At 48.0% G+C, this 64041-nt stretch overlaps 3 protein-coding genes across 3 annotated transcripts; 2 read left to right on the top strand and 1 right to left on the bottom strand.

The window, feature by feature from the left end:
* Positions 1-6426: 6426 nt before the first annotated feature.
* SUN5 (Sad1 and UNC84 domain containing 5) lies at positions 6427-23130 on the bottom strand. The gene is made up of 15 exons (XM_049779501.1): positions 23069-23130; positions 22886-22973; positions 22798-22811; positions 21450-21508; positions 21176-21250; positions 20310-20376; positions 19493-19554; positions 16506-16555; positions 14691-14725; positions 13848-13956; positions 10374-10452; positions 9587-9702; positions 8959-9126; positions 8026-8112; positions 6427-6582 (listed from the first exon to the last, which is right to left on the bottom strand). The coding sequence occupies exons 1-15, from the start codon at positions 23128-23130 to the stop codon at positions 6427-6429; spliced, it is 1227 nt and encodes a 408-aa protein (XP_049635458.1).
* A 6396-nt stretch (positions 23131-29526) lies between these two features.
* On the top strand, positions 29527-42149 carry BPIFB2 (BPI fold containing family B member 2). The gene is made up of 15 exons (XM_049779465.1): positions 29527-29632; positions 31873-31966; positions 32611-32715; positions 33780-33926; positions 34595-34649; positions 35789-35849; positions 36862-36953; positions 37073-37258; positions 37464-37517; positions 38038-38208; positions 38724-38791; positions 38872-38917; positions 39549-39612; positions 39929-40005; positions 42051-42149. The coding sequence occupies exons 1-15, from the start codon at positions 29527-29529 to the stop codon at positions 42111-42113; spliced, it is 1389 nt and encodes a 462-aa protein (XP_049635422.1). The 3' UTR covers positions 42114-42149.
* Positions 42150-48143: 5994 nt separating this feature from the next.
* On the top strand, positions 48144-60316 carry BPIFB6 (BPI fold containing family B member 6). Its single transcript, XM_049779287.1, has 15 exons — positions 48144-48337; positions 49555-49654; positions 50438-50542; positions 51012-51161; positions 51345-51408; positions 51865-51925; positions 52456-52547; positions 53264-53440; positions 54199-54252; positions 54592-54765; positions 55585-55652; positions 56989-57034; positions 57794-57857; positions 59374-59450; positions 60284-60316. The coding sequence occupies exons 1-15, from the start codon at positions 48238-48240 to the stop codon at positions 60314-60316; spliced, it is 1365 nt and encodes a 454-aa protein (XP_049635244.1). The 5' UTR covers positions 48144-48237.
* Positions 60317-64041: the final 3725 nt, after the last annotated feature.

The raw sequence follows: 64041 nt of genomic DNA, 5'->3' as shown, positions 1-64041 counted from the left end.
CACAATAGAAAGGTTCAGAGGTTCAGTGGACCCCACCTGCCTCTGACCTGTGCTGACCTCTGACTTTGTGCCCCGATGCACCTGCCCTGGTCTCTGTTGGGCCACCTGGTCTGTTGGCAGAATGGCATTCTGCCCTGGTGCATGGAGCACTGTGGACACACCATCTGAAGATGGGGGAGATCCTGGGGCCACACCACATGGGGCCCGCTGGGTGACATGCGCTGGCTGCAGTCCTGGCGCTGATGTGGGGTTGGGACTCTCGTGTTCCCTCAAACCCTCCTGTTCGTCTTGTGACTGAACATTGGGAGAGTAATGCTTGACTTTTGGCCCCTCTGCCCTGTGGTTCCTCCCTTATGTGCCCCAGGCTTGTGTCTGGTCACTACAGAAAGTTCCAGAACTTGTGTGCTCCAGAGCTGGATTTAGGGAGTATGGAGTGAGGAAGGGCAAGACAGAACTCCATTTGCAAGCTTCTCCCAGGCATGCTCACACGCTGCCTCCCCAGACTGCTCCAACCAAGCACCCTTAGGGGTGGCTGAGTTCACTCCCTGGCAATGCATGTCCCCAGCACGATCAGGGTGACCCTGGTGATGCCAGCCAGCATGGTTGGCCCCAAGCAGCATCACATCGCATCACATCACATCACATCACATCACATCACATCATTTCATCACAGGCTCTACTGTCCCATTTGCATTTCAGAACAGAGAACTGTTGAGAGGGACTCCCATGCCCACCGAATACTGCTTAGGAACCCCCCAAAGACCCCACAGAAATACATGGTCTTGCAGCTATGAGTACAGAAGCCCAGTTGTGGTAGGGCCGCTCTCCTTTATATGAGGGAAGGCTTTTGCCAACAAGGTGGAATAACCCTGGGCTTCCGGCCTCCACACCTTGTCCTGGGACATCTGAGCTTTCCTGGGTTGCACCTGCCTTCCCTCAGTGTCTCCTGTTTGTTTGTGTTTGGTCACACCTGGTGGTACTCAGAGCTTACTCCTGGCTCTGCTCAGGTGGTACTCTATGAACTATATGATATATATATGGAGATGTAAGCCCATACAAGACAAGTGCCTTCTTCGCTATCCTATAGTTCCAGACTTGGAACTGGTGTTTCTGAGGGAGTCAGGTAGCTTTGTGGAGTAAATGGAAGGAGGGAGGAGCTGGGGAGAACTCCCTGAGTACTTGGCCACAGAGAACATTCTGGAATTTCAAGCATATTTTAGCAGATCTGGATCAGTTCCCTCTGGTTCCCTGGCTCTCAAAGCCCCAGGTGTGCTGGATTCAAAGTTTTTCTTTTTCTTTTCCCCTTTATGTTTTAAGAGCTTTCAGCATTTTTAGAGTTATTCATGTATACCTACCTTTAAAATGTTATTTGAAAAATATTCAGAAACTGGGAAGTATCTCATAGTGGGTCGAAGAAGGTCAATGAGGGGGCCAGAAAGATAGTAAGTACACATGATAGGACACTAACTTTGCTCATAACTAACCAGTGTACTAGTCCTGTCATCCTACAGGGTTGGGCATTTCTGAGCATTGCTGGGTCTGACTCCAAAACAACAACATAAGAATTCCAATAAATTTCTGGGGATGTCAGTTCCTCTGTCAGATCCAGGCCCTTTAGGGAATCCTGCTGGGGAGGGGCGCCCCCTTCTGGCTGAGATTCCATCCTGGCCCTCACCTCCACAGAGGAGGAAAAAGGCGAAAGTGCTCTGAGGAGAGGAGCGTGCCTGTGGGGGAGGCATCCCTACTTTTCTTTGAATCCTGCTGGGGGAAAGAAAGTAAGATGCTGAAGATATTTTCCAATGTGTCCCCAAAGGCAAATTTTTTGTTTTTTTGTTTTTTGGGCCACACCCGGTGACACTCAGGGGTTACTCCTGGCTATGTACTCAGAAGTCGCTCCTGGCTTGGGGAACCATATGGGACACCGGGGGATCGAACTGCTGTCTGTCCTAGGCTAGTGCTAGCAAGGCAGACACCTTACCTCTAGCGCCACCGCGCTGGCCACCAAAGGCAATATTTTTCTTCCAAATGATCATAGGAAATTATAAGACTTGGGAGAAAACCTCTCAATCTTTCCATCACTTGTCCTTGTTTTTTTGTTTTTTATTTATTTTGAGTCATGTGGCACTGCTCAGGGATTACTCCCATCAGTGGCCCGAGATTGTGCAGTGCTGGAGATTGAGCACTTTAATGATTGGGATTTGAACCCAGGAAGATGCCTGGGTGCCTGTTGCTTCTCCATGTTTCTTATTTATCGATGAAATTTTTGTTTTTAGGACCACACTGTCAATGCTCAGGTGTTATTTCCGGCTCTGTACTCAGGAAATTACTCCTAGGGGTGTTTGGGATGCTGGAGATGGATCCCAAGTTGGCTGTGTACAAGGCAAACATCCTACCCATTGTGCTATTGTTTCAGTCCATAAACTTTTTTATAATCTTCCAAGATGTGTGCAGGAGTCCTGGAGTTTTCTCCTGCTGATTCTTGGTTAACCTGGTATGTGCCTCAGTGTGATGTGGTGCTGTGCTATGCTGGGCCTTTAGGTCTGTACCCAGCCATACTTGGGGCCGTCAAGCAGAGGCACACACTGCATGAGCCTAGACCAGAGCTGCTTCAGCTATACCCATGCTCTGCCTCTCTTCACCCCAGATAATACAGTGAGGCCCAAAACACCTACATTCACTGGACAGTTGATGTTGAATCAGTTTTTCATGACTACCTATTCAGAAACTGCTTACCATTGCCAAATTTTCTGTGACCTCCATGATCAGTTACAAGACTCCACATGGGGTCATGATCCACAGTTTAAAAAGCCCAGTTCTGGGGGCCAGAGCAATAGCACAATGGGTAGGGTGTTTGCCTTCCATGTGGCCAACTGGGGTTTGATCCCCGGCATTCTATATGGTCCCTGAGCCTGTCAGGAGTAATTTATGAGTGCAGAGCCAGAAGTAACCCCTGAGTGCCACCAGATGTGACTCAAAAACAAAAACTCCATTCTGAAATAAATGAGCACCCTTCTCCAATGCCCCCATCTCTGCCTCGTGTCTGGGTCTGTACCCCTTCTGAGGCAGGGGGCTGGGGGCTCCATCTTGCATGGCTGCAGAGTCCAAAAGGCTTGCTTGACAGCATCTGCTTTTACCTTCTTGTCTCTGCCTGATAGAGGCGTTTTCTCAGCTTTTCGTACAGAGAGACTCAACCTTTGTATGAGGTCAACCTGCCAAGGTCACTAAGACCTTCTTCCTAGGATCCCACAGCCCTGGATCTGTCTTCTTGCCAGCCTTCCTTTCCCAGACTCTGTGGTGCTTGGCATGTCCCAGCCCAGGCCCTCCGTCAGCTATGGTGGCTGGCAATGCTGGAGGGCGAGCTGGCAGCATGGAGTGAGGTATACAAGGGAGCTCCGATGCTCTGAGCCATAAGAATAGACAAGGTACCCCTTGCTCCTCTGCCTACCCCTGCCAGACCCATTGCTAAAATTAGGACCTCAAGGGATTCACTGCTGTTTTAGGGGCCAGAGCCTCAGTCCATGTGAGCCTGGGAGGAGGTAATGGCTTGCTCTTCTTGGGTGCTGTGGGAAAATGGAGGCAAAATAGGCATCAAAATAAGCAGGTTGCCCTGTGATGGGTTAGTGGGCAGGAATGGGGCTCTATCCTTACTGGTCTGGGGTGGGGTTGGTCTGAGTCTTGGACAAGCCCGCCTGGGTCCGCTCCAACTCTATCTAGGTCTGGCATCCAAGGATTAGAAGGATTAATGCAAATCCCCAGCCTGAGCTGGGTTTATCACAGGCGCCACTCTGGGACCTTGGCGGGAGCTTGGTGTGTGGTACCTCCGGTTTGGTCTCAAAGGCTTGGGGAGCTGACTCCCACCTGGCACGATGCCCATTGCTCTGGTTCAGGCCAATGGGTGGCCTGACCTGGACTTGCAGGGGCTGGGGGCGGCAAGGTCAATGGGTAGCCTTTATTCTCCTACCTTGTGTTCCTTTGGGGTGAAATTGGGGCTGGTCGATTTGGAGGCCTGGGCAGGCATTATTGACCATGCAGGACTAAGGCTGTGAGAGTGATGTAGGGAATAGAGGGTCATTAATAGGGTGACTGGTCATCTTGTTGGGGACTACACCAGGCACAGTGACTGCAGGGAATAGGTATCTGCTGGAGAGAACAGCTCCAGTGCCCAGGAGGGGCCCCGACTCAGTTCTCACTGTGCCCTAGCTGGGACAGACCCAAGGTACCTACTTTTCACTCACAGTTCCAGCCAGTTTGTTGGAATCTTCTGGAATCTTTTTTTTTTTTTTTTTTTTTTTTTTGGTTTTTGGGCCACACCCGGTGACGCTCAGGGGTTACTCCTGGCTATGCGCTCAGAAGTTGCTCCTGGCTTGGGGAACCATATGGGACGCCGGGGGATCGAACCGCGGTCTGTCCTAGGCTAGCGCAGGCAAGGCAGGCACCTTACCTCTAGCACCACCGCCCGGCCCCTCTTCTGGAATCTTAAAGGACAGAGTTTTGGGGGTGGGAGATGGCTTACAGGTGAGAGCAAACACTTTGGGATCTGGTCAGTCTGGGTTGGGGTCACAACTGTCATGATTCTTCATGTAACCTTGTGAAGATCCTCCATGTCACTACCTGTTTTTGCCTTTCCTGGGAATCCTTTATTCTCAAGGGTTTGAAGTGATGGGTCCAGCACATTTGTGCTTTGAAGGGTACTGGATACTGGTAGACCCATGACACTCATCTTGAACCCTGAGGAGAATTAGTGATTTTTCTTCTTCCCAGGTGGATGTACAGAGAATGAAAATCATATCAGTGCCAGACAGCAAGACTTATTGCACAGTAATCCTAATCATAGAAAAAATGTCACTGAGGGTTTTTATCCACCTGGAAGCTGGTAAAATCTTCAGGATTAGACTGGGAAAGAAAGGTGCAAAATTCTATATGCAGAAGACAAAGATACTTTACTAAGGAGGTTGACATGAAGGGAAGAACACATATTTTATGCAGACAATTGCTGACTTGGCCAACTGGTGTATTCTTCATGCATGAATCCATATGGCCTTACTAAACCTTTCTTTGTGGTGTGCACATCCATCGCCATAATTTCTTCCCGATCTCTCCCCAGCTCTCTCTGTGTTATCCTCTGCCCCAACCTCTGGAAATCCTTAATCTTCTCATCTCTAATTTTGACTTCTCTATGTATCTCTCCCCAGACTTTTATTTATTTTGAAGGATTGATACTTTATATTTTCCTTCCCTTTTCTGTTGATGTGACCACTAGTGTTCATACTTCATTTCACTTGAAGAAGCACCTTTGTATGGCTCCAGGGACCCTCATCCAGTGCTTCTGGATCACACTCAGCATATGGGAAGGTGCCAGGGACTGAACTCAAAACTTGGTACCTTCAAGGCAGATGCTCTTTTCAGCCACATTCTAGAACCTCTCCAAGTAGCGCTTCAGTAGAATAATACAGGGTATGTCTTTTTGTGGTTAGCTTATTTAGCAGAAGACTTTCAGTGTTGTTATTCAAGCCTTATAATTTCTTCACATTGCTGTCAATACGTTTAAGAATATTAAAAGGAGGGGCCAGAGATAGCATGGAGGTAAGGTGCTTGCCTTGCATGCAGAAGGACGGTGGTTTGAATCCCTGCATCCCATATGAGTGTAGAGCCGGGAGTAACCCCTGAGTGCTGCTGGGTGTGATCCAAAAACCAAAAAAAAATTTTTTTTAAATGAAGTGTGTGTGTGTGTTTGTGTGTGTGTGTGTGTGTGTGTGTGTGTGTGTGTGCCAATCAAGTAGAGACTTAGAGACCCTGAGGGCCATTCCTGAAGAATCTCAGTCACGTGGACCAGAGTTGGGTTTTGTTCCAAGGGTTCCATGCAGAGTTTGGTGATATGGTGCGGGGAGCACCTGATGGTGCTATTGCTATTTTAGAATTAAGTTCTTAAGAAAATAGAATTAAGTTCTGCAAATATTTCTTCCCATTCTGCAGGTTGCCTTTTCACTTTGATAAGTGTCTTTTGACACACAAAACAACACAGAAATGTATGTATGTAGGTAAGGCTTAGAGAGGGTGTTTCTTACTTGAGGCCACTCAGTAAATCACCAAAAGACTGAACTTCTTGTCCCCTGCTAGCCTCAAGGAGGCTAATGGGGAGAGCAAGTCCTCAAGGGGGCTGAGTTGTGCCCAGGACCACATGGGTCATGGCTGTCCTTACCTGAAAGCCACACCCACACTTGGGGTTTAAGTCCTTAGTGCCACTGGCTGGTGGGGATCTGACAAGACTCTAACATGAAGTGTCCCTGTACCCAACTATGATGGGGTCCCATGGGACTGTCCTGGGCACCGAGCAGTCAATCTATCAGTGGCTTCTCTCTGTAACCTGGGAGTTTACCTGTCCTCCTGGGGGCCATCAGAGAACAGCACCGGAGTAAAGAGTAAACTTTAATTTCTCTGGGAGTAGGGGTCCTTGGGGGGCTGCTCCTTGGGCGCCATCACAGAACCATGCACTCGCACACGGTACAGGCAGGTGAAGCGAGGGCTTCCCCAGTTGCTCGATATCTTCACCTTTACCGACCTGAATGCCCGAGGAGGCTGGTTCTGGAAGAGAGAGTCAGACTAGGGGGCTGCCTTGCACCCCACCCTGGGGACTCCCACTTGGTCTTTGTGAGGGCAGGACTTGGAAAGGAGCCTTTGCATTTCACCTGGATGGAGTTTGGGGACACAGGAAGCTCTGAGATGGGCAGGGGCTGTCTTGAGAGCATGCCCCAGGGGTGGCTGAGGTCAAGGCTCAAGTACTGTGGGACCAGAAAGTGTCCCCATGTTGAGGGGCTGGCCTGTGGGGTCCTGGGCAGATCATGGCCCTTTTCTGGACTTAAACATCTCTTTCTGTAAGATCAGAGCATGAAGGGCGGGCAGATAACACAGCTCTTAAGGCTCTTGCCTTGCATGTGATGGACTCTGGTTGGATCCCAGGCACCTCATAGGATCCTGAGTATGCAGGGAGCAACTGAGCACAGAACTAAGAGTAGCTGTTGAGCCCTGCCTTGTATCACACACACACACACACACACACACACACACACACACACACACACACACACACACACACACACACAATGGGAGCAGTCAGCTTGCTGCCTTGGGTTGCTCTGAGCACGGAAACTGAGTGCTGACAGCTCAGTGGTACCCCACACTGCAAATGTGCTTTAAATGCAACCCCTACTTCTATCCCTGAGAAGGGATGGAGCCTATAAGTTTACTTCATGCTTTTCCCAGTGCCAAAAGGGGGAGCCTTCAGTTCCAGGGAGTGATGCCAACCTTTCAGATAATCAGAAGGGAAAACTGAGGCAGGAAAGGCAGGGTCTGGCTGCCCCAAAGCACAGAAGTGGTCAGAACAGGATATCAGGCATTTCAGAATCTCAGGGCAATTCCATCTGTGCTCTCCATTCCCCGCTTTGGTCCCCAACTCTGTCCTTTTGTGTCCAGACCTGTGGCTGGCTCATGCTTGGACTGTGGGACAACCATCATGGAGATTAAATATAAAATAGCAGCTCTGGGCCCAGGGACCTTTTCTGCTGATCCCAGGGGAGAGAATTGGGGAGTTGGGGCCTTGACAGAGGTGGGACATTTTCTTCACCTCCATGGCCATGGGACAGACTTCCTCATGGGCCCCTCTTTTTTTTTTTGTTTTTGGGGCCACACCCAGTGACAATCAGGGGTTACTCCTGGCTATGCGCTCAGAAATTGCTCCTGGCTTAGGGGATCATATGGGATGCCAGGGTATCAAACCATGGTCCATCCTAGGCTAGTGTGGGCAAGGCAGATGCCTTACCACTTGAGCCACTGCTCCGGCCTCTCATGGGCCCCTCTTAACCACAGGCAGGGGCCCCTTCACTCAGAGCATCCATTTTGTCTGCCCAGTGGTCTAGTAACCATGGTGTACTATGGGTCCTTCTAGGGGATAGAGGGGGGGGTCCTCAGGCCAGCTCTGCACACAGAGCACACGCAGCAGTGTTTCTCAGGACCCCTATTCTGTCTTACCTGGAGCGGGAACATCTGAATGATGTTTTCGGGCTGAAACTGGAATGCGCCCAGGAATACCTCCTCTTTGAGAGAGTCTTCCAACCCCTATGGGAAGGGAGCCAGGGTTCGAAAGTGTGAGGGGTAAGGGTGGGGCCTTTGGAGGTGCCACCCCCCCAAGCTATCTCTGGCACACCTCCCAGGAAGAGGTGCTTGCTAGCTCAATGTGCATGGAGCACAGAGCTATGGCTAGGAGGGAAATACCCTGCTGGGACTCAGAAGGCTGCAGGTCCCTTTCTAACTCTCTCTTTGACTTGCAGGATTTGAGCATGTCCTTTGTTGGACCTGTTTAATTTTTAAATTTTATCAGTAAAATGGGGTCTCTGTGATCTCATCACTGAAGGCCAACTTGGCTCTGACAAACTTGGGTGGAAGGGACAAAGAAATAATACTGAGGGTAGGGCATGTGCTTATGGCTGACCCAGGTTCAATCCCTGGCACTTATGATTTCCTTGAGCACACAGCTAGGAGTAACTAAGTCCTGAGACCCACTAGAAGTGGCTCAAAAACCAAAACCAGGGATCAGAGCAATAGCACAGCAGTAGGGCGTTCTCCTTGCAAGTGGGACTGACCCAGGTTCGATTCCTGGTATGGTCCTGAGCCTGCCAGGAGTGCAGAGTGCAGAGCCAGTAGTAACCCCTGAGTGCTGCCAGGTGTGGCACAACAACAACAACAACAACTAAATCAAAACCAAGCAAAAACTAAAAAAAAAAAAAGGGGTGGTGGTGTAAATAGAGTTGCTGTCCATTTCTGCTCAGGCTGACTGTGCTCTGACCTTCAGCCTCCAGCCAGTTGCATGATGGTCCGGGTCTATCCCAGTGCCTGAAGACCACCCCAAGACTCTGCCCCCCTTCTCTCAGCACAACCCTGGTTGATGGAGGAGTGAGTACTAACATAGATCACGAAGTCCTTGGGGGCGGTGTCCAGGCTGCCCGACAGGGAGATGGTCTTGGGGATGTGCTGCAGAGTCAGGTTGGACAGGAAGACCTTCTGGGCCATGCGGATGGTCACCTGACCGCGGTCACCGGAAAAGGCCCAGCAGTTACCTGGGGTTACATTGGGCTAAAAGAAACAGGCATTATGGGGGCCATATTGTGTATGCCCTGATTCTATTCCCTCACCCCTGGAGAGGTGCCCAATCCTTTCTGTTTCCAAGGCTAGGTTTGAGGGCCACTGACCCCAGACAGCCCTCCTCCCTCCTGTCATCCAGGATGAGACCGCCTCCCTGGAGTGACAGCAGAACCGGTCGAGTTTTTGCCTTGCAGATGGCCAACCAGCGTTTGATATCTGACATATCTGAAACCCTGTATGGTCTCCTGAGCCTGCCAGGAATAATTCTTGAGCACAAAGCCAAAAGTAGGCCCTGATGAATACTACAGGGCATGGGCCCCAAAATAAAACCTCTACAACTATCAGTGCCCAGAGACTGTCCCCTTGGCCTTCCTGCATCATTTCCGGTCCCTAACCCCAGACTGGATCTGTCAGACCCGACTCCACCCTGCACCCCTGTGCTGCCCCCTGCCTCAAGGATCACGTCGGGGGGCTGCGCATAGTTCCACAGGCGGATCCAGTTCCAGTAGGAGCGAGCTTTGTTGTAGTTGTACGTGGGGGAAGTCTGTTCAAAGTCGATGCTGGCTCCTGTTGGAAGAGCTTGGTTGAGCAGGAGCTCAGGGAGACACTCACTACAGACTGTCTGACCTAAGTATCCTCCTTGGAAAAGGGGAGAACAGCTAGTAGCTATAGCAGCAGTGCTGGGTGCCTGACTTGCTGAGAGGGCAAGTGACTCCCTGCAGGCCAACATTGTGCGTTGGTGCTTGGGACAGTCAGCCCTCACCATGCTCACCTGGTTGTCAGTTGCAGAGTTTCACGGTCCTTGTCTCCCAGAGGAGCAAACGTGGGCCTTCAGAAGCTGAGAGACCCTGGGTGGTTAGCGGGAAATCTCCTGATCCTACATCTTCTTGGGCCCAGGGGTACACAAGTCAGCTGACCCAGGGTGTCTCCTTCTCTAGGACCTTGTTGGCCTTGTGACTGGTATCTATACCTTACCAGTTTCAGAGCTGCCTTTGCTTGCTCATGAAGTTCCTTTCTGGTGAATTCCCTGGGTTGGGGGTGTTCTCCATCTCTAACTAGTCTCAACCTAAATGCCCACCTCCCCCATCCCTTCTTTTAGCTTGTATATGTAGGTTGTGTTCTCCATGTGGGATGTGGCCTTGTGTTTGGGAGGAAGGCATGCCAAATCATGTGAGAAATGTGCAGTCTGGATTCTGTGGAAATTCGACAGGAACCGGTGGGTGGGGGTAGTTACTGACCTATGGACTTGAGGGCGAAGTCTGGCTTCTCGATGTAATCTCCTTGAATAAGCTTTATTATTTTCTGTGCCATTTTTTGCTGAGGGTACAGAGAAGACTAGTAAATAAACAGTAAACCCATGTTTCTGAGTGCTTTCTTTGGAATTGGTAATTATTATGCATGTGCTTTCAGATATATAGGCTTGTAGCAATATAGCAGATGAGGGTATTGAAAGACCAACAAGGGGGGCCGGGCGGTGGCGCTGGAGGTAAGGTGCCTGCCTTGCTGCGCTAGCCTAGGACGGACCGCGGTTCGATCCCCCGGCATCCCATATGGTCCCCCAAGAAGCCAGGAGCAACTTCTGAGCGCATAGCCAGGAGTAACCCCTGAGCGTCACAGGGTGTGGCCCAAAAACCAAAAAAAAAAAAAAAAAAAAAAAAAAAAAAAAAAAAAAAAAAAAAGAAAGACCAACAAGGGGTCAGGGTGATAGCTCAAAGGACTGAAGCTTTTATTTTGCAGGTGGGAGGCCTGGATTTTAGTTCAAAGACTACATAGTCCCCTGAACACTTCTGGTAGTAAGCCCCAAATAAGAAAAATACCAGGGCCTGGAGAGATAGCAAGGAGGTAAGGTGTTTGCCTTGCATGCAGAAGATTGGTGTTTCGAATCGCGGCATCCCATATGGTCCCCAGAGTCTGCCAGGAATGATTTCTGAGCATAGAGCCAGGAATAACCCGAGTGCTGCCGGGTGTGACCCAAAAACCAAAAACCAAAAAAAAAAAAAAAAAAAAAAAAGGAAAAGAAAAACAGCAAAGACCAAGCTTTGTATGTTTGTATGTGGAGTTAAATCTCCAGTACTTCATAGTTTTCTGTGAACAAGAAGTGATCCCTCCAAAAAAGTAATGAGAAATATAGATAAAAATGTTGAATAGTAAAAAAAAAATGTTGAATAGTTTAACAATAAAAAAATGTGCATTCTAATAATACATGCAATTAAGAACTTAGTGGAGGCTGAAGAGAAAACTCAATGGCTGAGTACATGCTTTGAAGAAATTCTGGATTATATTCTTAGTACCACATAGTCCACTGAGAACAAATGGGAGTGACCTCTTGAGCACAGAGCTTGGAATAGTCCCTGAGCACTATCAGGCCTGACTCCTTCAAAGAAAAACATCCAGAGACTTAATGCAAATATTTAACTGTACATGGATAGATCACAATACAGAATAATTTGTAAGCCTAAAAAATAGAAAAACAGGGTCAGAGAGATACTACAGGATCTTGATTTGCAAGCAACCACCCTAGAGTCAATTCCCAGCATCTCATCTACGACCCTCCCCCAGTACCCTTAAGAATAATTTCTGAGTACAGAGCAAGGAGCAAGCTCTGAGCATAGTCAGGTATGACCCAAAATAAACAAAGAAAAAAAAAGGGAAAAAAATGAGGGGCTGGAGTTATAGCACAGTGATAGGGCGTTTGCCTTGCATGCAGCTGATCCAGGATGGACTTTGGTTCAATCCTTAAAGTCCCTAGCCAGGAGTAACCCCTGAGCATCATTGAGTGTGGCCAAAAAAATAAAAAAGAAAAAAAATGAGAACTTAATAATAAAGAGGGAAAAGATAAACAAACAAGAAATTATAGTAGTAGATCCCATAGTAATTCTTTTTGTTTATTTGTTTTTGGGTCACACCTGGCAGTGCTCAGGAGTTACTCCTGGCTCTATGCTCAGAAGTCACTCTTGGAAGGCTTGGGGAACCATATAGGACTCCTCAATTCAAACTAGAGTCTGTCCTGTATTGGTCACATGCAAGGCAAATGCCTTACTGCTGTGCTATTACTCTGCATCCCCATAGTAATTCTTTTTTTTTTTTTTTTTTTTTTTTGGTTTTTGGGCCACACCCGGCAGTGCTCAGGGGTCACTCCTGGCTGTCTGCTCAGAAATAGCTCCTGGCAGGCACAGGGGACCATATGGGAGACCGGGATTCGAATCAACCACCTTTGGTCCTGGATCGGCTGCTTGCAAGGCCCAAAAGTACTCTTTTTTTTTTGTTTTTTGTTTTATTTTTTTGGGCACACCTGTTTGATGCTCAGGGGTTACTCCTGGCTAAGCGCTCAGGATCGCCCCTGGCTTGGGGGGACCATATGGGACGCCGGGGGATTGAACTGCGGTCCTTCCTTGACTAGAGCTCACAAGGCAGATACCTTACCTCTAGTGCCACCTCACCGGCCCCCATAGTAATTCTTATACTAGTTTCTAAAAGTTTATAGCATGGATGTAATTGGTATATATACTGTCAAAACACACATTATATGGATATAAGTGGAATCCTGAGAGGAGAGGCATAATGGGAAAGAGATAACATCTAATAATTAAAAATGTCAACTCATAGATTCAACAAGCTCTAAGATTACCAGATTAAATATAAAACATTAATCAGGGAGGGGTTGGGGAGAGAAAGAATACCAACAAACATCCAGGGGTAAAATAACTCAGCAAGCCAATAATCACACCATTAGGATATTTAATAACAGTATAGCTAGAAAAGGAGAGAGCATCCTTCAAAATTCCAGGAGAAATGTTTTTTTTTTTTTTTATTTTTTGGGCCAGATCCAGTGATACTTAGGAGTAACTCCTCTGTACTCAGTAATTCTTCCTGATGGTGCTCAGGGGACTATATGGGATACCAAGGATCAAATTCCAGTCAGCTGCATGCAAGACAAGTGCTCTACCCACTGTACGATTTCTTAGCTAGAATTCTATACCCAGCCAAACTATCAACCAAGTGCATAGGTAGAATAAAGATGTTTTCGGGCCCGGAGAGATAGCACAGTGGCGTTTGCCTTGCAAGCAGCCGATCCAGGACCAAAGGTGGTTGGTTCGATCCCGGTGTCCCATATGGTCCCCCGTGCCTGCCAGGAGCTATTTCTGAGCAGACAACCAGGAGTAACCCCTGAGCACCGCCAGGTGTGGCCCCCCCCAAAAAAAAACGAAAAAAAAAAAAAGAATAAAGATGTTTTCAAACATGCTAGCTATGTTTGTGTATTTTTACTTATTATTATTATTATTATTATTATTTTTTTTTTTTTTTGGTTTTTGGGTCACACCTGGCAGTGATCAGGGGTTACTCGTGGCTCTATGTTCAGAAATCGCTCCTGGCAGGCTCGGGGGATCATTTGGGATGCTGGGATTTGAACCACTGACCTTTTTTTTGGTTTTTGGGTCACACCCAGCAGTGCTCAGGGGTTACTACTGGCTCTATGCTCAGAAATCACTCCTAACAGGCTTGGGGAACCATATGGGATGCCAGGGTTCGAGCCACCGACCTTCTGCATGCAAGGCAAATGCCTTACCTTCATGCTATCTCTCTGGACCCTACTTATTCTTTAACTCTCTTTTTCAGAAAGAAAATTACTAGGGGATGTGCTCCACCAAAGGTGGAAATCTGGCATCAAAAGAGAAGTGGGGTGTTTAGGGGAAGAACAGTCAGTATCTCACCTCATCTGACATGGCTTCCATCATCTGGAGTCTGATAATGAGCAAGCTCATGTTATCTCTGAGATCTTGGATTTCTCCAGCATGTCTTTGCACCTTCTCCTGATACATCCTTAGGAGCAAAGAGAATATGGGCCAACTTATTCTTATAATCACTTTTTGTCTCTACCTTTGCCAATCATCCAACAAAGAATTATCTTCCCAATTTCCCACTTTCTTGGGACATCCGTAGAGCTACCCAGCAGGTTCTTATTTCTAATATGTATTTTTTCCTATGATGGAATTCAGCTAATTCCTTATAAACATTTGAGTTTGCAAATAAGGATGCTGCCAGCAGGTGGTATCTGGTTGGTTAAAATTTCTTCCCAGCTACCATTTATGGAGGACTGGCTATGGATCAGGATCTTTATACCTGAAATTACCCAGAGCAAGGATATTATGCTTACTCTCATAAATGAGGGGTTTATAATCAGAGAGGACCAGTGAGGTGAAATTATTTACATAAAGTTGGCCAGGCAATGGGTGTTGGAATTTAAACAGAAGTTGGTCAGTTTGTAATGCCTGCAGTTAATACAGCCCAGATTCTGGTGATAATATATATTTTTAAAAGGAAATAATATGGGGCCAGCGAGATGGCGCTAGAGGTAAGGTGCCTGCTTGGAAAGTGCTAGCCAAGGAAAGATCGCGACTGCGGTTCTATCCCCAGCGTCCCATATGGTCTCCCCAAGCCAGGGGCAATTTCTGAGCACTTAGCCAGGAGTACCCCCTGAGCATCAAATAAGTGTGGCCCGAAAAACCAAAAAAAAAAAAAAGAAATAATATAATTATTTAGCAGGGTCTCCTTACCTTAAGGTCTTCAGTGGACTATTTATGCTGTCATCCTGGTAGAGTATTGAAGAAAGCAAATTATTCTTCAGATAACCTATTCTGGCTCCAAACATCCATTTTCTTTTTAAAAAATTTTTTTTATTTGAAGAAAATGCATCACATATTTGACATATCTGATCATAATACATTTGTTTCAAGATGAGGGAAAGCAAAGTTATTTAAAAAACAAAGAAAATAGAAAGAAAAACTAAAAAATAAATTAGAAGAAAAAGTTTAGTAGCAAGTATATTTGTGAAAATTATTGTATCTCTTATCTCTATAAAGTCATTAATACAATAGCAGAAGGTTTAGCAAACTTTTTTTAAAAGATAAGAAATTAAAAAATACAATATAAAAGGTGTGTGTGTGGTAGTTGATGTTTGCATAGGCACAGCAAAATATGGATGAAATAGAAAGTAAAAACCTTTGGCCTAAAAACAGGAAGACCTTACCCATGAAGTATCCTGGCATAAAATCAACTCCAGGTTGCAGGCATACTAAGTTGTCCAACCCCAAAGTCTTTCTCTGTGGTTCTAGTAAAAGCTCTTCACAATCAGAGTGTTGCCAAACATCCATTTTCTTTTTTTTTTTTTTTTTTTTTTGGCCACACCCGGTGGCGCTCAGGGGTTACTCTTGGCTGTCTGCTCAGAAATAGCTCCTGGCAGGCACAAGGGACCATATGGGACACCGGGATTCGAACCAACCACCTTTGGTACTGGATCGGCTGCTTGCAAGGCAAACACCGCTGTGCTATCTCTCCGGGCCCCAAACATCCATTTTCTAACAACCACAAATGTGTACATTCTTTCACATTTCTAGTCACGCTTTCATTTATTCATCAATATACTATCTACCAAAAATCCATTTATCCTCCTTCTTATTCATATAACCATATCCTCCTCATCCCTCTACCAATTCTATCAATCTCCAACCCATCTACCCTTTTATTATTTTTCTTCATCTCATTCTCTACCCTCTCATTCATCTGCTTTACCTTACTCTCATCCATTCATATTTCCAGTCATCTATCCATTCATTCATCTCCCAATATTCTCTCCCATCTATTCATTCTATCATTCAACCCACTCTTCTATTTTTCTTATAATTTTTCCTCAGCTGCTCAGTCAGTCAGACATGGTAGAGTATGGCAACTGGCCATTTGTTGCTGGGATAAAAACAGGATTGGTTCTGCCTTTTAGGACTGCCATTATAATTGAGAAAATAGTCATGGTTACAGAAAATTATCAGAGGGTAAAGGTAAATATGACAGCTTTCCTTTTAGTTTTTATGGAGGAGATATTTTAGCTGGATCTTGAAGAATATGAAGAATTTAATGAGGGGACAATCAAAAGAGGGAGGGACAAATTCTTTTACTATAGATATCAGATTTTTATGGATGTGAGATTGGGCACTCTGGAAGCTAATTTCCATCTCTTTTCTCCCAACAGCCACAAACCTAAGGGTGCCACATCATTTGAGAAACTTCCTTGAGAGAGAAATGTGTTCTTTGTCCTTAGGATCCTTTATATAGGAGCCTGGAGAAACCAGACGAGTCACCACAGAAACTGAGGGACTGGAATAGCATCCTGTGGCCTCTGGTCTTTGAAACTCATATTTTGGCCAGGGGGATGGGTTTCAAGGTGCATGGCAATTGGCAAAGGCTGAGAGAGAGATGGGCTAAGTCAGGAACTGGCTGGCTTCCAAATATGATGAGAGTGAGGGGATCTTATGGAGGTACCATTGATCAAGGATGAGGTAAATCAGTGGTGGGTGCTGGATAATGGACACACTCACCTGCCAGACTTCCATTTTGGATGGCATGTGCATAGAGAGAATCCAGAATCCTGTGGAATTAGGTATTGAGATTTGAAACACATGGTGAAGGGCTCTGGAATTAAGGCATTTGGGGTCAGAACCTAACTTTACCACTTACTAGCAACTTTTGAGAGAAGTGGCTTAATTTATCCATAACTCAGTTTCATCATACTCTGAGAATAACACTGATACTTCATGGATGAATGGCATAATAGATGGAAAATATGTCACATAAACTGATAGCCCACACATCTCTCCTTCTTCATCTAAATCTTTGGGGGTAATTGGCAAAGAGAAGGGAAAGGAGATAGATCCTTTGCTCTGGATTTTTGTACATTCTAATATGGAGTATGGTTCCTTTAGGAAATTATCTCCACTCTCACATTTCCCAAATAAACATTTTTATTCCAAAAGAAAAGAAAGTGGTCTCTGCATTTATGCTTTCCACTCTACCTGAAATCTTGCTATTCGAGTTTTCACTTAAAAATCCTCAAAGCAGTTTTATTGTTCCTGTTAAAAACACTCACTAGGGCCCGGAGAGATAGCACAGCGGTGTTCGCCTTGCAAGCACCCGATCCAGGACCAAAGGTGGTTGGTTCGAATCCCGGTGTCCCATATGGTCCCCCGTGCCTGCCAAGAGCTATTTCTGAACAGACAGCCAGGAGTAACCCCTGAGCAACGCCGGGTGTGGCCCAAAAACTAAAAAAAAAACAAACAAAAAACAAAAAAAAAACCCACTCACTAACAAGTGATAGGACAGACCCTCTGTCTGTCAAAGTCATCTCTGAAAAATCCACTGCAATGAAAGCTGAAATGCTTGTTCCTCACTCCCAAGAGCAAGACCTTGCTGGTTTTATTATTTTTAATTAACTTATACTGAAGACTCTAGTCAGGCCAATTTGGAAAGAAAAATAAATATAAGGCAAAGGGTGTGATTTTGTATTTTAAAACCTAAAATATCCAAGATTTAGTGTTTTTCTAGGTATTAGAACTAGTTTAGTAAAGTCAGGATACAAGATCAACATCAGGATACAAGATAGAAAACTTCCATTATATTGGGGCCAGTGGGTAGGGCACTTGCCTAGTAGGTGTCCAACCCAGATTCCTGGCACTACATGATTTCCTGAGAATTTCTGGGTGCAGTCCTGGTGGCTCCCAGCATCTCCATGGTGTCCAAGTATCCTCAGAACGGCAAGGCCTGAGCAGCAACCCTAACCCCTGCATCGAACTGTTGTTGACTAGTTGAGAGTCACTGGGTGACCCTCAGGCCTCCTGAGCATCTCTTGGAAACCGTTCCCTATCAGTTGCATTCATGAGCATTAGCAATAAAATATGTATGTAAAATTAAAAATTATATTTAAAAATAGCATAACTTAGAATGTCATAAGAATAAATTTCAGAAAAGATGGGTAAAATTTGTACTCTGAAAGTGATTAAAGGAAGGTGATTTCACTGAAGGCAATGGAAGGAAACATATCTATTAGTTATGGAAATGCTTATGGAGTGGAAGAATCAATATTATTAAGAAGACTCTTTCCAAATTTATTTCCAAATCAATGTAATTCCCATTAAAACCTCAATAGCATTTTGGGGGAGGCAGAAAAGGAAAAGTTAATTCTAAAATTCATAGTGAAATAGAAGAAACCCACAAGCCTAAAGAGTCTTGGAAAATTACAAAGTTGGAAGACTCACATTTCAAGATTCAAATGTAGTGCAAAACTTTAGGAACTGATCAGGGTAGTGCAGACAGAGGAACATGAAGATCAGTAGGACAGAACTGGGAGTTCAGAAAGAAATCTCCATTTTCATAGTTAAGTGAGGGTGCCAAAACAACTCAGCCAGGAAGAGACTAGTGCTTTCAGAAACAATGCTGGAATAACTGGGTATTTGCTTTCAAAATGAAGTTGGAACTTTGCTTCAAACCATACGCAAACATAAACTAAAATGGATCATGAATTTTAATTATAACAATGAGAGGTAAGCTATCAAAGTCTTAGAAGAAATATGGGAGTCAATCTTCATGGAGTTGTATTAGGCAGCGGTTTCTTAGATGTGACACCGAAAGAAATAGTAAAAAAACAAAATACATACATCTGTCTTCATAAAAATTTGAGTTTTGTGCTATTGACTTCCCCAATCAAGAAAGTAAGATAAAATGCACAGAATGGGAGAAATATTTGTGGTACAAGTCCCCATACCACAAAAGGAACTCACAAGTTTACTAAAATATAGACAATCTAATTCAAAATGGGGAAGAGCTGAATTCTCATTTCTACAAAGAAAAAAAAAAAAACCCCAATGGCTAATAGGTTCCTGAGAAGATGCTCAGTAGGAAAGGGAGACAACACTTTGAGATTCTTTTGCTACACAAATGTTGGGTGGCTGAACTGAAGATAATACCAAGAATTGGGGAGGAGATGGAGAAAGCAGAACCCTCACATAGGGATGGTAGGAATATAAAGTGGTGGAAAAGGAAAACAGTTTGGCCAGCGAAATATAATTATACAACAACTCTACTCCTAGTTATATATACAAACGTATTGAAAACATTTGACCACTTAAAAAAGAGTTCTTTTCTTTTGCTTTAGGATCATACCTATTGATACTGTGGGCTTACTCCTGTATCTGTGCTCAGGGATTATCCCTGTCAGGGTTTGGGGAACTATATGGGTGCTAGGGATAAAAAACCTGAGTTGGTTGCAAGCAAGGCACATGCCCTATCTGCTGTATTTTGGCCCCATAAAACACTGATGGCTCCAAGTGGGCAAATGTTTCTCACTAACAGGCTGCATCATGTCATGACCTCCACCAAATAAAACAGTCCTCAAATCCCTACATCCATCCTCACTAGATGGGAAAGGGCAGCTCAGAGAGGGTCATTGTCTTGCCTGGGACACACAGTAAACAGGAGCCCCTCCAACCCCCAGAGGGACAGAGCCCAGGCTCCTTCTGCCCTGGGCACACACCAATGGTGCAGAGGATCAGAACCCCTGTCTTCTCCATGAACATCTGGCAGAGCTGCCGGGATCTGGAAAGCAGGAAAGCCAGAGTCAGAAGGGGATCAAACTTTGCCCTGGTTGCTAATCTGGGGGTCTGGCCCTCACTCCTTTCCTCTGGGCATTGTGAATACACTGTGTCTGGTGACTTCACTGTTTCCAAATGAAAGTGAGCTCTTACTTTTTCCCTTCTTCTCTCTCCTGGGGAACATATCCTAAGTGCCAATGCCTGCCTATGGGTTCAGTGCCAATGCCTGCCTTACCTCTGACCTTCTCAAGGATTCTCTACTCTGAAGGGAACTGGAGGGAGCAAGGGAATGAAGGAAATAGACATGAATGAAACTTTTTGGATGGTCAATGAATGACAGAGCAAGGTGGGTAGGTGTGCAGGGCTGTGCAGCACCCACTGGAATTCACATGGCAGGAAAGGGAAGGTGTGGGCCAGGCACTTCTGGCAAGAAAAAATAATACGTGCAGGAGGGTGCTGAGTAGGTGGAAAGAATCATGAGTCCTGGGGAAGAGAACCTCATTCTTGCCTATCTGATGCTTGGTAAGCAGGATGCTGAATGAAGGCAGTTGGAAAAGGAAGTGGCAAGATTCCAGAGGGCTGTGGGCCCAGAAACCACAGCAATGGAGCCCAGTGGGCTCTGGCAGTAGAATCTGGGAAAAGCCATTTTTGAGATATCCTATCTCATCTAATGACTGAGTTGCAAGTTAAGCTGGTTGATGGGCTGCTTGCTCTTCTACTCTGTCCCAGCCTCTAGCCCATCCTCTGCTCCTGTTTTACCTGCAACTGTTGAAGAGCATCTGCTGGGCCTGAGTCCGCAGGAAACAGGCCAGATAGTTGAACAAAGCTGTAGGAGAAGCAACAGAAATATAATGAGCACGTGAGGCTGAGAGGTGACCTTGAGCTGGGTCATTCACTCATGGCCCAGGCTAGTGCTTGGTTCTGCCCATGAGAAGTGCCTATTCAGTGAGCCACAATCCTGCATTGCTTTCAAGGGTCAATTAGTGGACCTGTAGTTCTGTAGTCCTCAGAGCACTGAAAAGTCTGTGGTGTGCAAATCTTCTGTTCTATATACTGTCTATGTTTGACCTGTTGCCCAGTGTTGCCCAGCATGGGTGAGGCAAACACAAAATAACACAAAGCAACAGTAAGCAGGAGTTGAGATGGATATATTAGGAGGATGCATAAATAGATGGAAGAATGGAATGAACGGCTAGATTGGATTAAAATGAGTAAAAGACATTGATGACTTAGCAGATGAAGGGTTAAGTAAGAGAAAGTTGGGTGGGAGGTGGGAGAAAGCCTGGCAGGATGGGTGGGTGGACAGTAGGATGGCTGTGAACACTGACTTGAGGCTAGGGCTGAGGGGGAATGGGCTAGAGGCTGAGGGGGAATGGACCTATAGGAGAGATAAGGACGTGCATATGGTTGATGGGTGGAAGTGTCGGAAGATGGTTGGACACATGGAAGTGGAGGGTAGACAGGAAATGGATGACTCATTTTAGGGGTGTCATTAGAACTCTGTCATGGAAAGGCAGGTGAGTTCCACCAAACCATATCAGTGACTTCATCCTAAGCCTCCCGGACCAGTTGCTGGACACTCTGTCCACGTAGGTGGGCAAGATGGCTCTTTAGTATATACGTACATCTCCATCCACGTAGGTAGTAATTCAGGCTTGGGACTGAGGGCCCGATGTTGAGAGGCAGAAAGGAGGCATCACCTGTGGAAGGCATAGGCCTGTGATATCATGTCTGACCTTGGGTACAAAGGCCCTAGGACATGCGGGGAGCAGCTCATGCTGGGTGTAAGGGATCCCTGCCCACTGCTGCCCCTTGCTGGGTGAACGTGGTCTGTTTGTTGATGATTCTACGTCTCAGCCCCTCTTGCCTACAGAAATTCCAGGGCCCCTTCCCTCACACCCTGCTCACTGGTTGTGGTGTCCTCCATCTGCCGGTAGGTGTTGCAACCTTGGCTGATCCTGGGAATGATAAGAAGCAGATGTATAGTTCATCTCCTGTAGGCACTGTGAGTGCCCAGGCCCCAGAGGGAGGCACTGAGAGGTAGAAAGCTTTATTCAAGCCTCCCCATTCTGAGTCTTAGAGATAGATCCAGACCTGGCATACCCCAAATTCCAAAATTATCATCTCTTTTGTGGAATTGTTGGCTGTAGTCAAAACCCCAAAGCCACTGCCTCCCTGCTCTGTCCCTGAACTGTTCACACTCGCCCCACACAGTTTATGACAGTCCCAGCGACCTCAGTCTCATTCCCGCTTACTCCCACTGCCCCATGTTGGTTGCTTCAAGAACCGGAATGTCTTCTGGGGTGAGGTGTCTGTGGTGTAGGGTTTCAGGGGTGTGAACAAGGATCTGGGCACTTAGATAAAAGTCTTTACTTTGCTAACAGGAACCCCATAGAAGGCTCTCTCCTTCTGCTATGCTTCTGTGTGACCCGTGACTGAGGTTGGGCAAGGAAGCAGAGGAAGAGAAAACGGGTGGCAGGAATCTGAGTTCTGGTTGGCACAACCAAACTTGAAGCTTAATTCTGGAGGTGCCTAGTCCTGAGACCTTGTGTATTCAGTTTTATTTCTTTTTTCTTTTTTACTCATACCAGACAATGATTAGGGTTACTCCTGGATCTGCACTAAGGAATCATTCTTAGTGGGGTGGTTGGGATACCAGGGATTGAGCCCAGGTTGGCAGCATGCAAGGTAAGTGCCCTATGCTCTGTACTCTCTTCTCCAGCCACACAATAAATTTGATTTAAGATAAGGTTTTAATTTTTTTAAATTATACTTCCAATGGATTTATGACTATTCATAAAAAATCAAACAGGGATGCGCCATTGATGCCAATGTATTACTTCTTCAAATGTACAAATATATGTATAAATTCTTCAGGTCTGAGGAATTGTCATTAAAAAAGGGGCAACTATAAGTATTTGCTGAAGTGTTAGCCAACTTCCACCCCCCTCACCTCTTTGGATTGTCTATTCAGCCCTCCCAGGTTATGCACCCAAGGGGGGAGGAGTTCTGGGAAAGTTGCATCTAAGGTTGGAGTCAATTAGAAGTTCCCTACATGTAAAGCTGACTGAGGGGCTCACTTGCCCAATGAATGCTTCTTTCCTGCGTTATTAGATTGGGGATCCTAGAGATAAGGACCACCTCCTCCTGAGCAACTCCTGCTGCCTGGCACAATATCCAGTGTCTGGCATATAGTAGGTTACTCAGTAGATACCCCTGAAAAGACAACTGTCCCCTACTGTCCTACTTTGGCTCCTTGAGCTGGTGCCAAGAAGGTGGTGTCCTCTCCCCTGGGGGGTGAAAGGGGCCGAGCACAGGGAAGGTTCTGTTCTCACCTTCTGGACCTGGGCTCCTGATATGTATGAAGCGGGTTCTTTGTTCGTGGCATTGAACTTCTCTAGGATGGGGGGCCGTGAGGGCTGTCTGGGAGTTGGGGAGCAGGTGAGCTGCTGCACCCTCTGCCTCCCACTTATTTGGAATGCATCCATGGGGCAGAGCTATGCTCACTGTGACCTCACAGAACAAGAGGGGGGCAGGCATCTTCCACTTGGTTCTGGACCCTCCCCTTGAAGGAGGCCATGATGGGCTGATTTTCAAATGAAAACACTAAAACCTCAAGATAGGCAGGGCTGTGTCAGGACCTTGGGGATTGGGCAGCGATGAGGGTTAAAGATTTCTCGGACACACAATGTAGGTTTTTGCTCCCAAACCTCTTCCTGCCTCAGGTTGTCATGATCTGCTATTTTCTTGGGTTGCAAGCAAGTGCATTTCTTTTTCTTTTCTTTTCTTGGTTCATACTTGGTGGTGCTAAGGGTTTTCTCTCTACAGTACTCAGGGGAACATATGGGATATGAGAGTTTGAACCCAGGTCCACAATGTGCAAGGCAAGTGCCCTGACTGATGTACTATGGTTCTGGCTCCACAAAGGAACACATTTGGTAATGCTGAGCTTCTCACTGATTGGACACAGAGCATCGTCACACATTTATTACACACATCACACTGAGTTGCTGTTTTAATAAAGTTCTGCTTTATTAAAAAAATCTGACTGTGTGGAAATGTCAAACTGTGCTTTCTGTCAGCCCTGCCCATGGTGGGTTTCTTTGAACTGAAATGTTAACATGTGTTCCATGCTGGCTTCTGATGACAGTGGCTCGAATCACAGGCTAAGTGTCTGTGGTTCACCAGAGGGGCCTGGAACCTAATGCATCCAATTTTATCATATGGGTCTCTCTCCAACTATGCAAATGGAAGGCAGAGAGAGAAAAGGCAGCTTGAAGATTCCTCAGCCCAACTTTCTGTCTTGAGAGGATGGAGGAAGGAGTGAAGAACCAAGGAATGAAGGTGTCTTCTAAAAGATGAAGACTAGGATATGTATCTCCTCTTGGACTCTCTAGGAAGCAACCATTCTGCATCTATAGTCTGGATGAGAGAGAGAAAGAGAGAGAGGGAGAGAGAGAGGGAGAGATAGGAGAGAGAGGGGAGAGAGAGGAGAGAGAGAGTAAGTATGTGTGTGTGTTGTGTGAGTGTGGATATGAGGACATGGAGAGCCACTGGGACTTTTCTGTTTTGTTCTGTTTTTGGGCCACACCAGGTTAATGATGCTCAGGGGTTACTCCTGGCTGTGTGCTCAGAAAACACTCCTGGTTTGGGGGACCATATGGGATGCTGGGGGATCAAACCGCGGTTCGTTCTAGTTTAGCACACGCAAGGCAGATAGATGCCTTACTGCTTGCACCATCTCTCTGGCCCCATCACTGGGACTTTTGAAGGTAGACTTTAAGCTGGTGGTCATTTTTAAAAAAATAATCTTTACTTAAACACCGTGATTACAAACATGATTGCAGTTGGGTTTCAGTCATAAAAAGAACACCCCCCCTTCACCAGTTCAACATTTCCATCACTGATGCCCCCATCTCCCTCACCCCCCACCTCCAGATTCGAGACAGGCTTTCTACTTCCCTCACTCATTGACATTGTTATGATAGTTCTCAGTGTAGTTATTTCTCTAACTGCGCTCACCACTCTTTGTGGTGAGCTTCATATCTTGAGCCGGTCCTTCCGGCCCTCATCTTGGGGAATTATTTCAATGTCTTTTATTTTTCTTAAAACCCACAGATGAACGAGACTGTTCTGTGTTCTGTGTGTATCTCTCTCCCTCTGACTTATTTCACTCAGCATAATAGATTTTATGTACATCCATGTATAGGGAAATTTCATGACTTCATCTCTCCTGATGACTGTATGATATCCCATTGTGTATATGTAACACAGCTTCTTTAGCCATTCATCTGTTGAAGGGCATCTTGGTTGTTTCCAGAGTCTGGCTATTGTAAATAGTGCTGCAATGAATATATAGGTGTAAGGAAAAGAGATTTGTATTCATTTTTGAGTTCCTAGGCCCTAGGGCCGCAGTGGCGAACCTATAGCACGCATCCCAGAGGTGGCACGCGAAGGCTTTGCAGCTGGCATGTGGGAAGGTCCACAATTAAGATATGTGGTGTGTGCTGCAGAGATTTTAGATACTAAAACCTTGTTATTAAGGTTTAATTGACGTGCTGGCACTTTTGAGGAAATTCTTCAGTTTTGTGCAGCCATCACTGCCCTAGGGTATATCCCTAGAAGTATTGTAGCTGAATTATATGGGAGCTCAATTTTCAGTTTTTTGAGGAATATCTATATTGTTTTCCATAAGGACTGGACTAGAAGGCATTCCCACCAGCAGTGAATGAGAGTTCCTTTTTCCCCACACCCCCACCAACACTGATTGTTCTTGTTCTTTGCGATGTGTGCCAGTCTCTGTGGTGTGAGATGGTACCTCATTGTTGTTTTTGATTTGCATCTCCCTGATGATTAGTGATGTGAACATTGGTGGTCACTTGTTAATGCAGAAATCTGAAGAACACAGGATGATGAGTCAGAGAGATAATCAGTGGGTGGGGCACTTACCTTACATGCAGCCCTGACCTTGATTCAATCTCCTGCACCCCATATGGTCTCCCGAGCTTGCCAGGAGTGATTCCTGAGCAAAGATTTAGGAGTAATTCCTGAGGACTGCTGGGTGTGCCTCCCCCTACCCCCCCCCAAAAAAAAAACAAAAAAAACCACATAGGATGAAGAGAAACCCTGAGACAGTTAGGAGCATCTTTAAATATATGCACATCCATTTCCTTCTCCTTGAGTATCTTTTTTGTTTGTTTGTTTGGATCATACCTGGCAGTACTCAGGAGTTACTCCTGGCTCTGCATTCAGAAGTTGCTCCTGGCAGGATGCAGGGATTCGAACTGGGGTTCGTCCGGTGTTGGCCATGTGCAAGGCAAATGGCTTACTGCTGTGCTGTTGCTCTGGCCCCCTCCCTGTATATCTTTAAAGCATCTGTAAAGTTTGGTGCTGGTGTTGGGTGTGGGCTGAGCAGCACCAATCTCTGAGATGTAGGTAAGTGGCTCACAGGATACCCTCCACATGCAGTGCTCACCAAATGGTACATGCTGTGGTTCTGGGGAGGAGACGTTGAGGAGGCTCTTCCATTATGTCTGTGCTTTCTCTTCATCCACTGTCTCCTGTGCTGGGAATGCAGGAAGTGTGTTTGCTCAGAACAAACACTTATGGCTTTTGTCAATATTTGTGGCCCCTCTCCTCGCCTGCTATTTGCTTGGGCTCTGGGAAGGGTCTGTAGGTATGGTTTGAAGCATGGGTGAACAAAGTAGGCAGGATGTGAGGGAGCTCATGATTGTCCTCACCCATTGCATAGGACAAGGTGCCCTGGCTGGGTTGCAGGACCAGACAGTGTGCTGTGGACCCCCAGAAGAAGACTGAGCAATGGCTGCAGTTCAGATCAGCAGCCTAAGCATGAGAGGCGAACCTAGCTCTTGGTCTGGTGTTTGGGCTGGTGGGAGCCACTGGGAGCCAGAGAGGATGCTGGAGAAGGGAAGGGCCCGGAGGCTGATGGGGCCTTTGGCCCAGGTAAATCATGCAGAGGAGCCTGCCCTGTACATATGTGTGCAGCAGACAGGCACACAATGCCTTGCCGAAGGTGTCAGGTACACCACACATATACACACACGCACCCACACCTGCCACCACTCCAACACAGACTCAGACACTCAACAAGCTAACATGGACAGATACAGACACAAAATGCTTCACAGCAGCACTCGTGGGTGCTTGTAAGGCCTGTAACAGTCAGTGAAGATGTGACAGGCCTGTTTCATGTACACACACACTTTCAATTAACACACAAACATGTACCCACAAAACGCACAGACACACATATTCATACAATCACAACACACATTCATAATCACATACATACACTCACACACATAAGAATATAGAATAACTGGATAAGAAAATGGAATGTAGTAAAGAGAGCATGCCTGGTTCACCCTTGACCCCAGACTTCTAGGAAGGAGGATAGAGAAGGAGAAAAATCAAGGCAGGGAAGAAGATAAAGAAGGGTATTAATGGGGATGGGAAATCAGGGGGAATAAGGATTGGAGCTTTGGTTATATTGCTGATGTGGGAGAGTGGTGTAGCTATAAATCCAAGGCACAAACTAAACAATACTAAAAACCTCAGATCTAAGGTGTGACCATCAAGCTTTGTAATGTGTCTATCAAGGTGGCAGATGGAATGTGGAGGATAGACTATGGGAGCACTGTTGCAGGGAAGTTAACATTAGTGGTGGGATTGGTGTTGAAATATTTTATGCTTAAAACTCAACTATCAGGGTGGGAGAGATAGCATGGAGGTAAGGCATTTGCCTTGCAGGCAGAAGGAGGGTGGTTTGAATCCCGGCAACCCATATGGTCTCCTGAGCCTGCCAGGTGCGAGTTCTGAGTGTAAAGCCAGGAGGAACCCCTGAGCACTGCTGGGTGTGACCCAAAAACCAAAAAACAAACAAACAAAAAACCTCAACTATCAGGGCTGGAGGTAGTAGAGTGATAGGGTGTTTACCTTGTAAGCAGCTGATCCAGGATCGATGGTAGTTCATATGCCGGCATCCCATATGATCCTCCATGCCTGCCAGGAGAGATTTCTGAGCACAAAAGCCAGGAGTAACCCCTGAGTACCACCGGGTGTGACACAAAATCAAAACCAAAACAAACCCCCCAAACCCAAAACAAATTCTCAATTATCAATAACTTTATAAATAATGGTTAATTAACCAAAAGATTATATATACATACATATACATACACACATATATATATACATATATATATAAAGAAATACCACACGTAGACCCTCACACCACCCCACACACATAATGTCATACACTCCTTATATCACACACTTTCTTGACCCTGATGGCCAGGTTGAGTGTGGAATTGATACCAAAGGAAGGTGTGAGGGACTTGAGTCCTGAATGGGCCATATCCAGAGAGAGGCTGTATAGGGTAGAGTAGGAAGTGAAGTTTTCACACTGTCTTGTCTGTTGCTCTTTGAGTCAGGACTTGGCTTATGACCAAAGTTCAGGGCTCTGTCAGGAGCTGGTGCTGGAGTTCCAGAAGAGCCCTGTTTGTGGGAGCGCTGGAAGACCCTGCAGAATGATGGCAGCAAATCTGATGGTGTTGGGAACCAGCAAATCCTCCAGGCTGAGTAATGGGGGTCCTTCCAGTGAGCCCCTGGTCCCAGGGTCTTGCAGAGGTTGGCAGCTGGGCCTGGCTACGTGGCAGCCCCATGGCACCCTCTAATGAGACACCTTGGCAAAGGTTGTGTTTGCAGGGAAAACACTCACAACCGCAAGCAAACTGGCCCTCCTGAAGTCCCTTCCCAGAGGACCCTGCATGCAAGGGAGCCCTATAAAGTGGCTTCCACACTTGCCTGAGGTCTTGAGAGAAGGGGACTTGATTGAGGCTCAGAGGCTGTCTTCCCCAGGGAACCTAAGTGAGGTAGGATCAGGGATGGGACCTGTGCTCCTTCAGGGGGAAGCCTCAACTTCTCCATTTGTTCAGTTCAAGGTCTTCTGGAACCCTGTGAGGAGCCAGGGCCACCCCACTGGCTTTCAGTGAACCCCTCATTTCTGCCTGACTCTCCTTTCTGAGTTGAACACAGTTAAACTCAACTAGCTAGGTGGGGTTAGAAGGTCTTGTGAGAGATGGTGGGGTTGGGGGTGTCTATTATTCTATTCTATATTATAATTATTTTTTGGGGCCACACCCATTTGATGCTCAGGGATTACTCCTGGCTAAGCTCTCAGAAATTGCCCCTGGCTTGGGGGGACCATATGGGAAGCCGGGGGATCGAACCATGGTCCTTCCTTGGCTAGGGCTTGCAAGGCGGACACCTTACCTCTAGCGCCACCTCAACGGCCCCTATAATTCTATATTATTCTATTGGGTCTTCCTATGGCCTCTTGGTGCTGACTGGCCACATGGGGCTGGACTGCTGAGGCCATGGCTCAGTGTTGGACTTCAAAGCAAGGGCCTATGCTCTCCCCTTGGGATAGGCAGCTACCCTGTTTCCCCATATGGAGTCTCCCTAAGCTAGCCATGTGACTTTAGGCCAGGTAATGTTATCTCTGGGCCTGAATGTCACCGACGGACCTACTTTTGATCTATTTATATATTGGTTTTTGAGTCACACTAGTGATGCTCAGGGCTTACTCCTGACTCTGCACTCAGGAATCATTCCTGGTAGTGCTTGAGGGACCATATAGAATTCCAGGAATTGAACCTGGGTTGGGCGTGTGCAAGGCAAGTGCCTCACCTGCTATGGTATCTTTTGGGCCCATCTGAGACATTTGTAGCCCAGACCTCTCTATGGTTCCAGCAAAGCAGGCAGGAGAAGGCCTTTCAAGAAGGAGTGAATGCTCGGGGTCTGGGGGACAGGACTGGCCCCACCACAAAGGGTTTGTAAATTCCAGGTTGGTGTGAGGGTTGTGAGCAGCCCCCAGGGCACATGCAAGACAAGCTCCCTGACACATGCCCTCTTCTCAGCCCACAGATCTTGGGGGCCCAGTAGCCAGTCTTCCATGGCTTGGGCATGTGGACTGGGCCTGCTGCTGGCACTGATGCTGCCTGTTGGCGCCTCCAGGCCGGGCATCGTGGTCAGACTCAACCATGCGATGTTGAACTACGGTAAGAGATGAAGCAACCATAAATCCCTGTGCATGCAAGTGTGATATTTGGCACTCATGTGTATCTAGGAACCCCAAGGCCCCTAGATTTGAATTTCTCCACCATGTACCCTGGTCCCCACATGGAGCCTGATGCAGTGGTGCTGGGTGAATAGTTATTGCATGCGTGAGAGCTAGATGTCAAATAATTGTGCTTGCCACGAATCAGATGAACTGCAAAAGGGTGGGCCTGACTATGCTCAATGTCTGAGGGGGGTGCATGGGCCCAGGTTGCTGTGAAGCGCTTGCTTGTGTGTTTCTGCGTGTGAGCTGAGAAACACATGGAGAGATGCTCAGATGTGTGTCTGAGTGCTGGGCCAGTGTGCAGGGGAGGTGCTTGCCTGGATAGAATTTCGGATGTGGCTGGGTACCTTGGCATACATGAATGAAGTTGTCTGAGTACATCTGCCTTCTGGAAAGGCTAGGCCTGGGGCAGAGTCCTCTGGGGTGATGCTCTATTTTACGATTCAACCAACCATCCAGGTTCTATTCAATCTCTGGGGCAGGCACAGTGCTGAAACCTAAGCTCCCCATTCCCAGGATCCTGGAGAGGCTTTTGGGCTGCCATGAAAGCTGGTCAAGGGTGAGAAACCAGAAATGTTTTTTCAAGATCAGACTTAACTCACATAATAGCATAAGGAAGTTAGTTCATGAAGCAGTGAGGTCATGTCTCAGGGGCCACAGACTTTGCTGGGGCATGAACAGCTTTCCAGGACCTTGATCCGGGCAGATGGGCGGGCAGTGAGAAGGTTCAGTGATCCGTGTTAGATCGTGCCTGGTGCATAGAGCCATGCATGAATGCCGTTGCCTTCCCCTGGCACCCATGCACCATTTGCCCATCCCATATGAGTTTCCATTGTCTCAGAGGGCCCTCAGGTGTGCCTGCCTATATTTGTTCACCGGAAGCCGGGGCAGGCCTGTGTGCACATGCTGGACCCTCCCTGGACCCTTTCGCAAGCTTCAGAGTCAACACAAGTGTGTGTGTGTGTGTGTGTGTTTAGAAAGGCCCTGAGATTTGGATGTGGCCTCAGCCCAGTGCAGAAGACTAGGTTGGAAAGAGGTGCTGGGCATTGATAGAGATCATTGCTTTTCTGCTCCATGTTTGGGGAAACTGAGGCCCAAAGAGGCACAGAGACTTTGCACAGTGGGAGAGAGAGAGAGAGAGAGAGAGAGAGAGAGAGAGAGAGAGAGAAGAGAGAGAGAGAGAGAGAGAGAGAGAGAGAGAAACCAGGCCTGGCAAAGCACTCACCAGATGCTTCAGGCTAGCATCACTACCTCTCATTTTATTTATTTATTTATTTATTTATTTATTTATTTATTTATTTATTTATTTTTGTTTTGGGCCACACCAAGCAGTGCTCAGAGCTTACACCTGACCCTGTCTGTACTCAGAGATCACTTTTGGGGCGTCTCAAGGGAACATATATGTTGCTAGAAATCAAACCGAAGTTGGTCAGGTGCAAGATAGGCTCACTACCCACTATACTATCTTCTGGCCCTGTACCTCTTATTTTAACTCCACTCATTTTAATTAACTCCCCTGGGTTCTTCCAACCTGCCAGCCTGGTCAGTAGCTCAGAGGATTTTTAGGGAATTGCCAGCATCCAGAATCTACTTCCCAAACAGGAGTCCCAGAGCTGTGAGGTTCATCCTTAATCTGAGCCTAGATGATAACAGTAATAAGTGACACTTCCAGTGCCCCTTCCCAGAGACCATAGGTGCCAGATGCTGTCACAAATGCCTTGAACAAATAGATGGGAACCTGAGGGGAGCACAGAGAGTAAACATCAGCTTGCATCCAGAATTGGAAGCATTCTGGAGTCAATAGTCTCCAGGTGTGGCTGTATCCTACCAGTGTCCCCCAAATATGACTGACTCCTCCCTGCTCACCAGGCCCTGGTGGGACTGTTGTGCTGGGGGTCCTCCCACTTGGGAGCAGGTAGAACCTGGCAGGAGGTTTGCAGGAGGCGCAGAGGCCAGCGTTGTTTCTGAGGAGCTGGGATCTATAGTGGCAAATGTGAGAGCAGGAGGGCCTGGCATTCCTCTTGGGGTTTGGTAGTTGTGTTTCCAAAGTCGGGTTTGTGTGGACCCCAGATCCATAGGGGACGTGTCCCTTCTAACCCCAAGTCCTTCCTGCTCAGGATGTTGGGGATGGGGGTCTCACTCAGGGAGCCTGACTCCATGCTGCTCCGGCTCCCTTAGTGTCTGACATCGGGAAGGTCCCTCTCCAGGAAGCCCTGCAAGTCACTGTTCCCCACTTCTGGCATCTTAGTGGGAAGGAGCTTCAGCTGACCAGGTAAGTGCTCCCACCCTCAGAAGTGCTCCCACCTGCCAAGTGAGTGCTCCCCTTTATTACATGAGTGACCATCTCTGAAGACATTCTCCACCTGACCAGACCTGCCAGAGACCAGTGAGAGGGCACAAGAGGATTTAGGAGACGAGGGACTCAGTGGACTTGGAATAAGTATATTTTTGTCTCCAGAGGCCAAGATGGTGGTCTGTGGGTCTTCAGGGTTGTCACTTCCTCTGGAGGCTGAACACTGAGTTTAGACACAAATTTGAGCCTGATTAGCAACCATTTTTCCCAATTTCTGCCCAAATGTGGGCATATTCCCTGTATCTTTTCCCTGGTATAAGAGAACTCACTACTCTATTCCTCACCTCACTGATCAGAAAGCCTCCCTTTTTTGTGGGGGAAACACACACCCAGTAGTATTTGAAGGGCTACTCCTGGCTCTGTGTTGGGGGCCCATTCCCAGCACTGCTTGGAAGAATTTGAAGTGCAGAGATGGAATTGGGATGGGTTGTATTCAAGGAAAGCACCTAGAAGTCCTATATAACACCAACAGTGTGGGCAGGGCTCAGGGTACCACACCTGGGTACAGTGGTAGTTCAGTGGTTTAATGGGGACCACTCAATACCTTGATTCCTTTACTGCAGGATCCAGATTCTGGATGTCCACATACCCCTCCTCCACTTGAAATTTATTGCTGGTTTCGGGGTACGTGTGCTGGCAGCAGCCAATTTTACATTCAGGATCTTTCGGTGAGTGCAGATCCTTGTTGAAATTGGGGTAGGATGGGAGGCAGGCTGAGGGGGGAAGGATTGGTCACCCCCAGGACCTGTACTCAGGTTCTTCAATCCCCTGCCCAGTTCTCTCCCTCCCACCATTCAGTGACAGTGACAGAACTTCTGAAATCTCAGATCCAGCTTACATTCTCTAGTTCTCAATTTCCCTCTCTGCAAAATGGGTTGAACCTGGCAGTGTAGCACCCTGAGGGTGGCAATGAATGAATTTGTTTCTGTGATTGAAATTGCATCTCCAACACAGTAGGTGATGAATAAATGGAGCTACCATTTATGTTGTCAATCACAAATCTCAGTTTCTTTTTCACACAGCCAGCAATGCTCAGGGGTTACGTTACTGTTGATGCTGCAATCAGGGATCATCACTCTTGCTAGGCTTCGGGGACCATTTGAGATGCTGGGAATCAAACCTGGGTTGGTCATGTGCAAGATAAATGCCCTATCTACTGTGCTGTCTCTGATCCACATCTCATTTTAAGGGGAGGGGTTGGGCATACCTAGTAGCACTCAAGAGTTTCTCCTGGTTCTGAGGTTCTGGGCTCAGGAATTACTCCTAGAGTACTGAGGGGATCATATGGGACACGGGATTAAACCTGGGTGGGCAGCATGAAAGGCTAATGCCTTACCAGCTTTGGTCCTTCATTTCACTTTTAAACCATGATCTGGGTGTCTTGCTTGGTCTTCTATGGCCAGACACTCCTATTTTTTTGGTGCTGACTCTGGACTGCACAGGTCATATGAGAGGGGTTCATTGCATACATGCATTTTACAGAAGAGGAAATAGGTTGCACAGGATGAGTGGTAAGCACAGAGTCCCACAGCAAGGGTACTGGAAACCAGAGTTTACACCTTCTACTTTACAATTTTCAGACTCTGACTAGAGTTTGGGGGTCTCCAGGTCAGCCCCACCCTTCGTGGAGATCCCTGCCCCATATCAAGGAGGATAATTTTTATCAGAGTCTTGCATAGTTTAGGGTGGGCTGTGCAGAGACTATTTCTGGAGCTCAAGACTGATCTTGTAGTGGCCCTGAGCCCCTGGAGCTGATGCTGCCTGTGGAACTGATGGCTGATGCCCAGGTGACCCAGAGTTCCATCCGGAGCCCGCTGGTCAGCATCTCTTCCTGTGTCTCATTCCTGAACAACAACTTCCTTCTTGGTGGCCTCAAAAGGTGGGTAGCTGTGGGGCACAGTGTTGTAGCACTCCCAGATTATCACGTCCTTTCTTGGACCCTTCTTGAGGGTCTGATTCAAGACTTGTTCCCCATACTGCACAGGGTCTGAGAGAGCCGTGGTCTCAGATCTATTCTCTGGCTGAGGATGTCAAGGGTTAGACTGAGTGGTGGTGGTTGTGGGGAGTTGGACTTGCCCAAAGTCACACATGAATCTTCACCCTGGGGAACAGTGAATACAAAGTGGGTTGGGGGGTCCCTGGGGCTGTTGTAATGGGTGTTCTCTTAATCAAGCAAACCAAGACAATCTATGTAGAACAAGGAGGTCGTTATTATGCCCATTGATCTAAGCTAGGCAAACACCTAAACCTTAGAGATTGCTCAGGGGTTTAAGAGCGTGTTTTTATAGGGCATCATCACAAGTAATGGCCACAAGTAATGGCCCAGGGGTTTCATACTCCACCTGCACCCGAATGTCACCTTGGGACCTCAGAGCACTCGTGCCTTTTCTCCTATAGTTCAGAGGATGGAACCTGAGGCTCACAAACAGAGCCCCCTCTGTGAGAGGATGTGGTAGGGGAGCTTCTGGCCGGGGTTCAGGGGATTCTGCCTTCATGCTGGGATATGACAGAGGCAGCCCTTCATTCCCTACCTCTTCCCTCCTCCAGTCCTCCTGCACTGCTGCCACTGCAGAAGCACCTCAGAGCAGTCCTTCGAAGCAAGGTAACAGCCCCCCTCTGCAAGGGGCGTCATTTCACTCAGAAGGCATGAGAAGGTGTGGTGGAGATGGAAAGGGGCAGTTATGGTTACCATCCCATCTAGCAGAACCATGACTGAAACTTCTTGGTTTCCCCGCGAAGGCAAGTGGGGATGATGCCCAGGGCAGTGACTGATGGACCAGGTTCTCTAGGGCAGAGCATAGCCCTCTGGCTCTAGCGCAAGCTCTACACTGGACATTGGGTGAGGCAGTGCTGTTCAGCCAGTGGGGTTGGCAGAGCTGGGAAACAACATGGCCCAGCTGGGATCCTGTTTCTCTCTTTCTCCAGGACTCCCCCCACCCACCTCCACACCAGGAGGCTGGTTTTGGGATTGGTAGTTCAGAGCTGTTCTGTCCTAGGGGAATTTGGGTTCTTGTTTTTATCTGGTGGGCAGAGGATTCTGATCTGATCTGATGATACTAGATTAATGCCAGGAGCTGGCCCTGCCTCCTGTCCCTCTCTTCTTCTCTTTGTGGGTTGCCCTGGAGAACCAGGGTGCCCTTGCACACCCCTGCCTACTCCCTGGTGAGATCTTGGCATTGGGACCTGGTGGCTGAGACTCTGGAACCCGAGGCCACACACCCTGGTCTTGCCTCACCTCTGCTGCTCTTTTTTTTTTTTTTTTTTTGGTTTTTGGGTCACACCCGGCGTGCTCAGAGATTACTCCTGGCTGTCTGCTCAGAAGTAGCTCCTGGCAGGCACGGGGGACCCTATGGGACACCGGGATTCGAACCAACCACCTTTGGTCCTGATCGGCTGCTTGCAAGGCAAACGCCGCTGTGCTATCTCTCCGGGCCCACCTCTGCTGCTCTTACTGGAACAGGCTGTGGCCAGCCTGCCTTATGGCCTGCCCACCTCAATGCTCAGTCCAGCTCATTGAGCATCTCGATGGCTATGTGTCCTGTGCCCAGGAGGATCTGGCTCAGCTGCCTGCTTGCTGCCTGCCCACCAGCATCACCTTCCACCTTCCACTTGCCGACACTCATGTAGCTCTACTGATCCCAGAACACTGGCTGCCCTCAACCTTCAGTGCCCCCTGAAGACACCCAAAGGTGCCCTTGGTGCCTCCATCCATGCTCCAGACCTGCCTCTGTCTCCTTGCAGCTGTGCCTGAGCCTCTCCAACCTGGTGCAGGACATCAACGTCCACCTGGGCACACTGATTGGTGAGAGTCGAGTCCCATGGATGGGTCCTAAGACCCTTCCCAGACCCTTTCTGGGCCATGGTCACTTTCTGGGAGATCAAGCAGAGGGTGCTGGACATCTACTGGTCGGCTCGGGGAGGCTTCAGAGTGTACAATTGTCTTTTTGTGTGTGTGTGTGTGTGTGTGTCTGTCCATGTTTGTGTGTGACTGTATGTGTCGCTTTGTGTGTTTCTGCATATGTTGTATATCTATGTGTGTGTCCCTTTGGATGTCCCTGTATGTGTGTATATTTGTGTTTCTGTTTGTGTGTATATATCCATGGGTCTGTGTGTCTCTATGTTTGTCTCTGCATGTCTGTGCATACATCTTTCTGTGTGCCAGTGTGTTTGTGTGTCTGTGAATAACTCTGTGTCAGTGTATTTATGCAAATCTCTGTGCAGTCTGTGTGTGTCTCTATGTGTGCCTGCATTTCTTGGTGTGTTAGTGTCTCTGCATGTCTGTGTGTCTATGGATGTTTTTCTGTGTGTCCATATGTCTCTGTATGTGTCAGCATCTGTGCATGTCTGTGTGCTTTGGGGGTCACACTTGACAGGTGTAGTTCCAGGGCAGGCTCAACACCCTTCACTACACATGGACCCTGGCTTGACAGGATGGTGGGGAGGCTTACTGAGATCCTGAGTCCAATATCTGGCCTGATAAACCTGAGGTCCTCCTTGCGTTTGTTAGAGGACATTGGTACCTGGAGGGTCACTTTCCCTTCTTCAGATTTTTGGGATTCTAGGAGGCTCCTGACTGGGAAGTAAAACTCAATACATTTCAAACTGTCTTGACTAAGGATCATCGAGCTGTGAGGGCCGGCACCGGTGTTAGCCTGTGGTACTCAGATCTTTTCTCCAGAGCCTTGTCTTAACCTTTCTGTTTCTTGGCCTGTGTCTGGCTTTGGGCAGTAGGAGATCTGAGATTTCAGCACAGTCGAGGTCTTGGGGGGTCCCGCTCAGCAGACCATGTTATTTTGCCTTCTCGGTACCTCCAGGCCTCACCCCTGTGGGCCCTGAGTCCCAGATCCAGTACTTCATGGTGGGTAAGCCCACCGTCACCAAAGATTACATCGCCTTGGACATCAACGTGAGTGTCTCCTTGTCAGCCCAACCCAGGGTGTTCTGGAAGATTCTTCATAGGCTGGAAGAAGCCTGAATTGTGTCACAGAACAATCCCTGATTTTTTCTTCCTCTCATGGTTGCCAGGCATTCCTCTTTCTCCTGGGCACCCCCATAGTCCTGGCTGTGAATGCCACCCCTTTCCTGCCGCCTCAGTCTGTGGGCAGCCCAGGTGCCATGGTGACCATGTGCCTCTCCCAAGACCTGTTTGACTCAGCCCTACTGCTGCTGCAGAAGGCTGGGGCCCTCAACATGGACATCACAGGGCAGCTGGTGAGGCTGTACTTTGCAACTTGGGGACTGCTCCTACCTTCACTCTGTGCCCCCAGAAGTCCTATGGGGGAACTGAACCTTCGGGCCTGGGGCAGCTGTTGGAAGGCTGAACCAGGGATGTTGGGGAGGCCTTTCTGTCTACAGAAGAAGTGATGCAGCCAGGGAGTAGTTGTTCTGACCCATTCCTATTGGCTGATGTTTTCAGAAGTCAGATGACAACACGCTCAACACCTCCTGGCTCGGCCAGCTCATCCCTGAGGTTGGTGATATTTCTGGTCAGGTCATCTGGGATGGGGTCACAGAGTGGGACATCTCTACTTGCTTGTGTCTATACTAAGTAGGGTGCAGAATTTGTCCCTCTGCCTGTACTCCTCCCTCTCTGGGTGCCCAGACCTCTGTGTTTCCCTCTGTGCCTGGTCTCAGGCCTGACTACTGATGGAAGTGTCTTTTTTCTCCCTTCTGCTGGGAGATGACCTAGCTTTAGTATGTTTTATTTGTTTGTTTGCTTGTTTGTGGGTCACCCCCCCCAGCAGTGCTCAGAGCACTCCTGGCATTCAGGGATCACTCCTGGAGGGTCTTGGGAGATCAGTTGGGATGCTGGGGATTGAACCTGATGGAGTTACAAGCAAGCAAGTGCTCTCCCTGCTGTACTGCCGCATTGTTCTCTCCACCTCAGTTGAATGTGACCTCCCGGATCCAGATTCTGGCCAGCACTACCTCAAGTGTTCCTCTCACCTGTCACAGACCCACCTTTCCCTCTTCTCTCTCCGCTTCCTCAGGTGGCCCGCCAGTTCCCCAAGCCCATGCCTTTGCTGCTCAAGGTTCGGCTGGGTGCCACGCCAGAGGCTATGCTCCATGCCAACAATGCCACCATGCGATTGCAGCCCTTTGTGGAGGTCCTGGTTGCCACCTCCAACTCAGCTTTCCAGTCCCTCTTTTCTATGGATGTGGTGAGAGGGGTTGTGTGGGTGGGGCATGCTGACTAGGAGTGGGGAGACCTTGAGGAAACTGCATTTCTTGCTTCACATACCTCACTGACCTGGCTCTGCCCCATGGGTCTCTGTGCGATGCCTGCAATGTGTCAGGACACAGTGGCCTCAGGACCTTTGTACATGTTCTGCTTTGCATCTAGGATGATACTTTCCCTTGGGCTCTTGCTGTGCTGGCTTCTCATCTTTCAGGTCTCAGCTTAAATGTGGGAGCCTGCCCACATCACCTTGAGTAAGCTGGTAATTTTATGCTCTCTGCATGCTCACCCTGTCATGCTGGTGCCCGCCACTCTCAGTAAGAATTTCACTGGTTACTTGGGTTATCTCCTATCTTGTCCACTTACCTGTGCTCTGGAAACACTTGAATGAGCACCCTGATGGTGGGTGGCAGGAATAGTGGGCCAGCTGTACCCTCTGTATATCCTTTGTGACTCTGTTTCCTTTGACCCTTGACCCGGCTCTCCCCATGCTCCCAGGAAGTGAACCTGAATCTCCAGCTTTCCGTGTCCAACGTGAAACTTCGTGGGTACACTTCTGTGCTGGGGTGAGTATCGGGAAATGTGACAGGCACAGAGGAAGGGCTCCCCCAATCAACCCCCTCTCTGATCCCCGACTTCCTCTCAGGGATGTGCAGATCACCGTGGCCTCATCCAACGTAGGGTTCATCGACGTGAGTGTGGTGCTGGGATCTCGTGCATGGGACCCCTGAGACTGGGAAGGGATGCAAGTGTGCCTGCCTGCCAGTCCTTCCTCCTGGCATCCATCTGCCTGGACTGACCATCCCAGTCACCTGGCCAGTCACCCCTGTGTTTTGCTGGTGTCAATGACCTGCCTGATGTGGCTGATGGCCAAAGACTTGTCACATCCCTGAATTGTGAGCCCCAGGTCCCCTCGTGAATGGAACCTGCCAGCAGCCCAAGCTGGTTGCTCCTTCAGGGATGTGACTTGTCGGTCACTGGGCCCCTTTAGTCTGTCTGCACTCACACGGCCCATCTGTCTGTGGGTCAGCCAACAGACACCATCTAGCCATTGGCTCCAGCAGCCTGTAGTAGGCCCCACACTGTTTGTTAGTTGGCAGGGGCAGACCTTCAGTGTCTCTTCTGGTTAGCCCATCCTAGTTTCCTGGGGTTGGAGTTCGCTGGGCTCTGCAACCAGGACAAGAACAATCAGCCTCTTTCCTCCCTATGTGCTCTTCCTCTGTGTCTCCCCATATCCACATGTCTGTGTTTCTGGATGCTTCTTTCCTGACTCCTGCCTGGGTATGGACCTACACTGTCATCTCTGTGACTCCATGGTTACAGACGGATCAACTACAATCACTCACAGGTCCTGTGTTTAAGAAGCCGTTGCTGAACCATCTCAATGGTGAGCCCTGTCCTCACCAGTACCTGTCCCCTCACATCTTCTCCCTGTCTACCCCAGTATCCACCCCACCCCCTCACCCAACCCCCCACACTGATCCCCACTTCAGGCTGCTGGGTTCTCCTTCTGCCTCTCAGTCATGGAGGGCAGGCTAGTGGGTAAATGGCGAGTTTACTGTTGGGGGTTCTTCCTCCTCCAAGAGTGGGGCTCAGAATACTGGTTCCCACCTTCTGGTGGTCAGGGCCAAGTGCCACCCTGCACAGGACTTGAGCGGTTGGCTCAAGTCTGTGGTCCCTGATCCCTCTTTTCTCTCCCACAGCTCTCCTAGGCCTGGGGATCTCACTCCCCCACATGATCAACCTCAGTTATGTGCCTCCTGAGGTCTTCATCCATGAGGTGAGAACTACTGGGGTGATTTTCTCCTGCTTGAGGGGCACTGGGCCTCAGTGGGGACCGTGAGATCCTCTTTTCCTCTTACTAATATAGAACTTGAGGTGCTGGGGTTAGTCGAACCCTAATCTTAATGAGATGGACCATTCCCTGAGGACTTTCTGCCCTTTGCTTTGTCCTCAGCAAATCCTGGCCTGACTCTAGGCCTACCTTCCTGGCTGTACTCTCTCTCTCTCTGGTCCCTGGGCTTCCTTTTGTACACAAACTTCAGTAGGCTGGATTGGAGGGGAGAAGTTCCTGTGCTCCCTACAATGGCCTTTTCTAGATCAACAGAGAGCCACAGGGTGAAATTTCACTGCCTTGTATAAGATCCTATGATCTGGGGCCGGAGAGATAGCATGGAGGTAAGGCGTTTGCCTTTCATGCAGGATGTCATCGGTTCGAATCCCGGCGTCCCATATGGTCCCCCGGGCTTGCCAGGAGCAATTTCTGAGCATGGAGCCAGGAGTAACCCCTGAGCACAGCCGGTTGAGACCCAAAAACCAAAAAAAAAAAAAAAAAAGATCCTATGATCTCTTTCTGGTCTACCTGGGGCAGAGACAAGAGAAGTTTCCCTCTCATTGATCCAACATACCTTATGTGGGGCCAGAAAACTGAGAAAACGAGGAGCTTTTTATTGCCTTTTGAGGGAGGATGTTCTTATAGTAAAAGGACTGGTCCTTATAGGCCTTAGTTGATCCATGTAAGATCAGTATGAATTTCCCCCCAAGGACCCTTCACTCCTGACCAGGCACAGTCTGATACACTCATGGAACCAGCCCACTGGCTTTTAGGCCAAAGTTCTCTATTGGGACACATATAAGGATGGTCACCTGCACTGTCATCACCATATGTGGGCATTTGAAGTGTGGCCAATGCAACTGAGGAGCTGAAATTTAAATGTTATTTTACTCGAGCATCTGAAGAGATAGTACAGTGGGTAGGATGTTTACCTTGCACTTGATTGGCCCGGGTTCAATCACCAGCATCCCATATGGTTTTCTGAGTACCACTCAAATAATTCCTGAATGTAGAGCCTGAAAAGAGTTCCCTGAGCATCCAGGTATGGCCTAAAAACAAACAAACAAAACAAAACAAAAAGGAAGAGTTATTTCACTAGAATTATTATTAACATTGATATTATTATTATTATTATTTATTATTATATTTTTGGGCCACATCCATAGGTTCTCAGGGGTTACTCCTGGAAGGCTCTGGAGACCATATGGGATGCCAGGGATTGAACCTGGGCAGGCCACATGTCTTGGCACATGCTATTGCTCTAGCCTTCACTAGAATTACTTTAGAGGTGATCAACCACTGGTGAATGGCTCCTGTTATAGGACCACCACAGAGCAGGGGGGCTGCTCCTGAATTTGTCCTCCGTTATGGCCACAGACTTAACTCATTGTAGAGGCTCAGTGAAGAGTCTATGGAATGAGTGAGAGAAAGAGCTGCAGGTCCCTGGATGGTTCTGTGGGGTATAGGGGGAATGTTTGCTCAACTGGGTACAGCTGGACTGGAGAAGGTTTTGGTGGGTCTGAACACCCATGATAAAATAGTAACTGTGGGCCCGGAGAGATAGTACAGTGGTGTTTGCCTTGCAAGCAGCCGATCCAGGACCAAGGGTGGTTGGTTCGAATCCCGGTGTCCCATATGGTCCCCCGTGCCTGCCAGGAGCTATTTCTGAGCAGGAGTAACCCCTGAGCACTGCCGGGTGTGGCCCAAAAACCAAAACCAAAAAAAAAAAAAAAAAAACAACAACCAGTAACTGTCTCCATCAGCCCAAGAAAGCATCCAGACTAGTCCTTTGTCTCGAGTGCTCAATACCTGGGTTGGAGCTGCGGTTTCATATTAGCCCTAGAGGATGCTGTTTTCTCCCCAAGTAACAGCAGGAAATGGAGGTCCAGAGAAGTTAAGGACTATCCTAGAATGTCCGAGCATGAATTCAGTGGCAGGGGCCCCTGGGTGGCTGGGTGACCTCTGACCTGGCTGGTGCTTCTTGTCTACAGGGGTACGTGGTGATGTCCAGTGACCTCTCCTATCAACGCCGAAGTGACACCACTACAGGCTAAGCGTGGGCCAGCTCCCTGCTCCAGGACCCTCTGGCCTCAAGTTATTTGAAACTAAAGCAAAACCACACTGCCCATGGCCCAGCCAGGCTGTTTACTGTTTAATGAATGCTGTTCTCCTTTCTCTTCCTTCCTTGCTCTCTCCACTCTCTTTCTTTGCCACCCCCCACCTCCTGGGGACTATATGGTTCCCTCAATCAGTACATACTTGTCTTTTCCCCCCATTAAACATCTCTTGAGCTGCAGCTTTCTGCTCGATCATCTCCTTGCCTGTCATTTGTGGATCCTGCGGTGCTGGGGATCTAAGTCAGGGTCTCATGCTCTGCCTCTAAGCACTCCTGTTGCTGGTATTTGCTGCATCTCTTGTCTCCTGGTCCAGCAACGCTTCTGTTTTGGGAGAGTTCCTGGAGAGAAAGGCGGATGTGCTGGAAGTTACAAACGTCATGGTGATGTTTTATATCTATGCCTCAGCTGGTGATATCCCCCTAAATACTGTCACTTAGAGGCCCCAGGTGTCATTTTACATGTGTGGAGTTTAATGCACAAGGAAAGGAAAGTGTTGAGGGTCAAAGCATGGACAGCAGCTGAGCCTCAGGACCCCTGGGCCCCACTCAGGGAGCCAAGCTTTCCTTTTGGGCACCTACAGTCCCTTCTGGGCTCTCTCTTGGAATCACCAGCCTCAGCTTGTCCATTTTGAAGGACTCAGGCTAGATCAGATTATCTTTGTGCCCCTGGGACATGGCTAATGGCTTTTCCATTCTGGAAGTTTTTCCCATCCAGATGGTCCATGAGATGGCCCCAAAGAGGAGGGATTGAAATCCCAGTAATGTGATGTTCTCTCCTAATAAGTTCATCTTTTAGCTAGAGAATATTTCTTATTGCCTGGAGATACAGGATTCAGTTCCTGGGGAGTATAAGGGAAGCTGCCAGCACAGTAAGATAAGCCTTTGGGACCTTGAGACATGAGCCTGTCTGAAGGTCTTTGCAACAGAGGGATGTGTGTGGTGAGGTTCCAACCATTGTTCTAAGAAACTGGCTGCTTGCTGGGTCTATGGACTGTGACAGACTTCACCTGTCTGGCCTATGCTGACCCCCAGGGAATCTGCAGAAAGGCCCTTCCTCTGCCTAGCCTTTTAGGCTCTCTACCAAGTAAGCTTAGCATGAGGCTAACTTAAATGTTCCTTAATTAGATCAAATATTGCACATTTTTTATCTTCCCGCCTGGTTGTGGTACTCTCTAAGGTTTGTACCCTTTTGTTGCATGTAGTTCTTGCATACTTGCTTGCCATGTTGCTGGGTTCTGAACTGAGGCACATGAGCTTACTTGGGGCTGTACTTCCAGGTCACAGTCATCTTGCTTCTACATCTTTTTAGCTGTGGTGCTCATTGGATTCTTTGTCACTGTGTGAAAGTGACAAAGTGTGTGTTTGTGTCTGTGAGTGTGTGTTTGCAGCTGTGTAAATAAGTATGTGTCTTACACATACGTGGCTGTGATGCAGTTGGAAATCACTTGCAGCACCCAGGATTACTAACAGTAGAATTGATAGGATCACAGCTTGTGTATTTGAGACCCCAGGAATTTATTTATTTATTTATTTATTTTTGTTTTTGGGTCACACTTAGCAGTGCTCAGGAGTTACTCCTGGCTCTGAGCTTAGAAATCATTCCTGGCAGGCTCGGGGGACCATATGCGATGCCAGGGGTTGAACCTACATCTGTCCCAGATCGGCCACATGCAAAGCAAATGCCCTGCCGCTGTGCTATTGCTCCAGCCCTGACCCCAGGGATTTAAACTCAGGACCATGTTCGAAGTCCCTATGCTATTCCCTGGCTCCCAGGTTTCCTTTAAAGGAGAAGTGTTCAGATGAACCCTGTGTTTTCCAGCAGGCCACAAGCATTCTGGAGGCCAGAACTACTCTCTTACACAATGGGACAGTTTAGGCGGCTTCCACACATACATGTCTCTTGTACATATTCAACCATTCTTTAATAGGTACTTCTGAGCATGTGTGATCTTCAACCTTAGCTCTTCCCTTGAACTTGAAAGGCCCTACCCCAATCCCCTTCCTGCCACCATGCCCTGCCATATCCAAATCCCCCTGCCCTATGACCCTGATGTCTTTCTGTTTTGAACCCTGACTGTTGGTGTCTGTGGCTTCCCCCTCACCACCCTCTTCTTTCCCCATGCCCAGCATCTTGCAAGCATAAATATATGTGGGAAGGAGTCACCACTCAGCCTGAGTCTCCCATTTTCAGAACATCTGGGGGTGTTGTGGGGAGTCATCCTTTTGGTGCTCCTAAAGTGTCTGCAGGGAAGGAAAAAGATGACAATGAACTTCTGGCCCATTCCCACAAGGAGGGAGAGTCTAGGAAGGCTTCCCGGAGGAAGAAGCCATAGCTGGTCCTGGGAGCAGTGGCAGCAGGGAGGGTGTTGTGAGGGTTCATGTAGAGAGATGCTGGGGTACGTTGAGAGGGAGGCCGGATCCCCCTGGGTTCTGGCTTGGTTCACCCGAGGGTCTCCTAGAGGCAGCTCAGACATTGACCCTTGGGACTCACAGTGGGGTCCTTACTATACATGGCTGGTTCTCTGGGGGCTCACCTATGTTTTCTGGCTCCCAAATTCAGACCTTTAGAGAAGGACACCCCTCTGCCCCTGCCCCTTCCCCAGTACTGTCTCCCTGCATTTCCTCCCTAAGAAGGCTCTTCCTGAGGATGGGCCACTACTCGAACTTTCAGGAGATGGGGGGTGTGAGTAGGGTCATGAATCCAAATGGGTCCAGCCGAAGTTTCCTCAGCCGTTGCAAGCATAAACATATGTGGGAAGGAGTCACTACTCAGCCCAAGCCTCCCATTTTCAGGCCATCTAGGGTGTTGTGGGGAGTCATCTTTATGGTGCTCGGTACAGTTGGGAACCCTTTTCCCGGTCTTCTGAGACAGCTCTAGTCCTGGTTCCTATGGTCCGTGATAAGACTCTTCTCAGCCCTCCTACTCGACTCCTTGGTCCAGTGTCTCCTTAGCAATGATCTGGCTTTGTATCTGCTCACTGTGTAGAGTCCCACTGTCCCCCCCCCCCCATTTTTTTGTTTTGGGGTCATACCCAGCAGCACTCAGGTTACTCCTGGCTCTACGCTCAGAAATCACTCCTGGCAGGCTCGCAGGACCATATGGGATGCTGGGATTCAAACCACTGTTCTTCTGCATGCAAGGCAAACACCCTACCTCCATGCTATCTCTTTGGCCCCCATTGTCTCTCTTTTAAGCTCAGGAGCCCTCTGTGGTCAGGACTTTTCACTGCCTAGCTCACCAGGTCAGCTCAGCACCCTGTAAAGCTCTAGCTTTAGTGGATGCACAATAGATGTTCCTGAGGGCACAGAGGGAGAAGGCTGCCAGTCTGTTCCCAGCCTCAGGGAAGGCCCAGAGCCCAGGGCTGAGCTGTGTGAGCCCCAAGGCCGTCTCCACTGACCGTGTCCTCTACCCAGTGCCTGCCCTTGTCCAACCACCGCCTCCCAGCCCTCTGTCATCTGTGCTATTTACGTTGGAACAGACTGGAGGGTCACGTGAGTGGGGCTCTGTTCTATTGCCCTCTAGATAATTATCTAGGCCCTTATCAAGCCCTTCATTATCCATGCAGCTAATCAGGCACCTGGATATAAGGGCGTCTTGGCCCCAGGGTCAGAGGCAGGGTCTGGGATCTGCAGGACCTCCTGATCCCAGGCTCACACGGTAAGCATGAGCCCCACAGTGGAACTGTCTCCAGCCCTGCTGCATTATAGATGACCACACCGAGGACCAGAAAGGGGAAGGGATTTTCCCAAGGCCACCTAGAACATGGGTGGGAGAACCAAGACTTGGGTCTGTGTCCTGAGCCCAGCCAGAACTCTCCACTGGGTGAGGCCATCTTTAGATGCTGTAGGATTGAGGCAAGATCAGGGTGTCAGAGGATTCAAGGGGTCTCTTCTGAGGTCTGTGGAAGTCCATGAGGCACTGCTGTGCAGAATCCCAAGAACTGAGCTGGGTGGGAACTAGAGGGTGGGAGACATGAGGGTTATTGGCAGATAGAGATCCAGATGGAAGAGAGTAGGAAAAGGTGAAGGGAAGCAAGAGGTACTCATTGGGGCGTAGAGGAAGTAGGCAGAGGAAAACCATGGTCTTGGGGCACCCCTAGTTGGGATCTTGGAGAATTGGTAGTCAAGGGTTCTATCAGGGCTGAAGTTCTGACTTAGGGCTGATCAGATTAGGGATCAGTGAGAGGGGACAGTTTGGGCAATGCCTGGCACAACCTTTGTTTCAGAGATCCCTCTTACTCCCTACCACACACTATCCCAAGCCTCACCTGAGTTTTTTTGTTTTGTTTTGTTTTGAACTTTACTTATTGATTGATTGGGTTTTGGGCCATGCCCAGCAGTACTCAAGGGTTACTCCTGGTTCTGCACTCAGAAATTACCTCTGGCAGGCTAGAGGACCATATGGGATGCCAGGAATAAAACCATGTCTCTCCCGGGTCAGCCTCATGCAAGGCAAATGGCCCCAACACCTGAGACCTTGATGTTGGTATCATTCTGGCCTGGGAATGGGGGATCTCCAGTGACCTTCAGTCTTAAGTTTCCCTAACATGGCAACCTACTGAGGCAGCAGAAGGCTCTCACCAGGCCTTCCCCTCTGTTGTTCTGGACAGAGCTTCACCATCTCCCAGGGATCACATCCCAGAGAAGTGATGGAGCTGCATCTGCTGTGCATCCACATGGCACAGGAGACAGAGACACACTGCATTGGAAGCCTAAAGAGACCTTTAAACATGCAATTGGATGAGAGAGAAATAGCCACATTGCCATGAGTGAATATTGACACATGGTCAGAATGCTCAAATGGTCTCTTCTGGCTTTGTACAGACAGGAAATCCTCATCTGCTAGGTCCCAGCCAATTCTCAACACACACACACACACACACACACACACACACACACACACACACACACACACACACACACACATGCACTGTGTCCCATTCTATAGCTTCTCTTTAGGATTATCTTGCCTTGTAGCAAACTGGTCTGCCTGCCAGCCACCTTAACCATTCAATAACCTGAATGAGTATTGGTGACTTGAGTGAAATCTGGAGAGCAGCCCCTCATAGGGAACCCCTTTCTGTGTATTGAGGAGCTGACTGCAGCCCCACTTTCCTGGCAATGTGGCCACACCCCCCCCCCCTTGGTTCTTTTCAGCCATAACTCAAACTCGAAATTTATTTGGCCTCTGGTTGGGAGACTCTCAGATCTTGGTAAGTAGGAGGGAGGGTTTGGGGTGCTTCAAACATGGAATGAGGCTCTCTCTCTCTCTCTCTCTCTCTCTCTCTCTCTTTTGGGGTTTTTGGGCCAACCTGGTGACGCTCAGGGGTTACTCCTGGCTATGTGCTCAGAAGTCGCTCCAGGCTAGGGGGACCATATGGGACGCCGGGGGATCGAACCGAGGTCCATCCTAGGCTAGCTCAGGCAAGGCAGGCACCTTAACTCTAGCACCACCGCGCCGGCTCCGGAATGAGGCTCTCTTAGGAAACTTGAGAAAGGTCTAGGGGTGAAAGGTCCCATTTCAGTTCTCTGCTAACTGACTGAGAGACTGTGGGTGTGTGCCTCAGTTTCTTGTGGGTAAGCTGATGGCCCAGAGACTTTGGGTGAAGAGTTCTGGGCTTCTTCCAAAAGTGGAACTGAGCTAGAGGAGATAGGGGCTGCTCTTGTTGTAGTATTAGAGAGGGGGACATGAGAGGGTTCTCCATCTTCCCACTGCAGCAAAAGTTCACTGGGGCAGATTGAAATTCTCTCTGCAGCCAGCACTGCCAAGGCCTGAGACAGCCACTCCTAAACTCATGGGAAACAGAGTAAAACCTCCGAGAGAAGTTAATGCAAGCTGAGAGAAAGGAGGCTTAGAAAGGAAAGGGTTCCCGGGGTACTGCTGAACCTGGATGTAGCCTACCATGCTTAATGCCTTGAGGAAGCCTTGAGAGTGCTAGAGTGGCAGTCTCAGGGCCCCTGAGATCATCCAGTCTTTTGCTTACTCTGGATCATAAGCAGATCCTAGGGACACCAGGGCTTGGTGACTTGCACCCAATCCAGTCCCATGGCATAGGTAGAGGATGCTGTGGCTCCTGTGTCTTGCACTCGGGGGTCTGCTGATCGTCGCAACGGCTGACCCTGGGGCCCAGCTGCGCTTGGGCATGGACATCATGAACCGCGGTGAGTGGGGAGAGGGATAGGGGGTTGTGGGGTTGGCTGTGGAACAGGGGTTGGTAAGTGGTAGGGAGATGCTCATATTTGCATGATTTAAACATTCTATTATCCATGAGATTGACTTCAAAGGAATATATTTTTTTATTCCTTCAATTTACATAGGGGGAAACTGAGACCCAGGAAAAATGGGTGACTTGCCCAAGGTGTCTCCAAATATGAGATACAGAACTAAAATTCTTTCTTAGAGCCTCTCCTTGGCCCAGAGGCAGGGGTTGGTGGTCACATACGTGGGGTGTGGGGGTACCAGACACAATTTAGCTTTGCTGACAATTTGCTGTGTGATGTCAGGCAAGTCTCTTTCTCAGTGTTGCCCTTTGCCTGCTCACCTGCTAATGTAGGAACATAAAGAAGTGTCAATATTACCTTGGAAGGATAAGATGAAATGAGATTCACATCTGCTTAATGGGACTTTAGTAGTATAGTTTCTCAGCAACAAGACTTCAAGTAAAGTTACCTCTAGGAACTAAGGGGTGATGATAGTACTCTGTACTTCAGCCTTTGTCCTCTCTCTGGGAATCCTTGCCTGAAATGGGGGTGTTTCTGACATGGGGACCTTTGGGGTTGCAGCTTCTTGATGGGGATCATAATGTTCTAACAACAGGCCTGAATTCCCATGGTAGCAACTCACCAGGGACTCACTACACACAATTTTTGAGTGGTTGGGCCACCAGATTTAGTGGACACACTTGCTTGGGGTTCAAGGCCTCTGTAATATGCCCCTGCAAATGCCTAAGACTCTCCCACCTGTGCCTCTCCACCCTCTGGCCATGCTTAGTTTATCACTGTCCTGCTGACATCACCTCTGTCCCCTTCCCACTTGTAGCATTGTGTCCTCTGCCTGCCCCCCTTTTTCTCTTTGTAATTCCTGTTCCTCTTTGAAGGACTGGGCGATATGTCACTTCCTCCTGGAGGTCTGCTCGAGCTCTTCCCTTGCTGGCCAAAACCCTCCTGTGGTTTCTCCAGCTGCCTGTGCTTATGAAAACTCTCAACACTTTGCACTGTCATTATTGGTGACACTTTCTGCCACCATGAAGCTAGAAGTGGTGGGCTGGGCATGACTCATTGCTGGGTCTCCATGGTGATGCCCCTTGTCAGGAGAAGACATGACCCCTTAAAGTAATGAGAGCTGGACCAAAAGTGTTTCTGGGTTCTCCCCATTCCAGAGGTGCGGCGGGCCATGGATGAGAGCCAGATTCTAGAGAAGATGGCAGCAGAAGCGAGCAATAATGGACCCGGGATGAAAGCCATCAAGGGCATCAAAGAGTGAGAAGGGAACTTGGGGGAGGGGCCTGGGACAGGACAGAGGGGTAGTCAGAATGCAGCTCCCTACTAAAGAAGAAATCCACTGCATATATGTGAGATTAAAATAATCTTTCAGTGGCAGATCTGAGAACTGATGAAATAGATTCTGATGATACAATGACATGAATGGCAGGGACATATGGCTTCCTTTGTGTCCTATGGGACTTATGGGATAGGAGCTATCTGTGGGGGAGGATTCTGGGGCTCAGTCTGAGTAATAAATAGGACCATGATCAACTAGTAATGCCTGCCAAGAATGCAGGCATGAGAGTGGAGGTCGGTATGCCTTCCTGAACTGATGGCTTGCAACCAAGAGGGATTTTGGACTGTTTGGCAAAGTCTGGAGGACTTGATCGTCATGACTTGTGAGATGAAGTAGAGAAGGCAAATGCCTTAGTGGGTTGTGGCCACAGTTATCCCATGCACCCTACCATGCACAATATGACCCCCAACAATAAGCTTTCCTAGGTGGCAATAGCATCTCTCTTCAGAAATCCTGACCTCAACAAAGTTCTTCGTTTTTACAATGGAGAAATGGAGGCCTTTGGAGAGGAAGGTCGTGCTTTTAGATAGAGCCTTGATGAATGCTCCACCTTTTGAGTGTTTCACCATGGTCCCATGAGGCAGACTGGTCCCTTGATGGGGTGGGTCTTACCCTTCACTTTCCATCAAGGTAGAAGATGAGCAAACAGATTGAGGGTTTGGGTTTACATTCTTGATTCTCCTTGGTGATTCTCTGTCCAGTGTGAAGGTGTCAGATGTGCTGGATCCAGTCATCACCTTGAACTTCATCCCTGGGGCAGGGATCTCCCAGTGTGTTTCTACAGGCATGACCATCAATGGCAAGAGGTGAGTGTGGCAGGTGAGGGGAGGTGGGAAGGACCTTTTCTCAGACTCCCATGTTCACATGTTGAGTTCATGTATCACCTGGGTACTCTGGTCTGAGATGAGGCAAACGTAGTTCCTCTCAATCTAAAGAGGGACTGAACACAGGGGATTACAGACTAGGGATCTGGCCTAGGACACATGCAGCACTGGCAGAGTTGGAATTGGAGCAGGCTTTTGGGAGATAATGGCAACTGAGCAGAGGTTTGGAGGTTGTAGAGGAGTTCACCAAATCAAGAAAAGAGAGAAAACAGTGATTGTGGATCTTGGGTAGACACCATTACCCTTCCTCTTTTCTGTCCTATAAGAGTAGTCCCCAACTTTTCTTCCTCTCAGAGCTATGGAGCAGAGCTTGTGGGCCAAGAGAAGACAGGGAAAGTGTTGATGACTTGGGAGAGATGCCCATAATGTCTTCCCTTCATTCCCATTCTAGCTTCATGGGTGGGAACATGGAGATCATCATTGTCATGAACATCACAGCTACTGACCGAATCCTGCAGGATGAGGAGACAGGCCTCCCGACATTCAAGAGCGAAGCCTGTGAGATCATACTGGTCAACGTGAAGACCAACCTGCCCAGCAAGTGAGGAGCTCTGTGCCCTGGGAAGAGGGCTGGGGCACATGACTGGACTCACTTCTGGATTCATTCAGTTACTGCTATGTACCCTACAATGCACATAACAATGCTTGTCCTTCACCCACATGTCCTCAAACATATGTGCCTAACTTCCTGCTGTTCATGACTCTGTCTCTACTCTCTGTCTAGCATGCTGCCCAATGTGGTGAACAAGTTCCTGGATAGTGCCCTGCACAAAATCCTCCCTGGCATGGTGAGTGCTTTGGCCAAGCCTGCTTGTGGCAGAGCATAGTAGAGGGCTGGTATTGCATTGGCTTCTCAGGGGCTGACCCTGATTGGCTACAATGGCTGATGGCTCTGATTGGCTATGATGGAGTCTTATGGTTGAGAAGATGCTGCCTCCCTGGTAGATAGGCTAGTAATGTTGGCCATGAGTAGAAAAGAAAGACAATGGTGACCCTATGTCGCAATGTCTCCCTACTCTGCTTAGGTTCAGGAACACATTCTTACCCATCTGATAGGGCTGCGGTCAGGAGATCTTTATTTCAGTTCAGGGTCTGCCATTGATTTTTATAGGTATCCTGCAGTTTTTCCCTCCAGGTTCTGTCCTATTAGACTCTTGGGGATCCCCTGTGAAGCTCTGCTCCACTGTGAGTAGTGAGATCTTCCATGCAGTGGGGACTCAGCCTAGCACCTTCTCTGCTTTCAGCTGTGTCCAGCTATTGATGCTGTCCTGGTGTATGTGAACAAGAAATGGGCCAACCTTCTGGGTGAGTGTGGTCCTCATGGCCACATCCCATTCCCCATGGGATAAAATAGACCTGTTTTCTGTCTACCACCACCCCTTGTCCCCTTCTAGAGGGGAAGCCCGAGATTCCACGATGCCCACCCAAGGAACAGCAGTCCTTGGGGGTTCACCCACTAACTTAGGGTCATATTCCTGATAGTGGGATACATGACTCCTTTATTGATGAGATGTGCTCTACCATCATTGTGGGCTCCATAGTGCTTCCAGGTCACCCTGGTGTGTGGGAAGGGAATGAGCCTGGGACTGAGGAAAGCTGATGTGTGTGTTAGCAGGGTGACTCATCAGCTAACTTTGGGGATCCCTCTAGCTCTGTGGCCACAGAAAGATGTGAGGGCAGCTGCAGCCTCTATCCCCAGATATCATTACTGAGCCCATAGCACTGAATCCCCAGCTCATGTGGTGGCCCAGGATTTATGGCACTCAAATTAGGTTCAGGTGCCTGCGGTATCCCTGGGAAGACACCTCTTTGAGCGGAGGCTCCTTTCTGCACAGATCCCATGCCTGTGGGCTCGATGGGCACCGTGAAATATGTCCTGACATCCGTCCCGAATCCCACAGCCAACTACATACAAATTGACTTCAGTGTGAGTGCTGAGGTGCCCTTTGGGGCAAGCGTCTCCCTCACCAGCCTGGGCAAGGGATTGGACTGCAACTATGGAGTTGGGGAGGGTCTCTGGGATCCCCACAGACTAGACTTACCAAGAGTACTGCCCTCCATTTCTCTGCTCTCAGTAGGAACCCCAAGTTTCCATTGCTGACAACATCTTACACCTTCTATCAGAGTCTGTCAACTTCTCCTAGAGTGGCCCCTTCAGTTCCCCCCCCCCCCATATTGTACATTGAGAATCACTGGGGCCCACCAGGACTCAATGGGATGGTGCTGGGAATAAGTAGCAGAGCAAGGTCCATACCTAGGTCTCCTGAGCCTCAGGTGATTAGGTGAGATATACCCTCTAGAACCGGAAGAAGTGAACCCCTAGTGAAGTTTTCTTCCAGGCTGTTTCTGACAGGCCTTTTCTTCTCTTACCTTGCTCCTAAGAGTGAAAGGGAAACCTCATTCTGCATAAATGAGTGAGAGCCCACATAACAGGTTACTCTACACACCTTAGAGATTCCACCAGTGGGTTAGTGGTTGGCTTTACTCCCAAGCCTCAGTTGATGATTGGAGCACTAGGTCTATGGACCTGTCTTTCTCACCTGGTTCTAGCATCCAGTGACTTCCTTCCTTGAGAGTCATTGGTTCCAAACACTGACGCTCAGCTCTGTCCATTGTTCCTCTTGACTCTTGACTTTCCTATAGCCTGAGGTGCAGCAGCAAGAAGGCAACACCATTGCACTGGCTGAGGCCGATGTAGCCCCCCAGTTCCCTGAGGGCTATGCTGAGGGCTCCTCACAGTTGCTGCTCTCGGCCACCTTTCTGACGGCAGAGCTGACCCTGTTGCAGAAGTCCTTCGATGTGAAAATCAAGGAGAAGAAGGTGATCGGTTCTTTGTTCCCTCTTTTCTTCCTCACATCTTACTGTCCCTTTCATTCCTGACATCGTTGCCCTGGAGTTATGGGAAATATGAGGATTGACATGGGTTTCATCTTCAATTCACTCCATGCCCCAATCCATCATGGCTTGAGCTACTCATCCATCCTTCTAGCTGCCTATACAAACATCAGCTTCATGGACTACCCACCTATCTTTCTTTTATCCAAATAGCTATCCACTCACTTACCTTGGTACTAAGTATTCATTCAGTATTGGTATTCATTTCCTAGTGCCTTTCCACCCACGTAGCATCCCTTTATCATTTCTTTTTTTGGGGGGGGGGGTCACCTGTGGCACTCTGGAGTTACTCCTGACTCTGCACTCAGAAGTTGCTCCTGCAGGCTTGGGGGACCATATGGGATGTTGAAATTCGAACTGGGGTTCGTCCTGGGTTGACCACGTGCAAGGCAAATACCTTACTGCTGTGCTATTGCTCCGTTCCTCCCCCCCCCCCATTTATCACTTCTATCCAATATATCCCTCTCAGTCTCTAATTTCTTCCACTTATTCACCCACTTTTAATTCCAACAACATTTTCTCAGTCTGTTATCTGCTAAAAGCTAGGGAATGCTACAGTTTCACAAAGAGCCCTGAGTTTTTTTGATAAAGAGAAGCTTTGAGTCTACCTTCTCCAATCAGAGATGTTTGCTAGAATGAGTCAAGGAAAACTTCAATAATCCTAAATGGGTTTTATTTTGTAGATTGGGAATTTGCCTCCACAAACCACTAAGACCCTGGCTAAATTCATCCCTAAAGTAAGTGCTTCAATGTCTTCTAATTCCCATAGCCTGCCTAACTTTATTATTTTTCAGTTAAGAAGACAAGAGCCTTAGGACACAGCTTTTCAACACTGTATATTTCCTTTGTTCAATGGGACATCATTTGGACATTTCCACAATATATTGTTTATGCAACACAATAGACTTAAGGAGGTGGTTTGTTTTGCTTTCTTTGTTTCCCAGTAGATACACCCCAACCTTCCATATTGAACTTTCTGGGTTCAATATAGAAATTGTCCTTTCTGTGATGGCTTCCTGGTTTGAACTGAAGCCATGGTTTCTTTGGGTTTTAAACTAGTTGTCTACTTTCTATAGATGCCTAAAGCCTATCGCAAACCAAAGCCCCTGGTAACAGAGATCAAGATTAATAAGCCCCCCAAGGTCACCATAAAGTCAGGCAAGAGCCTGCTTCACCTGCATGGGACCCTGGAAATGTTTGCTGCTCGGCGCCGTGGCAAACCTCCTGTGTCCCTCTTCCTCCTGGATGTGGTGAGTGGACTCTCTCCCCCATATTTGTCCAGCCTTGATTCGGTGATCAAGGCTGAAGGGCAGGACTGCAGTTGAAAGTTAAGTAATGGTGGGAAGGGGACTTCCTTTATCTTGGTTGTGTTTAGCTTTCCAGGCATTGCCACCTGGGGCTTAATTCTTGGCTTTGCCATGACCCGTTAAATGGCCAGAAGGATCAACAGATTGAGGGTCCACATTTTATTCCTTTCTTTCTCTCTCCTCCTCTTCTTCTTTCTCTCCATCTTATAACCTAAAACTCTCACTAGTATCTCTAAGGACAGGAGAAGGCATACCCAGGGCACTATGGAAGACATAAAGATATCAAATTTGATTTGAAGATATCTCAGAGGATTTCCTAGAGGAGGTGATGATGAGCTATATTTTGAAGGTTGAACAGGAGCTAGAGAGGGAAGAATTTGATATTGCAAAAGCTGATAATGGAGGATTCTCCAGATGTGTGAAAAGTCTTGAACTAAAGCTTGGTGTTTGTAGGTTTAAGGACCTATAAACATACCAGATATTTGTATGTGTGCATGCGCATGTATGGTTTGTGTGTGTGTGTGTGTGTGTGTGTGTGTGTGTGTGTGTGTGTGTAGTGGTGTGCTTGCTTTCCCAGACAATGCCAAGGGAGAAATGAGGAGTCTGAACTAGGGACAGAAGAAATTAGTTCATGCAATGGACAGAGAGGAGGACCCTGCATTCATTTGGAAAGTGAAGGTAGTGCATGCAGGAAAGGAGGTAAAGACTCTGGTTTTATCAGCTCTTATATTCTCCGTGTTTTCCCCCTTCCCTCCCAATCAGCACTTCAATTTGAAAATTCAGTTCTCACTGAGTAAGAACCGATTGAAGATGGCCACTTCTATGAACAGGTTGGTCTCTGCTGCCCCAAGTGGCATCTCTACACCTCTGCATTGTCTTTGCCTTTATCACCGGCTTTATGCTCCAGACTCTTCCTCTGACCTGAACAGCAGAATCCATATTGCCAGCTCTCCCCTGCCCCAGACCCTCAATGGCTCCCCATTGATGGTATGACCTTTCTCAGATATATCCTGTCTCTTGAGGTCCTTCTCAAAATCCTCCAGTTGCTGCTTTCACTATTTCAGCAGGGTCTTGGACTGTGAGTCTAGTTATTGTTTTATCTTTTCCATTAATTGGCTTTGGTCCATGTCATTTAAATGCTACCTGCACATATTTGGCAGATTATTTAACTTTACATTTCTTAAAAAGCTCATTTATTTTTCTATTTGCTATAATCTCCCACCTGACTTGTGTGAGGCAAGAATTGATTCAGTTATGAGACAATTCCAACTAGAACTTAGCTTAGGCCCCAAAAGAGAATCTCTTATCTCATAGAATTGCAAACTCAAGGGCAGTCATCTTTCGGGCATAGTGTGCAGAGCCCTTCAAAATTTATCTTTATCCTTCCTGACCTTTTCTGTTCACCTTATTGACTTAATCCTCAGGCAGTTTTCCTCCTCAGGGTAGCAATGATCTCAGCAACAAGACAGGCCCCTGGTCTAATAATAATAGTTCTAACAATATGACCAAGAACTGTTTCACACTCCACTGAATAGGGATCACATGACTCGCCTAAGCCAATCAGTGACTCAGGGTTAGAATACTCGATTGGCCAGGTCTAGGTCTTCTGTTCACCATAGAGGCTCTGGGCTACAGCTCATCTGAATACCTTGGAATGAGAATGGAAAAGTGGAGGGCTTGTTATTAGAACAAATAGGCATTAGAAAGATAGAGCTCCCAGGTAATTATCACAGGCTTGTTTAGCTTCTAATTCTTCTTTGTGCTTAATGAAGTTTGCAGGGGCTCTCCACATGAAGAGTTTTATCTCTGTCCTGCAAGACTCTGGGACCAGGCTATCTGGGTGGCAGATGTCTCTGCCTAACCTTGGGTGGAAGCCATAGATATGGCAGGGAAGGGGGAATAAGTTAGGATCAATAAAAGGAGGTGTAGGAATGCCCAGTGGTTTGAGCTATGGGAAGAAGAATAAGCTCCAATGAAAGGTAGTGAATGCCTCATATTAGGCAGCAAGGAAGTGGAAGTGTGACTGGGTGCCCTGGGCTGCCTATGGTGGAGAAAGGGAGAGAGTCTTCTCCAGCACAAAGGTAGCAGCTCTGATTGGCCTACAGTCCTCATTTTCTTTCCTTCTTTCTTTTTCTTTCTTTCTTTCTTTCTTTTTTTTTTTAACAGTCTACTGAGCCTGTCCCGGGTATCCTCATCTGTTGGCGATTTCAACGTAAGTGTTCCAGGTTTTCTGCTCCTTGGGCTTAAGGGCATGACTTAGCCTATATTAGGGACTGTAGGGAAGGGCCCAGAAATGAAGACAAAGGGAATGAAGGCAGTCATTGAGTGGCTGTGTGATCTTGGGGGAGCTGGTGAGCCTTTCTGAGCCTATGTTTTATATAGCTATCTCCCTAGAAAAAAAATAACTTTGGCAGAAATCAGGGCATCTCCATATGGCTTAGTTAATCCAGAGATATTTTAAACGTCAGTCTTTGTAGTCTCAGGTCTCAACACAGATCTTGATTTAAAAAATACTAATAACATCATGAATAGTAATAGCTCAAGAGCAGTAAGAACAGTATCAACCAGCTTCTATACAAAGCCATATCCTGTGCCCAAACTCACTGACTCCTCTTGGAAATCCTGTGAGGAGTCATTACTTCATTCTACCTTTGCAGAAGAGGAAATTGAGGTCTGTAGAGAGGCATAAATAAATGAGAGGTTGGAACTGAGTTTTCTGGAGGAGCAGGAGTGTGGCCGTTCTGTACTATGGCCAAAACCCTGATGGGAACTGCAGTGAAGTGAGATGAAGTGGGTGAATAAAGCAAAGTGAAGCAAAGGGAAGGGAAAGGAAGGAAAGGAGAGTCAGTCCTAGTTTTATGGCAGCTGGATACTAGAATTTATTCTCAGGGTCACATACCAGCGGGAGTGGGGGCTGACCAGATGTGTGGCATTGACATGAATGATAGACTGTGGATTTTCTATCGTCCAGGAGGAGAAATTGACTGACTTCTTCACTGACTATCTCGGAGCTGCCTATGTCCCTCTGGTTGATGGTGAGGGCTCCAAAAGGCTTTGATTTTCTAGGTGTGAAGAAATATTCAAGGCAGAAAGGGCCACTTGTGTGGTCTCAAAATCCCTTTACTGGAGCACCACCAGGAGTAATTCCTGAGCATAGAGCCAGGAGTTACCTCTGAGCATTGCATGTGACCCAATTACACCCTCCAAAAAGAGGCGACATTAAGAAAGTGAGATTAAGTGGCATAAAGACCACATGAGAAACGTGACATTAAGACTACGTTAAGGGGGCCGGAGAGATAACATGGAGGTAAGGCCTTTCATGCACAAGGACAGTGGTTTGAATCCCGGCATCCAATATGGTCCCCTGTGCCTGCCAGGAGTGATTTCTGAGTATAGAGCCAGAAGTAACCCCTGAGGCTGCTGGGCGTGACCCCAAAACAAAAACAAACAAACAAACAAAAGACTACATTAGGACCAGAGGAATACTACAGCAAGTAGTTTGCCTTACATGCAGCCAGTTCATACTGGCTTGATCCCCAGCACCCCAGGTGGTTCCCTGTGCCCACTGAGTTCCACTGGAAATGATCCCTGAACTCATCCAGCTGGGAAGGGTAAAGGAAGAGGATGGTCATTTCTGAGGTTTTGGATCATTTTTGTTAGTTTTTGGATTACATTGGGCTAGTCCTGGCTCTGTTGTCAAGGTCACTTAGGTGGTGCTGGGAATTAATTCTGAGCATCCTGAATGCAAAAAAACAAAAACAACAACAACAACAACAACTCAAAACAAAAAACAAAAAAATCCCCCCAAACAAAAAACAAAACAAAACAACAAAACGCCAAAAGACAAAAACACATGTGATTCCTTTTTTGAATCATCTCCCTGGCCCTGAGAATAATATAATCTTTTTTTTGGGTTTGGGGACCACACTATCTGTGACAGGGCTTACTCCTGCCTCTGCACTCAGAGGTCACTTCTGGTGGGATTTGGAGAACCCTATGGGGTGCTGGGGATCTATCTCATATTGGCCACATGCCTAATGCCACTTAATCTCTCTTAATACAGTCTTTTTTGGGGGGTGTGTGATTTTTGGGCCACTCTTCTAGATGCTCAGGGGCTACTCAGGCTCTCCACTTAGGAACTACTCCTTGGCAGTGATCTGGTACTTAGGTGATCCATTTGAGATGCCAAGGATTGAACCTGATTGAACTAGGGGTTGTACACGGTTGGGTGCATGCAAGGCAAGCATGCTACCCACTGTACTATTGTTCCATCTCCCCTACATGTAGTTCTTAATGTCATTTAATGTCCACTTAATGCCACATAATAACCAAGGCCCCTTCTACAACTTAGAATCTGATGGTTCACCTCCTCACTAGAGTCAGATCTTGGAATCTCAGATTGGTATGTTAGCTCAGGCTCATAATCTCTATGTTTATGCAACTAGACACAACTAATCCATCATGGCCCACTCTGCACCTCTGCTCTAGGCAGTGATTCCTTTATCAATTGCAGAGCTGTTGGGCTGAAATGACTTTTATTGTGTCTCTCAGATTTGCTCCAGGTCGGGCTCCCTCTTCCAAACTTCCTGGACATGAATTACAGCCAGGCAAAGCTGGACATAGTAGAGGTGAGAAAAGGAGTTGGGGAAGGTTATGTCAACCAGTATTTTTGACCAAAGAGTGATGAGCAAAAGCTGCTTCTGTCAAACTGGAGAGAAAGCTCGAATGGAGACTAGGGGTCCTCACTATAGTATTGCCAACCCCTCTCCAAACCTGATCCTTCTTGGCTGAATGTTCCTTAGAAGGAAACTGGAATTGTCTGGGCGGTGGGCCATACGCAGTGATGCTGAATACCCCCCTTCTGGTATTAATGCTCTGTGGCTGCTTCTGGAGGTGCCCGGGAGACATGCTGTGATGGGGAATCAAACCTGGGGCTCCTGCCTACAAATTATGTGCTCCAGCTCTTTGAAGTCTATCTCTCATTCCCTCTTTATTGGGTGGGGGAGTTTGGGGCTAGAAATGACTTGTTATTTCCTTTCCCTGCCACCTCAGTCGAACTTTATCCTAGATGTCTACTGTTGCTTATTGTCTACTGTTGTCTATTGCTTCAAATGGGGAGCTATAGTGTGGGTATCTACCCATTAGAACCATTATAGTGAGCCATTGAGAGGGTTTCCCGTCTCCTTCAGTGAGAAGTGCAGAATTAAGGTTTGCCTTACACTGCATACCAGGAGTTAGGCATGGAACATTCCATCTTCCCCCCTTCCCCTGGGAGAATAGGGCTTTGTTTCCACTTAGCAGGTAAGAATATCGAGGTTCAGAGAGGGCATTGGTCACAAGGGGGTATCTGGCTTTTCCTCCTCCTCACTCCTGCTGGCTTCCCCTCTCTGGTTATACTGTACTTTGAGGGTTCGCACCATATTGCTCACTCATCCCTTCTTGGCCCTTTGTCTCCTGTCAGAATGCTCTGGTGCTGGACTTGAAGTTGAATTGATCCAAGCAGCATCACCTGCCAGCTGTCTGCCTACCACCAACAGGCTGCATTGGAGTCACATGGGCCTAACTTCTACCTTTGGGAGTTGCTTCCTTGGTTGAGGAGTGAGCTGGGCAGGTCTGGGTTGGGGCCTTGACAATAAACCAGAGAAAGGCCCTCACCATCTTCTGCAGCTTGGACCTCTTTCTTGATGGCAATAAATGAAGGCAGGATTGGGGTGTAGGAGCTGTTTGGCACCTGAAGACTGTAAGCTACAGTCTTGAGGATCAACTCAATCCTATGCTGAGGGCCAACTTGAGCCTCTATTGTGTGCTGAATGCCACACTCAGGGCATGGACCATTTGATTCATCCACACAATCATTCTAGGAGGTCAGGACAACCTTAACTGTTCCCACTTTACAGATAGGGACATTGGGGGTCAGGTTGGTCTGTACACTTTTCCAAAGTCACATTATTTAACAAGTGGCAAAGCTCTTTCCACTACAAATCTTGGTAAACTGAAGGTGACCCCTCATGGGAAAAGGACTGACCCTACTCCATATATCCCTCGGCTGCTTGCTTGTCTTCACAGCAGTGCAGGGAGGTCAGGTGTGGCCTGTTTCATAGGGAGGAGACCAAGACTTGGTCAAGAAGGGCAGAACAACTGACCAGAGACCACCAGACATTAAGTATCACTGAGTATGGCCACTCACCCAAGTCAGGTACAGAGCTAGAATTAGTAGTCGGGCTTCGGAGCCAGCCTCCCTAGGTTCAAATCATGTCTGGCTCCTGTAGACCTGGGCAAGGCACACTCCTCTCTGAGCCTCAGTTTCCTCACCTGTAAAATGTGTGTAATGATAGTAGTAACCTCAGGTGGACTGTCATGAGGAAGAGATGAATTAAGTCAGGAGAAAGTTCTCACAGGCAGGTACACTGTGAGTGCCCAGCCCAAGTACCCATGTCAGGGGTCTGCAGTGGGGAGGAACAGGAGCAGAAGTATGTGTTCATGTGTGTGTATATGAAGTACTCTGATATGTCCTTTGTATGTGTCAGATATGCACACATACATGTGTCTACTCTAAGTATGTACTTATTGTATGTAGTGCGTGCATGTTCCTATCTCAGTGTGTGTATGTATGCACTCAAACATGTGCCTTATATTAGTGTATATGTGTGAGAACATGTCATCATGTTCATATGCATATGCCCCTGTCATTATATTTATGTACACGTTTCCTGTGGTCAGCATGTCCATTTGTACTAGGTCAGTAAAAGCTCTGTGTCAGAAAGTGTTAGCGTCTATTACCATATGCCTCATGCCAGTGTGTCTTACTTAGCATGTGCCCTCTGTCAGCATGTATTAGCATGTGTGGTTGTCAATGTGTAATGCATGTGCCCTATGTCAGTGTGTACCCACATCAACCTGTGTCAGTATGTGCCCTGTGTTAGCTTGTGTGCCTTGGAACTCTGGCAGCATCTGAAGGCTGGGATGGGGCTCCTGTGCAGATGGGATGTCTGGTCATGGAGGTTGTGTGTGACCTACTCTGGGATCTGGCCACATCTGTGTGTTTCTGAGTTCCCAGGTTCCTGAGACTATATTCCATCTGTCCATCCATGCTTCCTTTGTGTTGAGAATTTTTCTACAGGGACATAGTACAGTGGGTACGCGGCCTGCCCAAGTTCTATCCCAAGCATCCCATATGGTCCCCGAGTCTGCCAGGAGTGATTTCTGAGCTCAGGGCCAGGAGCAACCCCTGAGCATTGCTGGGTGTGGTCCCCAAAACCAAAGGGGTAAAAGAAGTGTTTTTAAGTGAGAACAGGCTGCTGACATCTCCCCTGGGATTAAACCCTGCTCCTAAATAATTCCTTCCAGGTCACATACACTTAAGTCAAATATATTTCAATAAAATGAACCACAGGGGCATGAGAGATAGCATGGAGGTAGGGCGTTTACCTTGCGTGCAGAAGGATAGTGGTTTGAACCCTGGCATCCCATATGGTCCCCTGAGCCTGCCAGGAGCGATTTCTGAGCATAGAGCCAGGAGTAACCGCTGAGCACCCCTGAGCACTGCCGGGTGAGACCCAAAAACAAAAAACAAAAAAACAAAACAAAACAAAACAAAACAAAAAAAGAACTACAAATTAAGGTCTTTTCTTAGGTTATCTAAAACAAACCTTAATTTGCTAAAGCAAATGCATCCAGGGATCTCTTGGGTTCAATTGGGGCTCCTGCCCAGGAGATGGGGAGGCCATGGGCCCATGTGAGAGTCTGAGTAGATATTTTTACTTCTCTGGTGTCTCTATTGGGGATATCTAAGTATATCTAAGAGAAGAGGGTCTGGGCTGCGATACACAAGGAATCTGGTGTAATGCTGCCAGAGGAGCCCATGTTCTATCTGGGCCCAGGCCTGTGCCCTCCCTCACCTTGGCCTGGATCCCAGGGCCATCCCCTGGCCCCTCATTATCAGCCCTAGTCTACTCCATCATCCTCTGGGACAATGGAGCCCTTGACACTGGCCCAGCAGATCAGACGCCGGGTAATCCTAGGGAGTGGTTGATGCTTGGGGTAAGGTGTGCCAAAGACGCCCTCTCAACCAAGTCCCATCCTTGGACAATCACCTAGAGCATATAGGGCCACCCCTGGATCACTGAGCCCTCCATTAGCACATACCCCAATGGGGGAAACCAAGGCACAAAGCTGTTAGGGTTAGGAGGCCAGGGTTCTTGCATTAGCTGTAAACAAACTAGATTTCCTCTCTGAACCTCAGGTTTCCTGCCCCAAAATGGAAGAGTGTTGCAGGTTCTGATCTCTGACTTGACTCCAACATTCTTTGAGTGGTCAGTTACTTCAAACTGAACCTGTGCAGAAAATGGGAGCGGAGCCCCATTTTATCCAACCCATGGGCAGCATAAGTCCTGGGAAATCCTGGGGTTTGGCTCAAGTAGGATACAGAGCCTATGGGGATGCTTCTCATCAGTCTGCTGGCCTGATCCACATACCAGTCTTGACTGGTCAACAAAGATGTGATGAGGTCATCTCCAAATGTCCCTGGGCAGTGGATATGTCATAAATCTCCAAATGACCCTTGACTGCTTTGGGTAGACAGTGGTAGAGATTCTGAGCACCCCTCACCTCTTTTCACTCTCCAGCCTGGATGAGGAAGCAGAGGCTGGACATTGAGTGGCCAGCCCAAGGACAAATGAGCAGCAGGACCAGAATGCACCTGTACTCATTTTCTCCTCACATTCCTGCCAGCTCCATTCAGAAACTAGGGACCAGAGAGCAGATACAGTTGGTTCAAGGCCAAGGGGCAGAAGGAAGCAGAGTCAGGTCATATCTCTTGGACCCACAACTCTCGCCTTCTAGCCCTGGGGCTTACCAGGCCACAAGAGATAAAGATCACAGCCTGTTCCCTTTAACTGTGTCCCCACCTAGTCCCCTCTTCTCTTCCCACCACTATCCACATCTATTCCCCCTCAACTCTCCATCCTTTTTCTGCTCTCAGCTCAAGCACTCCTGGGAAGGTTGATGTCACTGACCTACTAAGGGCCCTTTGCTTCTGATGTCTGTTTTCCAAATTATACCCCTCCTCACAGCTCAGGATTCAGAAGAAGGAGGCAGTTTGACTGTGAGCTCATTTGCAAGTTAGGGAAACTGGCTCTTCCAATATCATCCACAGTGGTGTGTGAAACCTGGGACTCAAGAATTCTAGCTCCAGACCCTGCACTTCAGAAGCTAATGCCC

Source organism: Suncus etruscus, chromosome 9, assembly GCF_024139225.1.
Source record: "Suncus etruscus isolate mSunEtr1 chromosome 9, mSunEtr1.pri.cur, whole genome shotgun sequence".
NCBI classification, from domain to species: domain Eukaryota; kingdom Metazoa; phylum Chordata; class Mammalia; order Eulipotyphla; family Soricidae; genus Suncus; species Suncus etruscus.
This window is presented reverse-complemented; position numbering and strand designations above follow the sequence as displayed.

What these genes read in the sequence shown, in the direction of transcription:
- SUN5 (XM_049779501.1), bottom strand. Translation starts at nt 23,130, where the DNA reads ATGGCCTCCTTCAAGGGGAGGGTCCAGAACCAAGTGGAAGATGCCTGC. An exon ending in CACCACAACCAGTGAGCAGG is followed by an intron (nt 21,251 to 21,449) that starts GTGTGAGGGAAG and finishes TGCCTTCCACAG; the next exon opens with GTGATGCCTCCTTTCTGCCT. An exon ending in CTTCGCCCTCAAGTCCATAG is followed by an intron (nt 9,703 to 10,373) that starts GTCAGTAACTAC and finishes CTCTTCCAACAG; the next exon opens with GAGCCAGCATCGACTTTGAA.
- BPIFB2 (XM_049779465.1), top strand. Translation starts at nt 29,527, where the DNA reads ATGGCTTGGGCATGTGGACTGGGCCTGCTGCTGGCACTGATGCTGCCT. An exon ending in CCACCTGGGCACACTGATTG is followed by an intron (nt 35,850 to 36,861) that starts GTGAGAGTCGAG and finishes CGGTACCTCCAG; the next exon opens with GCCTCACCCCTGTGGGCCCT. An exon ending in TGGACATCACAGGGCAGCTG is followed by an intron (nt 37,259 to 37,463) that starts GTGAGGCTGTAC and finishes TGATGTTTTCAG; the next exon opens with AAGTCAGATGACAACACGCT.
- BPIFB6 (XM_049779287.1), top strand. Translation starts at nt 48,238, where the DNA reads ATGCTGTGGCTCCTGTGTCTTGCACTCGGGGGTCTGCTGATCGTCGCA. An exon ending in CATGGACATCATGAACCGCG is followed by an intron (nt 48,338 to 49,554) that starts GTGAGTGGGGAG and finishes TCCCCATTCCAG; the next exon opens with AGGTGCGGCGGGCCATGGAT. An exon ending in ACAAAATCCTCCCTGGCATG is followed by an intron (nt 51,409 to 51,864) that starts GTGAGTGCTTTG and finishes CTCTGCTTTCAG; the next exon opens with CTGTGTCCAGCTATTGATGC.